The sequence below is a fragment of the Lactuca virosa genome, chromosome 3 (genome assembly GCF_052849685.1).
Source record: "Lactuca virosa cultivar CGN04683 chromosome 3, Lactuca_virosa_CGN04683_v6, whole genome shotgun sequence".
NCBI classification, from domain to species: Eukaryota; Viridiplantae; Streptophyta; class Magnoliopsida; order Asterales; family Asteraceae; genus Lactuca; species Lactuca virosa.
The window spans coordinates 369524563-369596651 of NC_136428.1; the positions used below are offsets into that span (position 1 = coordinate 369524563).

A 72089-nucleotide genomic window follows, 5' to 3' on the forward strand; every position below is an offset into this window, starting at 1 on the left:
TTCGCTTTAAAGCTTCAGCAATCGTTTCATCATCTTCTTCACTTTCATCAAAGACACCCTTCTTTTTGTCTTTAATACTAGAACCCGAAGTTTCATTACCCTTCGGTTCGGTTTTGATGATGACCTTGGGAGGAACAGGAGGAGTCTTCACAGCAACACCTTCTCCCCCTTGTTGCGGAGTAACTATCGGCTCCGTAACACCCTGCATCTGGCTTAGGATTTCAATAGCTGGAAGAAGTATGGAGGTCAAATGATTTCTGATTGTGAGAGTAAGAATGGGATCATGAGAATGAATAACATTGCTCAATAAATTAAGAACATCAGCGGCACAACTTTTTAGAACTGCACGCTCAGTCTTCAATGAAGCAATCTCCTTCTCTGCCTAAGAAAGTTCAACTTTCTGGACTTCAATCAGAGTAGTTTTGCGAGCCAGATCATCCATTATTTTGTTTTCCATTGCCAGATCAGCATGAAGCTTTTCTAAGCGAGAGTTAACAAAGCTGATGAGAGAAGTGTTCTCGGTTTAAATTTCAGACCGAAATGAATCGAATTTAGCTTTCTCTTCTTGAAGGGATTATGAGAGGGAATCAATCATGGCATTCACCTTGGCTGCATTCGTATCAGCGTGACCCTTAAGGGATTCAAGAAAGATCTTTGAATCGTGAATGACTTTCGTCACATCAGTTGTCGCTTTCTTGCATGAAGATGTGGACGCATCAACCGCCTTTGTGGATTTATCAATCGACTATGTATACTGCTCAAGAGCAGTGTCCAGAAAGGCCTTCATAACCACATCATTATACTTTGATGAAGAAGTGAGCAGTCGATCAAGCTTATCATCAATACCCTGCAACAGTTGTTTTGTAATCGAAGCGTCATCATCCTCATCGATAGGAAGTCGGTAAGGACTATAATAAGTTGAGTCAAACTCAAAATTGTCATCGCCGAGAGTAGGAGCAGAATCACTTGAGGGTGAGGGTGAAAGAGGTTTGGATGTAACAGGGGTTTCGGTTTCAGTATTACCCCCCGTATCAGATACGTTGACTGTTACTGGAGGTTCGATTGAAGTTGTGGTTATTAGGGTAGTAGTGGAAGTGGCTTGAGAGAAAATTAGAGGTGGGAGTAGATTTGTAGAAACTGGTATTGTGCTAACTGGTGGAGGTAGGGGAACAGTAGTAGTAGGATGAGTTGTAAGTGTTGGTGGAGTCGTAGAGATTGGTTGAGAAGAAACCGGCGGTGGAATGGGAGCAACCAAAACTGGAACAGTAGACTTCGGTAGGGATGGAGGAGGAGTTGGAACCTTGTCGTTAATTTGTTCAGTAGGAGTTGGAGAACGAGGAGGTGTATTACCTCTTGTTAAAACTTCATGATGAACTTCTTCTTCCTCATCATTAGACTTATCCTCATCATTATCAGAGCTAGAAGGGGAAGGACTCTTTCGTCACCTTGCCATCTTCTTAATTTTCTTTGGAGCCGAAGATGCAGCTTTTTCAGCTTTTTGCTTCTGGATTTGACAGGCTTAGCAGATGGACCTTCGGTTCCCACTTTCTTGGTATATGCCTTTTTCCCTTGCTTTGCAGGCTTCTCAACAGCATCCAATTCCTCTTGAATTTCAGGAGTTAATTGTCCTGGACCCTTTGGAGGAAGCTTCCGGTACTCAGCCATCACCATACTTTCGCTTGACACACACCTATACATTGTTTCAGGTAGCGAACCATTGAAGGAAAACTTAGATGCATCAGAGAAGATAATCTTCTTGGTGGGAAAAGTAGCCACAGAGGAAAGCATAACATCAGTCATCATCGGAATCTGAAAATGCTTAATATCCCTTCGAGTCACTATGGTCCAGAAACAACCACAAGAAATCTTTGAATGTCTAGTGGAGGAGTTAAGACTTTGCACCAGTTGCGACCAGATAAGAGAACCATAATCTAGGTTAATGCCATTATAGAGACCATAGAGAATGGTCATAAAATCTTTGCTAGTACCATCCGACCCAGCTACCCGTTCTACCAAACCCTTGTTGATAAGAGTCAGTAATCCATTCCATTGCGGTGGCAAACAGGACTTCTTGAATTTTTTCACTGTACTGAGGACATCAGTATAACCCATCTCGTACAACATCGAGAATAACTGAGTCGTAGTGGTGAAATCAGGTGAAATAAAAGATGCATCAGCAGCGAGCCCTAATACAGAACTAAAGCGGGCTTTAGAAACGGAGGTCTTGTGATTAAAGATCTCAAAATAGATGTGTTCCTTGTTCTTGTCATAGGAAGCAGTAGTATAGACCTGTGATAACAGGGACATTAGCACTGATTCGACTTGGGTAAGAGCTATCACCAATGGGGAATACTTGAGCACCTCTACCACATGTAGCATGTAGTGATCGTAAAGAAAGGGATTCAGTTGTATGATCAGATTCTAGTTGGGTTTGATAGGAAGCAAGTTTGAAGAAGCTGTCTAATCTTGCATAGAGGATGATTCCACCATTGTTGTAGTAATGAAGAAGATGAATAGCAAACAATCGCCTGTTGTATTCGAAAGAGAGAGAGATTGAAGAAAATAGTGAGGTACAATAGGTGTGAGAAACCCTTTATATACCGTTACCAAGATAGAGAAAAAATCTTCCATAATGATTATACGATCTCTGAAACGTCGCCTGAAAAAGCACGATTTCACAGCTTGGTTTCCCCAGATAGATGTCATCAAAGTAGGTTTAGGAACCGTTTCAAATTTATGCACCCAATTTAATGCTTATCCGATGACTCAGTTCAAATTCTTATCCACATATCGTTTCTTCAAAAACAATCTTCAACTTGCAACACAGGCAATGTTAAACATAGTTCATTCTTTCGCTTCAAAGTAACCACTTTCGCTCCATACAACAAAGAAATACCAGTTTTGTCAGATCCTCAAACATAAAACTGAAACTTGTCATTAGTACAACCACCCAGATATTTGGAAAATCACAAAGAATTTTCGTGCAAGAATGTGTCAAAGATAAAGAAATAAAGCAACAAGTGTATAGGATGTGACTGATGTCTTATTAAGACATGAAGTAGATGATTTTGGGCATGAATCTCTTCCTTCAAAGTCAAGAGAGACTTGAAGTGCTTGTGTGGTTCCCCGAGAAAATTTGATCGAGTGTTTGTTAATAAACATCGAAAGGCTTCTTTTCATTGATAGGCTTTAAAAGGTGGCTTATCTTCAACCGAACTTTGAAACTTAATATAAGACCGAAAGTTGGGTGAAGTACTTGTGAGACCGATGTGGTCTGTTGAACAAGTAGGTTGGATATGTTTGTAGTGACAGGATGCTTAATAGAAATCTCAAAACAAAAACTAAATTGGATCTTTTGGGAAGAAATGCCTTGGTGTCAGACAATTTCATAAAGATCACTCAAAAATAAAAAGAGACTTCATAAGGTAACAAGTAATAGCTTGAATAGAAAGTATTCACCGTCAATTCGTTGTTGGTGTTGGATTTTAGGTCTCACTTAGCACGTGGTGTACACATCTAAGATCATAAACACAGATTACCTTAGTGGTAATAGCTGAGAATCTCAAGGGTTACGTTGGTGGAACGAAACTTGATGGAGAAAGTTGAGGAGGTGGTTAAAGAACCGAAAGTACCTCTGCTATAAAAGAATGACAAAGCAGAAATACCTCTGCTATAAAAGAATGACAAAGCAGAAAACTCTTAACTCAAATGAGAAGAGTAAGGTATCTCGTGACTTGAGTGAATTTAGTAGCCTGATTGGGAAGAAACGATTGGTATAAATCGAATCATTAAGGCTTCAGACAGAGTCTTAGAGGCTTCGGTCAACAAAGAGCAGCATGCTTCTAGGGACACCTAACTAGTTCATAGATAAGAGAATTTGTACCTTCCCTTGCTTCACTGCATGTACCTTCTGTGTTCTTGAGACCTAAGAAAGAAAAGAAACCACACGAAATACAAGAAGAAAATATTTTTGGATTTTTGTAATATTTGAAAAAGAGTAAAAACAGAAAATAAAATGTTTTTATAGTTTTGGAATTTCTGAAAATTAATAAAAACAGAAAATAAAATGTTTTTGTAGTTTTGGAATTTCTAAAAAATAATAAAAACAGAAAATAAAAGATAACAGATAAAGATAAAGGCTAAAGAAAGGCGAGCATAAACATTGAACAAAATATACAAGATATACAACCAAAACCTAACCTTATAAAAGTTGAAGCGAAATAGACCGAGCGATCGGTTTATTTCGGTTCCCTAAAATTCCGGAGCCGAAATAGACCGAGCGTTCGGTTCATTTCGGTTCCCGAAAATTCCGGAACCGAAATAGACCGAGCATTCACTCTATTTCGCTTGTCTAATTTTTAGAGAGATGTAAGGGGTTTCGGTACCGACTCTGCTTCCATCATTCCCAAGCCTTGTAATATTCTATTAAAACTTGCTTCTAGTAAGGCCTTAGTGAAGATGCCAGCCAGTTGATCAGAGGACCGAACGAAATGAACTTCCACATTACCATCTTCAACATGGTCCTTGATGAAATGGTATCTTAGTGAAATATGTTTGGTCTTGGAGTGTTGCACTGGATTGTGACATATTATTATCGCACTTTCTGAGTCACGGTAAAGAGGAATTTTCTTCATACTCAGTCCATACTATCTAAGCTGGCTTTGAATCCAAATGACTTGTGACGTATAGGAGGCTGCTGCGATGTACTCACCTTCAGCTGTTGAGAGAGACACACAGGTTTGCTTCTTTGACTGCCAACTTACAAGTTTTCCATCAAGAAATTTGCATCCACCAGTTGTGCTCTTTCGGTCAAGAGCACATCCACCAAGGTCTGCATCAGAAAATGCTTGAACAAAGAATCTGGATTTTGCTGGATACCAGAGACCGAGAGTCGAGGTTCGCTTGAGATACTAGAAAATATTCTTCACAGCAATCATATGAGGTTCTCTTGGGTTAGCTTGGAACCTAGCACAATAACACACTGATAACATAATATTTGGTCTACTAGCTGTTAGATACATAAGAGACCATATCATTTGACGATAGAGGGTTATATCGACAGTTGGTTTATCCAGAGAAGGTGTAAGCTTTGTGCCAAACGCCATGGGAACCTTCACTTTAGAGTCTCCCATCATGCCAAACTTTGCCAACAAGGTCTTGGTGTAAGCCTCCTGGTTAATAAATATGCCTTCTGGTCCCTGTCTAATATTCAGTCCAAGGAAAAAGTTAATTGGACCCATTGCGCTCATTTCAAATTTAGTCTCCATCAACTTCCTGAATTCAGCTGTTAGGCTAGGATTCATGGAGCCGAAGATGATGTCATAGACATAAATTTGAACTATCATTAAGTGTTCGCCTTCTTTCTTGCGAAAGAAGGTTGGGTCAACCGAACCATGCTTAAATTTCGACATTTTGAGAAAGTGGGTTAAAGTTTCATACCAGGCTCTCGGCGTTTGCTTCAAACCATATACTGCTTTATCCAGAACATATCAATGATCAGGATACTTCTCGTTCACAAACCCAGGTGGTTTCTCAACATACACCGTTTCTTCTAGTTCTCCATTCAAGAAAGCGCATTTTACATCCATTTGGAAAACTTCAAAGTTTTTATGAGTAGTGTATGCCAGAAAGATTCTTACAGATTCCAACCTTGCTACATGAGCGAAGGTCTCCTCATAATCTATCCTTTCTTCCTGACAATATCCTTTCACCACAAGTCTCGCTTTGTTGCGAATGACATTACCCTCTTTGTCTAGCTTATTCCTGAATACCCATTTCAAACCAACCACTGATGCATCCTTTGGTGTGGGAATCAACCTCCAAACACGATTACGTTCAAACTCATGGAGTCTGTCTTGCATTGCTTGCACCCAGTCAGAGTGATCAAGGGCAGCATTGACTGTCTTCGGTTCAATCTTGGAGACAAACGAATTAAACATACAGTATTCAACTTGTGAGAACAAAGCAGTTTGTTTCGCTTTAAGTTGGGAGCGTGTGAGAACTCGCTCAGATGATTCACCAATTATTTGTGTTTTAGGATGATCCTTTGTCAATTTCGTAAGAGGAGGGTAGTTCGGGTCATAAACAGGATCCAACTCAGCATTTACTTCTTCTTCAAGTTCCGATTGTTGGCCTTTGTCATTCACATTCTCATTCTCCCCCTCAAATGGCGAAGCGTAGTCCATATTGGGTTCAGGACTCTCCCCCTCGGTTGGACCATCATTGGTCGGAGTAGGAGTTGGATTCTCCCCCTCGAAAGGCATTTCGGTTGTTTTTGGTACAGACGAACCCTCCCCTTGAGTGTAGAGCTTTCATTTGGAGGGTCTTTAGTTGGTTGAGATTCGGTTGGTGTGGGATGACCATCTTTCAATTCCTTTGCAGCATCATCGATGATCTTTTTGAGGTTGTTGATGTTATTATCTGTTGCTTTTGCTTCTGAGTTTACTGCCTTTTCTGGTTCATCAAAGAGTAGCATATACTCTTCAAACAGATTGGAGAAAGGAACCGAGACTTGACCTGATTCTGGAAAGATGTCTTCAACAGTACCTTCGTTTGTTTGAATCTTCTTCATATAATTGTCATCAAAAGTCACATAGTAGGTTTCTTTAATCGTCCTGGAACGTTTATTTAAAACCCTATATGCCTTCGATGTAAGCGAATAACCAAGAAATATCCCCTCGTCTGCTTTTATGTCGAACTTGTTTCGGTTCTCTTTAGAATTGAAAAAGAAGCATCTAGAACTAAAAACGTGGAAAACTTCACGTTGGGCTTACGATTGATCAGAATCTCATATGGAGTTATAGAGAATCGCTTGTTGAGCAAGGATCTGTTCTGATTGTAGCATGCAGTTGCAATTGCATCATCCCAGAAATACAATGGAAGAGAGGCGAAGGTTAGCATGGTTCAGGCTGCTTCACACAAGGAACGGTTTCGCCTTTCAACGATTCCATTCTACTGTGGAGTATAGGGAGCAGAGAAGTTGTGAGTTACTCCCTTTTCAGCCAGAAAATCTTCAAACTCTTTATTCTTGAACTCAAGCCCATTGTCGCTTATTATGTTCCTCACCACCTTTCGCAATTGCAGTTCCACTTGCTTGATAAATGCTTTCAAATTGGGAGTTGCCTCTGATTTCTGTTTAAGAAAGAAAACCTAGGTGAAGCGTGAAAAATCATCTACTACTACAAGAATGAACTTGCTTCCACCGATGCTTTCGATAGCCGAAGGCCCACACAAGTCGATATGAAGATGTTCAAGCGGTTCAATAATCTTTGTGTTGATACGAGTAGGATGGCTCTTTCTGCTTTGCTTGCCCATCTCGCATGCTGCACATAAGTGTTCCTTATCAAACTTAAGAACAGGAAGACCTCGATCATGATCACCAAGCACAAGTTTATTTATTTCATTGAATTTCAAGTGCGAAAGTCGTCGGTCCCACAACCAGCTTTCATCAGATTTAGCCTTCGTCAACACACATATAGCCGGTTTACCCCGAATTGGGTAGAGATTAAGAGGATACATTTCACCTTTGCGTTCAAACTTTATCAGAACCTTTTTTGTTTTCTTTTCAATTATCTCTGATCCCTCATCGTCGAATAATACTTTCAAACCGGTTCCCACGACAAGTTGAGAAACACTGATGAGGTTGTGCTGCAATCCTTCCATGTAAGTCACTTTACGTATTGAGAATTCCCCGTTGGTAATCATTCCATACCCTTTAATCGTTCCATAAGAGTTATTTCCAAACTTGACATAACCACCGTCTCTAAGGGACCGAAACTCCCTTAATTCTTCCCCCCTTCCTGTCATGTGACGAGAGCAGCCACAGTCTATGTACCATTCGTCGTCGAACTGCTCGTCACTTATCACCTGCAAATTCAAGCAGATTTAGGAACCCAAAGTCTCTTGGGCCCTGGTGAGTCTTTTACAGAAAAGGGAATTGCAACAGAAAGATCAACCAAATATGTTCGTTTAATCAAAGTGGTTTCATCTTTTCTTTTGATTGTATATACTTTGATTTTATTTTTATCTTGTTTTCATTGTGGTGTATCAGATGGTTTCATGTTAGATGGTTTTTCAGATGATGTTTTCTTTTAAGTCCTAGTGTTTGCTGACTTTTTCTTATCATTGACATTAAATTTCGAGACCAGCCTTCTCTTTCCATTGATGTCCTTCTCAGAGTTTTTCCTTGATTGAGAGCCAGGAGAATGGGTTTTATTACTGAAACCAGACGTTCGGTTCGGAACTTTGTCTTTGGAACCGAAACTGTGCTTTCGGTTCCTAGAGTAAAAAGAGTTAGGACCGAAATTTCCTTTTTGGTTAATTTGACACGATTCGACTTTAGTCTCTTTCTTGGTTGAGACAAAGTCAGGATTTTGTGACTTCTAAAATTGTTTTCGCTCATTTAGGTTCTTCATATATCTCTGATTTCTTTGGTGTTTTTGTTCGGTCGGCTGCTTTTGAGATTTATGAATATTGAAGCTTGGTTTTGGTTTCTCCTTTTGAGATTCGGTTGTTTGAGAAGATACATTGGATGCCTTCCTTGGTTCTTCTGGAATCTCTTTTTTTCCAGTCAACCTTGGTTTGTCAAAACTTGTGGGTTTGTTGATGGGTTCAACAACATATCTACCCTTCACTCTCCATGAGGTTCGCTCTGATAAGCCGACGGTTTCGTCTGCATTATCGATAGGGGTGGACCAGAAGTAATCATCGCACCCTTCAGCGTTATCTTTGTCGACCAAGATTTTCAATTCTGCCGTTTGTTTCTTGGTGACACCTTCAACAGCATATACTTGATTTGGTATTGTTTAAACTTTCTGATAGACAACCGCCTTTTCTTTGAGTTTCTTTGAATTGTCCTTTGACAAACGAGCATATTCAACTGAGTTTTCAGATATGAGCGGTTTTTCATTCTCGGTTTCGCTCTTCAAATATTCAGAACAATCAACCACATCATCCACCGAGATTTCACTCATCTCACTTTCCTCATCAAATTCAGACGTGTTTTCTATATTCATTTTATGTTCTGAACTTAATTTGGCATTTGACGAGTCAAATGATTGTATAGTCTCGGACTTAGTTTTCAACCTATCATTTTCATCCAAAAGATTCTTAAGCATGCATTTGTGTTCCTTAGAATCAATAAAGGTCTCAATCTTGTCCAGTCTAATTTTGTAAGAGATAGAAATCTCATCCTGATGACATTATGGTTTCACATTCAGCAATGACCTCATCCTCCTTAAATTCAAGGAAGGGTAAGATCATCTTATGAATCTTTTCCCTATTTCACAATCTAAGTGCAACTGAGTAATATTCGTGTATAAACATTTTGCTATTAAACAAAAAAACATTCCGTTGCTTTAAAATCTTTAAATTGTCTTGTTGTAAATAAATAAGTTCGTCCCTAGCTCTAACTAACTTCTCTTCCTTCAGCTCTATCCACATCCTTCTCTCCTCACTCTTCGAAGAACTCATGCTAAGTTGGTCGGTTAAGTTAGAGTTCGTTGAGCGAGTTTGCATAAGACTACCACTTAAGTTAGAGAATTTGAATTTTAATTCATTTAATTCTTTTTCGTAATATGTTACCGGAATTTTAAGAGATTCAAGGATGGATTGTACCTTCTTGATCAAACGATCGCAGTCGTTGATCCTTTCACTGATGGGCTTGGCTGCAAAGCATTTGTCTTCATACACATTCGGTTCCTCATGCTTACCTTCGGTTGACACTCCACCAGTCACCATTAAGCATTTCCCAGCCGACTTTCCATCCTCCTTTCTTGCCACAAAAGCTCTTCCATGTGTGGGTTTTCTCACCTCTTCATCCTCAGAATCTGTGGACCAAACTTCGACACCACCGAACTCATCTTCATCCACGTTTTCCTGCACGATCAAGGCATTCATGGGACTGTTACTTGCCTTATTTTTCTTTATTTCTTCAAGCTTTCTCATGTAGTAAGCTTCGTCATCTTCACCATCCCTTTTCTCAGCCATCTTATTTAGCATACAATCCTTGGCAAACTGGTTCTTACCATGACAATAGTTGCAGTCGTACCCTGAGTCTCCCACAAGCTTGCTTTCCTTCTTTTCATCATCCTTCTGAGAAGTGTTCTTTGTCTCTTCCTTCCCCTTTTCTGAACTATAGCTTCATTGCCAGTTTCGGTTCTTATTGACAGGGAATTTCTTTCGAGCAAACTTCTTAGGGTTTGTGACCATCATCGCATACTCTTCACTGGTTAAATCACATTCTGACATGTCAGATTCCTCCTCTTCATCTGCCACACTTTTGCCCTTAGAAATAAGAGCCAATGAACCTACACTCGAAACTACATTTGCTTCTTTTGTCACCGTGCTTTCATGAGATTTTAAAATACCCATCAGTTTCACCAGCGAGTATGATTTAAATTATTCATGAGCTTTCACAGTTGAGACAACCGCCATCCATTCAGGTCTTAGGACATTCATAAACATGACTTTTTGTTCGATCCCCTTCCTTTCAATGCCATGCTTCATTATCTTGCTAAGTAGATGATTGTAACGGTCGAACGTCTGAAGTAGTGTCTCTTCAGGTTTTTGCGTAAAAGCTCCAAACTCAGAGAGTAGTAAGGTTTGGATCGAGTGCTCTAGATCCTCGTCAGTTGAGTACAGTTCTTTTAGCCTGTCCCATATTTATTTAGCAGTAGTGCACGCACTTACCAGACGAAAAGTGTTGGCTTGTAATGCAAATCTAATCATCCTCAAAGCTTTGATGTTGCATAACAGCTTGTCTTTCTCGTCTTGAGGGATCTTTTCCATGTCCACCAAGAGTTGATTATACTCTTTTTGAGTCTTTACTGTTCTATTCATTCTAGAGTGAACGAATGGACCTAGCGTGATTGCTTCCCAGATGAGATAACCATTGTCTTTAGATCCAACTACGTAATCTTCAAAGTGATGCGCCCACACTTCATAGTCTTGATTTTAAAGAATGGGAATCCTTTTAGTGGATCCTATGCTATTGGAGATGTTGATGGGATTGGTTTGAGAGTCTTCGTGAGACATGATGAGCCTTTCCCTGGTATTGCTAGAATCAGACCTGTAAACTTGAGATTAGGGTTTTATCAAACACAGGAGTTACCGTCGACAAGACGAGGACAACTTCTATATATTCGATAAAAGCGGAAACCCTAAAGAGTTCTTCAAACATAAGGAATGCGTATTTGTTACACAGTCTCCTGCTCTGATACCAATTTTTAGAACAAATTTCTAGTAGGATCGATTGATTCTAAACAGTAAAGCAAGAACAATAAAGTAAAGAACTCAAGAATGGCTCAAACGATGTCGAATGATTAAACTTTAACACCTCAGAAGAGCTCGATTAAGAACTTCGACTATAGAGGTGTTTAGGGTTACAATACAGCTATTAAAAAGAATGATCGATAATAATGTAAAACATGCATGCACTATAAATAGCTAAAGCCTGATCAAAAATCATGGATAGACAAGCCCATACCGGATATACAAAATAAACCAAACATTAAGCCCAATGATGTAACACTGATACTCAACATTCGGGTACCATGATTCGTAAAAGAGTATGTTACCCTCTTTACCAGTTATCCGGCTGTGGTTGTTCAGAATGAAAGTGAGTATGGTGAATTGTGAGGCCAGAGGGTCATGTCAGTTGAGCTTATTTGGAGTATACCTTGTGAGGAGAAATTAAGTTTAGGTCTCAAGGGATTTGACTGGTGAGGTGCCAGTTGGAGTCGTAGGACACAGAAAGGAAATATAGATGATGCATTGTTGAGGACTGATGTCTGAGTTGAGTGATCGGCTAATGGTTTCTTATGGAAATATCTATGAGAAAGATTACATTATTCCCGCTTTCCGTTTTGGAAGGAAGAGTGAGTGAGCTTCTGATTTCAGAGATTAGAGGAAGACCTTTGAGATACAAGATGGTTGCGGTATTAGCACCAAGGGATTTTTGTGGTATGAGTGCCTTGAGTTATTTCTTATGAGGGTCATCAGTGGGGACTGTGATCGAAGAGGACAAGGAGATGCTTTGATCGAGTTAGGTGAGTCGTATTCGAGCAACTATTGCAAATAATCAGGAGGAGTATATCGGAATGGCGACCACGTTGTCTAAGCTGCAAATCGACTGTAATGGTGAAGTCACCTATTTCTATGTCGATTCTTGAGATGAGATGTTGATTGAGGATTCAGAGAATGAAGCGGGTGGTAGTCCATTATTTCTAGTTAAAGAATTGGTACTACTTCAGTACAGTTGGAATACCTGGTTGCACAGCTGTATGAGATTTGTAGTGATTGGAGGCAGTCACATTGGGAAGTCTCCGAGGTTTCCATCTGAGATTCGGAATACTTGGAGTTGATTGATATTTATCTGGGAGGTCGTCGAGTGTTGCGTGGTACGTCCCAAGAGGCGGGTATGGTATATCTGGTGAGCCAGTTCGTAGTATGGTCTGTTTGACATGCCAATTGGCGATGGTTCAAACCCTAAGTGAGGGAGAAATGGGCATTTATTTTGGGAGGATTATCAATCTGTTTAAGTTGCAGTTCAGAGGATCGAGTTATAGGGTTTTACGGTCCGGATATATGAGACTTGGGATTAGAGGTAATCAAGGCAAGGTGTAGAGTGAGATGATGCATGTGGTACGTGCCTAGGAATGGATGACTATCCTCACGGCAGGGAGCCATTGATCGGGGATCTTATTATGATCAATGTTTCTTACGGGTTCGCCAATATTCGGTTTTCAAGGCGATTGGGTCGTTGAGGCCGAGTTCCAATTGTTGAGAGATTTGCTAGTTCGACGTATAGATTGATATCTACACACTGAGATGGGCAACAGTAGATTTTCCAATCAACTATAGAGTCAATATGTGTAGTTTCCCACGGGTTTGATCGGTTGAGGATGTGGTTTTGGATTGTCGTCACTGCGGGTCTAGTCAATGATAATTCCTCCGTACTTCAATTATGGGATGGATTAATTGGAAGCTTTCAAGTTGTATAAGTTGAAGATCAGTGGTAGAGACAAGTTATCATGAGATTCTGTGATGGAGTATCGTGGTATCCGAGTATGATGCCCTATATGGTTGGATTATTATAAGACTGAGGTGGTTTTTGACGTCATATGGAGCATTGAGAGTCTATTATCTATTGCAATTGTGGACCCATCAGCTATTCGTCGCTAGACGGGGTGGTCCAAGGGTGTAGATTTGTATAGAGGGAAGGTGCTTTGTATGCTACAATCTTTGTCGGGAGTTGTAGAGCATAATCTGGGTGGGTGTGTGCACCTATCTATGTTGGATCACAGAGCATGAGTCTAGTGAACTTAGCACGGTGATGATGTGACAATGAGATTGTGGGATAGATCGATAACGAGGGGATTTGAGGTTGCAAAATAGTGGGTGGGTCTAGGTGGGAGTAATCACCTAGGTCTATCGGAAGGGGCTATGGGGTGAGCCCATGGCGAGCAAGAAAGTGTTGTGGGACTGCGGGGAGCCATAGTATTCACTAGCCAGTGAGAAAGTGTTTTAGGACTGCGGGGAGTCGTAGTATTCACTAGTTAGTGAAATTGTGTTGTGGGACTGCGGGTAGCCGTAGTATTCCTTGGTCAGTGAAAGAGTGTTGTGGGACAGCGGGGAGCCGTAGTATTCACGAGTCACTGAGAGAGTATTATGGGACTGCGGGGAGCCGTATTATTCACTAGTAAGTGAGAGAGTGTTGTGGGACTGCGGGGAGCCATAGTATTCACTAGTCGCTGAGAGAGTGTTGTAAGACTTCGAGGAGCCGTAGCATTCACTAGTCAGTGAGAGAGAGTGGTGTGGGACTGCGGGGATCCGTAGAATTCACTAGTCAGCGTGTGACACGGAGGTGTTTTTAGGCTTGAGTAGCCTTGTCATTTAAGATTTTGGGAATCTGGTGGTCGGATTAGATGTGAGACTGGGGTCTCAGTGATGGTAGAGAATCGTTACATCCCGATTTAGGGATGGGTTGTCGCAAGTCGAAAAGATTGGAGTATAATGTACAGAGTTGATTCTCGGATCTTGGGGCATGAATTGAGTATCAGGTTGAGATTTTGGATTTACAGACGAATTTCATATGAGTGGTTATGGTTTCCATCTGATGTTTTAGACCTGTGTGTGGTTCGGTTCATTGGTGTGGGGAGGACCACAACGCGCATGGAGATTAGTAAGGAGTAGAAGACTGAGGTCGGAGATGATGAGTGACTAGAGACCGGTTGTAATATTCGTTTGGGGTAAAGTGAACTTAGTGATTGCGTGTACATTGTGATTGAGCGAGATAGTTCTGTTGGATGGAACGGCTGTGGAGTCGTATTGCCGAAGGTGCTAAGAGTAGCCTGTGGCTGTTCCACTTCTGGGCCGGGAGTCGATCTTGTCTTCAGAGTTGATGTTAAGCATTTAAAGATAGTTGTAGCTTATGTGCAGATATTAGTGGATAGTTTCGGTCGGGCATGGTCACTCAGTTCGGGGTCGGAGCTGAATCGTCCTGGGTTTGGCAGTAGAGTGGTTCTGTCCGATAGGAGGTCAGACCTAGTGTAGAGTTCGGTTCCATGCGAATCGGCATGACACCCTTTTAGTGTATGAGAGCATAGTATTGAGGTTCATTTTTCAGATGGGTTTTGATAGTAGTATCGGTGGTTGGTCTTTGGTGCGAGGTGACCTTTCCATTTCTTTTGGGTTTTGGATCAGGATCGACTAGTATGTTAGGCATGAGTATTCAGCAGCTGATTATGGCCAGCGACTCGTTTTATCAGTCGCCTTGAGATAGTCAGGGTAGGAAGTGGGGACGGACGGAGAGTGATGGGTAGCACCGAGATAGTACTCAAGACGATCGAGCAAATCCAGAAAGTTAAATAGAGGTTGCTGACGACCCAAAGTCGTCAGAAGAGTTACGCAGACCAGAGACGTTCCGAGCTAGAGTCCCAGGTCGGCGACTTTGCTCTCCTGAAGGTATCCCCATGGAAAGGGGTGATCCGATTCAAGAAGCAGGGCAAGCTTGGCCCTAGATATGTTGGCCCTTTTAGAGCGACTGCTTGAGTGGGCAAGATTGCTTATCATTTGGAGTTGTCTGAGAAGTTGAGCCAGATTCATGATACCTTTTATGTATCCCGATAGAGAAAGTGTGTAGCCGAGGAGAAGGCAGTGGTTCCTTTAGAGGATATTCAGGTTGGTGATCGCCTAAATTATGTCGAGAGTCTGGTAGCGATATTTGGATAAGAATGTAAGGATCCTGAGGAACAAGGAGGTGTCCTTGGTTAAGTTCAGTGGCAGCATCGGAAGGGATCTGAGTGGGCATGGGAGCCGGAGTTTGAGATGCACGAGCAGTACCTAGAGTTGTTCCCAGAGGATGACTTCAAGGGCAAAGTCTGATTCTAGTGGGGGAGAATTGTAACATACCGACTCCCAGGAATGATTTAGAATGTTTTTATATTCACATTGAGAGGGCAACTCGACGAGTTGGAGGCCCCAACTCGTCGATTAGAGACTGAGATGGCCGCATGATTTTAAGAGCCAACTCGACGAGTTAGTGCTGAGTGAGAAAACCCTAATTCTCCAGGTTTGTGCCCTATTTAAAGGACCTAAAGTCCTTTATCCCGCCTCCCTCATCACCTTATCACCTAGAGAAAACCCTAGATCGAGCTTGGTACCTTTTTTGTGTAATTGAGAGCTTAAAGTGTGATTTTTGAGGAGTTCTAGAAGGAGGCTTGGAGATTGAGGAGCTTGGATTGAGAAGGAGGTTGTAGATCCATTGTCTACTTTGCTTTGGCGACCAAGTTGAGTTATAAAGTTAATATCTTGACCTCTTTGTGCTTTGGTCTTCTATTGGGAATATTTATGGCCATTTTTGGGCATGATGGATTCATTCTCGGGTTTGAGCTTATCACAAGGACATGGTTTCAGATATGGATTCCTCTAGGTCCCTTTAGTCATAAAGTCATCAACTTTATCAAGTCTTGGCCTTCTCCATGCCCTAAACCTCTTATTGAGTTTGGTTTTGAGTGCTTTAGCCTTGTGAGACCTTGCATGCACGTAAAATTAACAACTTTATGTGGTAACTTCATCCTAGGAGGTTGGATTTGAAGTTTGGAGCATTGGACTCAACTGGAATGAGTTGAATGAGTTATGAATGAAGAAATCGACGAGTTGGTTAGGGTTTTCCCCGATACCCTGGACGTTGTACGAACTAAACGAGTTTGTGAGACAACTCGGCGAGTTGAGTTGGATTTTTCCCGAATTTTTTGAGAACGGGAGGAACTCGACGAGTCGCATAGATGCACTCGACGAGTTAGGTCAACATGGACTATTGACTTGAGTGTTGACTTCTGTTGACTTTTAGGGTTTTGGTCAAGTGTGGACTTTGGAGGCCATGGAAGGGTAAAATGGTCTTTCACCCTTTCTGAGATTTAGAAGAGGAGTTAGCCTAACATCTTTGGGGTTGTTAATATAAATTATTAACTAGAAATAATTATGGTATATGTTAGGCGGAGTCTAGACCGACAGTTCGAGTACGAGGCCTACTTGCTTCACTTATGAGGTGAGTCTTCTCACTATACTTACCTGAGTAGTAATTACTGTGCGACCGGAGGGTCTTATCTGAGTTATTCACTGGAGGGTCTTATGTGCTTACACTGAGTTATGTGCTATATTATGCATTATGTCTTTGTGATTTATGTTATACATTATTCTATGCTTTATTGAGTAGGACCAGAGGGTCCAAACCGAGCTATGAGACCGGAGGGTCATCACTGAGATACAGGACCAGAGGATCCAACCCGAGCGATGAGACCGGAGGGTCTTCAATGAGATTGGAGGGTCCTTATCGAGTTATAGCCATGAGAGGCTAATTATGTGTGTGTGGTATTTTGGAGAACTCACTAAGCTTCGTGCTTACTGTGTTGAGCTAAATGTGTTTCAGGTACTTCTATGGACCGCAGGAAGGCACCGGCATGATTGTACACACCAGTTGGATAACTTGGGTTTTGAGGATTCTGGGATATTTGACAAAAAAAAAATTCTAAGTTTTGAGTTTTGAAATACTATAAATTGAGTATGAGAGATGTTGAATCGTGTTTTGTGTGGAAATAAAAATAAAAATTTTATTTGAAAAATTAGAGTGTTACATTATGTTATGATTGTGAAACAATGTTTTTGATGACTTGTGTTTTATGAAAATATAACTTTATCTCTTTTAAAAATGAAAATTTTTTACTATGCTTTTTTAGACGTTACATGATTACAAGCTTTTCAGGAATGACATTAAAATCAGCTTTTCAGGCTGATTTTAAAAGCTAATAAAAAGCAACCTAACAGTATTGTACAAAATATGTTATTTTTCAAATATTTAAATTAAATTAGGGGAGACGGGGTGGGTGAGATCTTTTTTGATTTTTTTATTTAACATAATAAAGAAAACAATTATAGAAAATTAAAAAAATTAAAAAATTAATAATCCAATAAAATAATATTTAATAATATGTAAATATTATATAGTAAAAATAATATTTATTAATTTAATAATCCAATAAAAAAGAAATTAAAAGAAATTAATAATAAAATAAAATAATATTTATTAATATATAAATATTATATATTAAAAATAATACTTATTAATATATATATATATATATATATATATATATATATATATATATATATATATATATATATCACTCAAAAGGAATTAATCGATTAAAAATGAAATTAAAAAAGAACTAATTAAATGAAATTAATAAAATATATATATATATATATATATATATTTATTAATATATAAGTATTATATATCACAAATAATATTTATTAATATATAATAATACAATAAAATGAATTAATCCAATAAAAAGAAATACAGAAAGAACTAATAAAATGAACTAATCTGTAATAATTGAATAAAATTAAAAAGAAAGATACATAAATGGTGATGGTAGTTTGGTTGTAAAAATGGTCTTTCAGGGTAAAAATGTCATTTTAAAAAAATTAACAACCAAGTTGTTAAAGTTAATATTTTTGTACCACAAGTGCATAAGGTATCTAACATTGAACCACTTATGAACCACCAAACATTTTTAGACCAAAACGAAATAATTTTGATAACTACATGAACCACTTTTGCAATTTTGTCTAAGATTAGAAAAATCCCAAAAGGAAAAAACAGTCCTTCTAAAAGTGTTAAGGACTAAAGATGCAATAAAATCAAACTATAAGTACCGTTCAAGTAAAAAAAATGTTAAGAACCAACGGTGCAGATTACCTGTCACACCCCCGAACCAGACGGCGGAAACGTCCGAGGGCTCGCGTGACTTAAATTGAATATCATCACAATGAATATACATGAATCATAACATAAACATCACCATGCATCAATATATTACAACTGGAATTGTTCACATCAAGTACATTGTTTTAACGTTACAAATCCATACATAAACTATTTGATAGTTTTCAATAACAAAACACACTAACATACTTGGTACTTATTCCTCGGCTTACTTGTTACCTGAGAATACAAGTTATTTTGAAAAACGGTCAACATATGGAATGTTGGTGGGTTCATAAGTATGTTTGATATGAAAATGTTTTGTGTAGTTTGAACGAGAATAACCCAGAAAATCCGATATTTTATGAAAACACCATTGTTTTTAAAAAGGTGTGAAGATCCATACAATATGCATGATGATTTTAAAACATGTATAATTGAAGAACTTAGTATTAAATGTACAAATGAAAATGTTGAACTTCCCCGGAAAACCCGATGTTTTCCAAATACATAAAATACAATGATTTCTCAGATTGTTATACCGCCACAATGAATGATTTTTGATTACTCGGATGGTTATAGATTAATTAATGGTTGTGAGTCGTTATAACCGTGCATGATAATGACTAGTTATAACTCCAGACTACGAACGATCCTTAGAGGCGTCGCACGTTATTACTCACTTAAATCGAAACAACCTGATTACTTTTGATTAACAACCTGTATTTGTTTACTTTGATTACTCATAAGCTTAACAAACAAGGAGAAGAGGAGTATGAAGTCCTGTTACTTCCGTGAGTTATTTTAGGCTATCGGGGATGCGAAAGACACGTTGGCCCATCTCGCATTTGATTACTTTGACCTTATGACAATACTAATGGATCACTAGTGTGACAACCCGAAGTCGTCCCGTCGTCGTAACCCGTTCCGTCGTTAAAAATTCGTCGTTTCGTTTCTAAATTAAGTCATTTTGAGTTTGTTTATGACTTAATAATTGTCGAAACGTATTAGAAACTTGTGGAAATGCCCCAAGTTATTATTTAGAAAAAATAATAATTTATTCCATCAAGTTATAAAACAATTAAATCGGGTACGACCAAAAAGCCCCGCTTATCGTCAGTATCGGGTAGAATTCCTCCGGGCCACAAACTCAACCCCTATATAAAGGATTGAGTGACATCATTTTGAGGCTTTTACTCTCTCTCTAAAAACTTTCTCTCACTACTCTCTCTCTCTAGAATTCGAAATTTGTCCAAAAGCCTCATTTCAAGCTTCATTTTGGTAAGAAATCTATCCTAACATGTTTCTAAGCTTGTTTATCATTCAAATTTGTGTTTAATCTACCCAAAACACATATGAACATGTTTTTACGGTTTGGGGACCCTCCCAAAACCGTGAACACCTCATATGAGGGTTTTGAAGCCTCAAAACCCCTCCAAAACACTTCTAGGGCTTAGATTCGGCCTAGAAACTTGCATGCATGAACTTAGGACCCCAAAATCACATCATTTGATATATGGACATGATTTTACGGCCCAAGCATGTTCTTGGACCGTAAACCCTCATTCATGGACCATAAACTCATGTTAATGAGTCAAAATGCCCTTAAACACCTTCAAAATGCTTCTACGGGAGTGTAGAACCTTGTAACCCTTCAAGAAATGCACCAAAACATCATCAAATGGAACAAGCTTGAGTTTACGGCCCAAGAACACTCTTGGACCGTAAACCCACCTCCTTAGGCCGTAAACACCCCTCAAAGGGTGTTAAGGTGCCTTTAACCCCCTTGAATAGCTTGATTTTGGACCTAGAATCACATGTGATTGACTTACAACCACCAAAGCTCTTGATTCATGGACAAACATGAGTTTACGGTTGTAAACTCATGAGTTTAAGGTAGTAAACACCCCAAGAACATCTCCTTAGACCGTAAACTCATTTCCCAAGGCCATTTCAAGTCCCGATCACTTCCTAAGCCATGGAATCGACCCTAGAGCCTTCCCGTGTGCATGACTTTTCCATTTGGCATCCAAGAACCCACCATCCATGAGTTTACGGCTGTAAACTCATGGGAAAAGGGTCATTAGGACCGTAAACCCTCTTATGAGTTTACTCTTGAGGAGTAAACTCCATATCCAAGCCTTATACGTCCTTAGATGTCACCCGGGTCACTCCAAACACCTAATTTGAAGTGTTTTCGCGTCTTGGAGTGTATAAGCTTATATAATTAGTGATTCAAAGTCTAATTACATATATTTGTATATCATTTCATATTACATAGGAACCTCGCGTGTTAACAAGTCCCGAACCAACGCTTAGCATCCAAACCGTCGCGTTTTCTCGTCTGGTGAGTTCATACCCCTACCCTTTTTCAATGGTTTTTCAATGTTTTCAGGGGGGGGGGGAATACAAGCAAAAGTACAAGAATATCTTGTACTTAAATTCATTATTTCATTTAAATGGTTTCATAATTCGTACACTTTTAAGAATTGAAAACATTTTAACCAACGGTTTAACTTATAGAATTGTTCTTCAAACCTATTTCAATTCTTATTATATAGTGTTATACTTTATACTTCACAATTGATTGTTCACACTTTTACTGATAGAAATCATAGAACATTTGTATTGTCCTTAATAAAACACCCCTTAGGATCGAGTGTGAAGGACAGGTATCATTAGAACTTAGTCAGTCATGGATACTACTCTCCCTAGACGCGAGAGTAAAGAGTAATCTTAAAGATTGGAGACATGTCCTTTGTAACACGTCCCTTGGCACGAGAGTGGAGGACTATCCCTGTAACCAGAATCTCCAGAAGGGAGAACGTGACTTGAGTGTATAGATCTATACGGGACTGACTATCCCGCACCTGGCTGCTAGCTACAGTCGAACCGCAAGGTTCAAGGGTGACAAAAGTCATAAAAAGATACTGACCACGGCTCGAGTCATATATAGTCTGAAGTATGGTTAAGGACTCGCAATCAAGATTATGAACACTTTGCACGTATTTATTAGTTTTATATATGTGTTAAAACTAATGCACATTTAAAGGTAATCAGACTTTCAGGAGACTCCACACACACACTTTAAGTATGGTAGATACTTGTACATTACTTTCAAATTCGATAACACTTCACACACATTTAGGAAAATATAGGATTTTCTTGGGGTAACAGTAGTAGTACGGAACCAGAAACGTGTAACAATTTAAATAACTAAACTTTACAATTCACAAGAACAATCATGTTTTCAGTGAACATCTTTTACATTACATTTTGGATTTGGTAACCAATCTTTTAAGAAAATATGGGATTTTCTTGGGTGTAACTTTTTCCGAAACAGAAAGGAACTCGTACATTTTCAGAAAACAAAACCGCTTATGAACTCACCAGCTTTATGCTGATTTTCAAACTGCTTGTATTCTCAGGTCCATATTAGACAGGTACCCAGCAATCCTTTTGGCAAAGGCGAAGTATGTAGAAGGCACGTCTTTACTTTTGTTCATATGTTATGTATATGTATAATACATGTAATCCTTTGTTTTCAGTCAATGTAAATAAATCTATGTAATGTAAAGTTTTGTGTTTACTCTGCTTACTATGTACATTGGTTGCGATATTCATGACGTCCTCCACCCCGGAATGTTTCCGCCTTTGGTTTCGGGGTGTGACAGATTGGTATCAGAGCCCTTGTTTATAGTGAACTAGTATACCAAACCTTACATAGTATAAGACTATAAACATTAAGGGGCCTAAGTGCTCTGAACTAAAAGTATACTATAAAATATAAGTATTTTCAAAAAGTATACAAGTATACCTAACCGTCGAGCTCCGTAACTACAAATAGAACAAAACATAAGTAAATGGGTGTTGTACGCTGCGGTTAAACCTGGGCAGTTATGTAGTCGTGTCTAGGATCAATATAGCCTGGCCAACTATATTCATTCGAGACACGACCAACATGTGCTTGGGAGTGACTGTGGTATGCGGCATGCCTAAAACTTACCCAATACCCAAACAACGAGCCATCGCTGCAGCGAATCATGAAATACTATGGGAGTATTTCTCAAGCCAAACCCGTTATAGAAATTCTCATTTCAGCGTTGTTCCTCGATCATTCCCTTAGCGATAGCTAATCTGCTTTGTTAACTCTTTCCTGCTTATCGCTTAATAGAATACCATATATCTGTCTTAATGAGATATCTCCTGTTCCATATCTCTTGATTCAATTCAGAGGACTTATGATCCTCTCTTTCCTGATCTTATTAGATCAAGATGCCTCCATGAAAGAGACCCAACTCAAAGACCAACAACCCTCCGCCACCACCTTCTCCTCAAATTGATCTTGTAACGCTTCAGGCAGCTATTACTGCCGCAGTGACAGCCGCTATGTCACAAAGAAACCCCGGTAGTTCAGGAGGTGGTCCCCAGCCCCAAAACCCAGAAGATAACCAGGGACACCGAAAGAAGGGCTCCTATAAGGATTTCATGAACGCAAAACCCACGTCCTTTGATGGCACTGGAGGTGTCATTTCCCTCACCCGATGGTTCGAGAAGATCAAATCCATCTTTGAAATTTGCGCCTGCTCAGAATCTGACAAGGTAAAGTTTGCCGCCTGCACCTTCATCGATAAAGCCCTGACTTGGTGGAACGGCCGAGTCAAATCCCTAACTTTACTTGTAGCCAACGCCATGGGTTGGGAAGCCATGAAGGAACTTCTGCTAGCTGAGTACTGCCCTCGGGGCGAAATGCAGAAATTAGAGCACGAACTCTGGAACCTGAACATGAAGGGTTCTGATATTGTCGCTTACACTTCCAGGTTCGATGACTTGGCACTACTCTGCCCGGGAATGGTTACCCCGGAGAGCAAGAAGATAGAGAGATTCATCTGGGGGTTGACCCAGCCAACAAAAGGAAACGTCTTAGCTGCGAGGCCGGATACATACGACAGCGCCAAATGCTTAGCACGAATCTTAATCGACCATAGTGATGACCTTGAGGAAACAGCTACCACTCCTGACGCGACAGAGAAGAGTGACGAGAAAAGAAAAATTGGGAAGAAGAAAAGTCAGACATCGCAGGAGTCTTCGAAGAGGCAACAACTTGTGGCAGTTCACACTGCTACTACCCTTACAATTGTTTCTGTTGTTGGATCCTCAGCTCGAAAACCTACCAGTAGGTATGCAGGAACCCTCCCTAGTTGTGACAAGTGCAAATATCATCACCTCACTTCCAGCCCATGTATAGAGGTGTTTTGCAACAGTTGTGGCATAAAGGGTCACATGGCGAAAAACTGTAAGACACCAACTCAATCAACCAGTCAAGTTTCCAGAGCGGGCATTGGTCAAGCCTGCTATGGTTGCGGAGAAGTTGGGCATCTTAAGCGAAACTGCCCCAAGGCAGCAATGACTGGCAACACCGGAAGAGTCCTAGCGATAGGACGAGAGGAGACAGCTACTGATCCCACCGTCGCCCCAGGTATATTCCTCCTCAACAACTCTTACGCCTGCAATCCTTTTCGATTCTTGTGACAAAAGAAAAATCTGTTATCTATTCATCCAGACATCTTAATCTTAGCCCTCCACTAGTAATTGAAACATTCACCATCGAAACGGATACCAATAGGGAAAGAAAACTTTATCGATACATCCATAGGTTGTACCTTTACTCTGAACGACCATCCTTTATCCATTGATCTTATGTCCATTTCCATAAATAGTTTTGATGTTATCTGTGGCTTGGACTGGTTGAGTCCCAATCGTGCTGATACCCTTGCATTGAAAAATCCATCCGTCTCAATCTTTTCTCTGATCAGACCCTCATGATCTACGGCAATAAATTCAGTTCCAACCTTCGTATCAGTTCGTGCACCAAAACTCAAGAGTTTTCCCCGAAAGGAGTGTCATGCATTCCTAGCCTATGTAATCCGCGAGAAAAAGAAAGTTAGAAACCTCGAGAACGTCCCCGAAGTCTGTGACTTTCCTGATGTATTCCCTATATAGCTTTCGAGAATTCTTTCCGAACATCAAATTGAATTTCGCATCGATCTAATCCCTGAAACTACCTTGTAGCCAAACCTCAGTGAGGATGAGGTGTCCAAGACAGCAATCAGGGCTTGATATGATCACTATGAGTTAGTAGTAGTGCCCTTCGGTCAAATTATTTTCCTTAGTCATGTAGATAAGCAAAGCAGTCATACCCATGGACCTTTCCAAAAACTATGGCGATAGAGATTTAGTCGACACCGGAGATACCCATAGAAAACCCGTCAATTCTTGGGTCCCGCCGGCTAATATCGCAGACCTACCTAGAAATTTCTTTTAGAATCATCAAACCCTTAGCTACTCTACCATATGAAGATGTACCCTCTTGTTGGAAGTCTTACTCTGGAGAGACATAGTACGCCTTGAGAAGTGCGGAAAAACTTAACTCATGGTACATTAGACCCTTCGAGATCCTCGTTAGGAATCGATTCCGTAGCCCTCTCCGAGCTATCTTCAAAACTCAGCAGCAACCATCTGGTATTCCACATCTTTGTTCATAAGGAGTGCCGACTCGACGAAACCCTAGTAATCCCTTTGATGAGATCGAAATAAACGGAAACCCGAAACTCCATGGAAGAATCAATTGAGATCATGGATTGAGAGGTTGATCGTACGAAACAAAGCCGCATTCCGGTAGTGAGGGTTCACTGGAATGTCAAGCGGAGACCCGATTCCACTTAGGAGCGTGAAGACCCAAAGCAGTAGATTCATTCTCATCTCTCTTTTCACTTCATGATCTATATCCAAATCTTTGAATTTCGGGACGAAATTCCCTCTAACGGGGGGATAATGTGACAACCTGAAGTCGTCCCGTCGTCGTAACCCGTTATGTCGTTAAAAATTCGTCGTTTCATTTCTAAATTAAGTCATTTTGAGTTTGTTTATGACTTAATAATTGTCAAAACGTATTATAAACTTGTGGAAATGCCCCAAGTTATTATTTAGAAAAAATAATAATTTATTCCATCAAGTTATAAAACAATTAAATCGGGTACGACCAAAAAGCCCCGCTTATCGTCAGTATCGGGTAGAATTCCTCCGGGCCACAAACTCAACCCCTATATAAAGGATTGAGTGACATCATTTTGAGGCTTTTACTCTCTCTCTAAAAACTTTCTCTCACTACTCTCTCTCTAGAATTCGAAATTTGTCCAAAAGCCTCATTTCAAGCTTCATTTTGGTAAGAAATCTATCCTAACATGTTTCTAAGCTTGTTTATCATTCAAATTTGTGTTTAATCTACCCAAAACACATATGAACATGTTTTTACGGTTTGGGGACCCTCCCAAAACCGTGAACACCTCATATGAGGGTTTTGAAGCCTCAAAACCCCTCCAAAACACTTCTAGGGCTTAGATTCGGCCTAGAAACTTGCATGCATGAACTTAGGACCCCAAAATCACATCATTTGATATATGGACATGATTTTATGGCCCAAGCATGTTCTTGGACCGTAAACCCTCATTCATGGACCATAAACTCATGTTAATGAGTCAAAATGCCCTTAAACACCTTCAAAATGCTTCCACGGGAGTGTAGAACCTTGTAACCCTTCAAGAAATGCACCAAAACATCATCAAATGGAACAAGCTTGAGTTTACGGCCCAAGAACACTCTTGGACCGTAAACCCACCTCCTTAGGCCGTAAACACCCCTCAAAGGGTGTTAAGGTGCCTTTAACCCCCTTGAATAGCTTGATTTTGGACCTAGAATCACATGTGATTGACTTACAACCACCAAAGCTCTTGATTCATGGACAAACATGAGTTTACGGTTGTAAACTCATGAGTTTAAGGTAGTAAACTCCCCAAGAACATCTCCTTAGACCGTAAACTCATTTCCCAAGGCCATTTCAAGTCCCGATCACTTCCTAAGCCATGGAATCGACCCTAGAGCCTTCCCGTGTGCATGACTTTTCCATTTGGCATCCAAGAACCCACCATCCATGAGTTTACGGCTGTAAACTCATGGGAAAAGGGTCATTAGGACCGTAAACCCTCTTATGAGTTTACTCTTGAGGAGTAAACTCCATATCCAAGCCTTATACGTCCTTAGATGTCACCCGGGTCACTCCAAACACCTAATTTGAAGTGTTTTCGCGTCTTGGAGTGTATAAGCTTATATAATTAGTGATTCAAAGTCTAATTACATATATTTGTATATCATTTCATATTACATAGGAACCTCGCGTGTTAACAAGTCCCGAACCAACGCTTAGCATCCAAACCGTCGCGTTTTCTCGTCTGGTGAGTTCATACCCCTACCCTTTTTCAATGGTTTTTCAATGTTTTCAGGGGGGGGGGGGAATACAAGCAAAAGTACAAGAATATCTTGTACTTAAATTCATTATTTCATTTAAATGGTTTCATAATCCGTACACTTTTAAGAATTGAAAACATTTTAACCAACGGTTTAACTTATAGAATTGTTCTTCAAACCTATTTCAATTCTTATTATATAGTGTTATACTTTATACTTCACAATTGATTGTTCACACTTTTACTGATAGAAATCATAGAACATTTGTATTGTCCTTAATAAAACACCCCTTAGGATCGAGTGTGAAGGACAGGTATCATTAGAACTTAGTCAGTCATGGATACTACTCTCCCTAGACGCGAGAGTAAAGAGTAATCTTAAAGATTGGAGACACGTCCTTTGTAACACGTCCCTTGGCACGAGAGTGGAGGACTATCCCTGTAACCAGAATCTCCAGAAGGGAGAACGTGACTTGAGTGTATAGATCTATACGGGACTGACTATCCCGCACCTGGCTGCTAGCTACAGTCGAACCGCAAGGTTCAAGGGTGACAAAAGTCATAAAAAGATACTGACCACGGCTCGAGTCATATATAGTCTGAAGTATGGTTAAGGACTCGCAATCAAGATTATGAACACTTTGCACGTATTTATTAGTTTTATATATGTGTTAAAACTAATGCACATTTAAAGGTAATCAGACTTTCAGGAGACTCCACACACACACTTTAAGTATGGTAGATACTTGTACATTACTTTCAAATTCGATAACACTTCACACACATTTAGGAAAATATAGGATTTTCCTGGGGTAACAGTAGTAGTACGGAACCAGAAACGTGTAACAATTTAAATAACTAAACTTTACAATTCACAAGAACAATCATGTTTTCAGTGAACATCTTTTACATTACATTTTGGATTTGGTAACCAATCTTTTAAGAAAATATGGGATTTTCTTGGGTGTAACTTTTTCCGAAACAGAAAGGAACTCGTACATTTTCAGAAAACAAAACCGCTTATGAACTCACCAGCTTTATGCTGATTTTCAAACTGCTTGTATTCTCAGGTCCATATTAGACAGGTACCCAGCAATCCTTTTGGCGAAGGCGAAGTATGTATAAGACACGTCTTTACTTTTGTTCATATGTTATGTATATGTATAATACATGTAATCCTTTGTTTTCAGTCAATGTAAATAAATCTATGTAATGTAAAGTTTTGTGTTTACTATGCTTACTATGTACATTGGTTGCGATATTCATGACGTCCTCCACCCCGGAACGTTTCCGCCTTTGGTTTCGGGGTGTGACAACTAGGGCCCAATAGCACTTAAGAAGCCATTTAAGGTCCCTTTACATGGAATTGGGTCATAGAAGGCCCAATAACATATAATCATTATCCATTGGCCCCAAAGATCATTTTAATGGACTTGCAAGGTCCAACAAGCATGATTTGAAACTTTCAAGCCCAAGTGTCGAATGTTTACTTGTCTTAGGTATCACATATCTACTAGAGAGTTCGATTTAACGATGGTTATTTTGTATCGACTCGAGACCGATCGATTTGTTTATAACGATCTTTTGGAGTTATACGTGTATTTGTCTTTCGATGTTTTTGTTGTAAGCCGTAGATTAGTATTTTTGACTCAATAGTCTATAAATAAAATAATTGGTGTAAAAATAGTTGTTTTACCTTTTTAGCCCCATTCCTTTTATAAAATAACAATTTTAGTCCTTTATATAAAAGAAAAGTCATTTTAAGCCCTTAAAACATTTTCTTGACACTTTTGCATCATAGATTTGTTGAAATGATATTTTTAACTCAAAACTTATTTTTTTTAACAGTTTCAGCCCTTCCAGAATCGTAATTTCGAGTTAAAGCCCTACTTTTTGCAATTTTTACACTTTTAGCCCAAAATCCAAAAACTTTACATTTTTTATCCCTTTTGGAAATGAAAACCATCTTTAACCCTTGAAATAGTTTTGTCACACTTTTTATCCCTTGTTTTGAGGAGTTTACCACTTCAGCCCCTTTAAATGTCATATTTTCGCAATTTTGGGTTTATTGGGCCAAAAAGCCCAAAATTGAGCCCATCAAGCTAATATTTACATTTTAAGTCCTTTGAAGATCAAAATATTCATAAAACAACTATTTTAACTGTTTTGACTCTTTTGACCTTTAAGAAACCGTGATTGGTAATTTTTAACCCAGCTTTTGTATATTTGACAATTTAAGCCCAAAAATGGGTTTTATGTTGAAATATGTTTATCATAATCCTATAAGTTAACATTCTTGACTTGTTTAGTGTAATATAACTTAGATCATGTTTGTTTTCCTTCTTATGACATAGATCTCGAGATTTCTTCCCTTTTTGTTTACATTTTCAACACAAAAACACATAAAATCACACATACATGCATAAAATCATACATACCATACACATACACATAGATCTACACATTTTACTTGTATTCTCCCCCATCAAACTTATGAAAACCAAAAACAGAGGGGTATGAAGCTCACCTTGAGTTGTGGGTTCGGTTTTTGAAGAGAGAAATGAAGAAGATTCGATCCTAGCAAGTCTTCTTGGAGAATCTCGAAGTTAGATGTTTCTAAGAGGGTGATCATGAGTTTGAATAGATTAGGAAGAGATTTTTTATAAAACAAAGAATCTAGATCATAGATCCATGCATGAACTTACCTTAGATGTTGAATTTGTGGAATAATCTCCTTGAAGAGCTTCCTAAATCTCGAAAATTTGATGAAGAAGAGTGAGGATATTCTTGAGAGAGTTATTTTCAAAAATTGGATAAAGTGTGCGTGTGGGTGTGTGTCTTCGGCCGAGAGAAAAAGAGAGAGTGTTGATGAGATGGTTGCTTAGAAACATGAGTCGCATGCATGGAGTCCCAAAAAATAATGGTGAGGTGGCACCAAAAGTCAACTCCTCCCTTTTCTTTTGTAGTTGGGCCGAGAGAGAGTAGGAAGAATAGAATGTTTGGGCCTTTTGTGTTTAAATCTATATTGTGGAGCCCAAGTTAATGATTTTCGGCCCATTGGCCCTTTTAGGGTAATACACGGCCCAAAATTCATCAAAGTATGAGCTTTATGGCCCATTAGGGCTATTTAGTTTTATTATGGCCCAATAAGGTCCATTGGTGTATTTTATTTCATTCTAGGCCCAATATGGTCCAAAATGTTAGAATAAATGAAAGTGGGTCCAAATTAGAGCCCATATAAGAGTTCTAAGCCCAAAGTACTCAAATTGGAAGCTTATTGGTCCATTAGGCCCAATAAGGAAATCCTAGTCCAAAATGGACTTAAACCGGGATTTCTAGGGTTTCCAATCCTTTGTTGACTATTTGATGTGCTTGTATAAAGTGTTTGATGGAAGTTTTGTTGTTATTGAATAAGCATCATACATGCTTTCACATTTTTGGTTCACATTTTTTATCATTGTTCAATGTTTACAAGGCATCACAATTCCTAGTTGTGACATCATCCCCCCGTTAGAGAGAATTTCGTCCCGAAATTCTTTTGAAAGCTAGACTTAAGAATGTGAGAATAGGTGAGGGTACTTCTGCTTCATTTGTTCTTCGCGTTCCCATGTGAATTCTGGCCTACGCTTCGCGTTCCACCGTACCTTCACAATCGGAATGCGACTTTTCTTAGTACGCTTCACCTCCCTGTCCATGATTTCGACTTGTTCTTCGACGAACAGGAGATTCTCGTTGATTTCGATCTCTTCTAAAGGAATGACGAGGGTTTCGTCGGATAAGCATTTCTTTAGATTGGAAACATGGAACACGGGGTGTACACTGCTGAGCTCAGCTGGTAGCTGCAATCTATACGCCACTGGACTAATTTGGGCAAGAATCTCGAAAGGTCCAATTTATCGTGGATTTAGCTTTCCCCGTTTTCCAAAACGAATAACTCCTTTCAAGGAGAGACTTTTAGCAACACCCGATCTCCGACTTGAAACTACAAGGGCTTTCGCCGTTTATCAGCGTAGCTCTTCTGTCAGTCGCGTGATGCTTGTAGTCGAGCCCTGATTTGAACTATTTTCTCTGTTGTTTCGCGTATGATCTTCGGTCCTGTTAACGTATCGCCTGGTGTTTGCCCTCTTGCTAGCTGGGTGTCACCTACCTCAGCCCAACACAATGGTGGTCTACATTTGCGTCCATACAACGCCTCGAAAGGAGCAACTCTGATGCTCGCGTGGTAACTGTTTTTGTACGAGAATTCGATTAAGGGTAAGTGGGTATCCCACGAATTTCCAAAGTCTATCACACACGCGCGAAGCATATCTTCTAGCGTTTGAATGGTTCGTTCGCTTTGACCATCCGTTTGTGGATGATAAGCTGTGCTCATGTCGATATGTGTTCCTAATGCTTTCTGAAGTGATTGCCAAAAACGTGAAGTGAATCTACTATCTCTATCTGAGATGATAGACACTGGTACTCCGTGGAGTCTCACAATTTCTTTGATGTATATCCTTGTCAACCTCTCCATCTTGTAGGATTCTTTTATTGGCAGGAAATGAGCGGATTTCGTCAACCTGTCGACTATTACCCATATGGTGTCCAATCCATCTGTTGAGTTGGGTAATTTGGTCACAAAGTCCATAGTAATCCTTTCCCATTTCCACTCAGGAATTACTAGTTGCTGTAGTAATCCGGAGGGCTTCTGATATTCCACTTTTACCTTAGCACATGTGAGGCACTTGCTCACGTAAGTGGCAATCTCTGCCTTCATGTTGGGCCACCAATAATGTTGCTTAACATCCAAGTACATTTTGTCTGAACCTGGATGGATGGAGTATCGCGTCTTGTGGGCTTCGTTCATGACTACATCTCTGACTCCCCCAAGTTTAGGGACCCAAATGCGGTTCATGAAATAATATTCTCCGCCCTCTTTCACTTCGAGATTCTCTTCCATTTCACGTAATGCTTTGCTTGTTTTTTTTTCTGCCTTCATGGCATCGAACTGGGCTGCCCTGATCTGAGAGGTTAAGTGGGATTGGATGGTTATCGAGAGAGTTTTCACGCGACGATTTGAGTATTCTTTCCGACTCAAGGCATCAGCTACCACGTTAGCCTTGCCTGGGTGGTACTTGATTTCACACTCATAATCGTTTAGCAGCTCAACCCATCTTCGTTGTCTCATGTTTAGCTCTTTTTGATTCAAGATGTGCTAGAGACTCTTGTGGTCGGTGAAGATGGTGCACTTGGTACCATAAAGGTAGTGCCTCCAAATCTTCAGGGCGAAGACCACTGCTCCCAGTTCCAGATCATGAGTGGTGTAATTTACCTCATGCGTCTTTAGTTGCCGGGACGTGTAAACTATCACCTTTCCACGCTGCATGAGTACACAGCCTAATCCCTGATTTGAAGCATCACAGTAAACTATAAATTCGTATGTTCCTTCTGCTAGTGATAGCACTGGCGCACTGCAGATTGCTTGCTTTAGGGTTCGGAATGCAACTTCTTGCTTGTCCGTCCATTCGAAGAGTACGCCCTTTTGGGTAAGCGTTGTGAGTGGCTTGGATGTCTTAGAGAAGTTCTGGATGAACCTCCTGTAATAGCCTGCGAGACCTAGAAATTGGCGAATTTATGTGGGTGTTGTTGTGACTGCCCATCCTTCGATGGCTTTGACCTTAGAAGGATCCACGTGTATCTCTTCTTGACTAACAACATGACCCAAAAAGTTCACACTACGGAGCCAGAACTCACACTTAGAGAGTTTTGTGTATAGCTTCTCGGTTCGCAGGGTTTCCAGGATTTGTCGGAGATGTTGGCCATGCTCTTCTTCGCTTCGAGAGTAAACTAGAATGTCGTCGATGAAAACAATGACAAAGTTGTCGAGGAATGGTCGGCAGATTCGATTCATTAGGTCCATAAATGCGGCAGGGGCATTCGTTAGACCGAGGGGCATTACGACAAATTCATAATGTCCATTACGAGTTCGGAAAGCGGTTTTGGGGATATCCTCTTCCCGGACCTTGAGTTGATGGTATCCAGATCGTAGATCTATCGTTGAGAAGTAACTAGCTCCTTGGAGCTGGTCAAATAGATCGTCGATTCGTGGAAGTGGATAGCGATTTTTGACAGTGAGTTTATTTAGTTCCCTGTAGTCAATGCGCATCCTAAAAGATCCATCTTTCTTCTTAACAAAGAAAACTGGAGCTCCCTATGGTGAGAAACTGGGTCGAATGAATCCTTTGTCCAAAAGTTCGCTGAGTTGGCTGAACAATTTTTGCATCTCCGCAGGAGCCAATCTGTAAGGCGATTTGGCGATGGGAGTAGCTCCTGGCACAAGGTCAATTCGAAACTCGACTTGTCTTTCTGGGGGTATCCCCGGAAGATCTTCAGGAAAGACATTTGGGAACTCACAAGCTATTGGAATGTCTTGAATGTTGACCTCTTCCTTGGATTTATCCACTATATGAGCCAGAAACGTCAAGTCCTTCTTTCGCAGATATTTTTGTGCCTTAATGCACGAGATAAGGCGAAGATTTGTGCTGGGTTTGTCTCCGTAAATAACTAGGGTTTCGTGATTTGGAAGGTGAAGGCGAACGGCCTTCTCGTGACACATAATCTCAGCATGGTGGGGGCTTAACCAATCCATGCCGATAATCACATCAAAACTCCTAATGGAAACAGGAATTAAGTTTATTCGAAAGACGTGTTGGTTTAGGGCTAGGGTACATCCGATATAGACTTCCCCAGTGGATTCTGTTTTCCCATTGGCCATTTCCACCGTAAAGGTTTCATTGAGCTTTTGGGGTTGTTGTTTTAACAAGTGCTTAAATTTATTGCTCACAAAACTTCGCTCTGCTCCGATGTCAAATAGGATGCATGCATAAGTGTGGTTTAGGAGAAACGTATCGGTGACAACAGCGGGGTCCTGAACCGCTTCTCCCTGACCCATGGTCATCACTCTTCCTGTTCCTCCATTCCTGAGGTTGTTGTTGTTAGGGAAATTTCGACGGAAATGCCCAGTCCTTCCACATCCATAGCAGGTGTGGCTCGGTCCTGCATTTTTGTCGCTGTTGCTGGTGTCGTTGTTGTTGTGGTTGTTGCTGTTGTCGTTTCCTTGTTGTTGGTTCTGGGGAGGATAGGTTCTGCAATACCTTGCCGTGTGACCCTTCCGATTGCAACTGGTGCAATGCATTTCTCTGCATTCTCCATTATGATAGAGACTGCACTTGTTGCACCTTGGGAGAGTTCCAGAATACTGCCTAGAAACACTTGGAGCAGCTGAGACTGGATCATGTGGTGTGGATGGAACTTGGGTGGTTGCAGCATTGACTGTCACTGTTTGTTGCTTCTTGGACGATTCCGAGCCTTGACGTCCCTTCCTCTTGTTGTTCTTTCCTTTCTTGTTGTCACTTTCCTTCTTACCTTTAGCCTCCATCGGCTTCTCACCCTTCTTGTTATTGTGGTCATACAGTTTCTTGGCCAATCTCTTGGCACTGTCGAAGGTTTCGGGATTTGCAGCTATCACATTTCCTTGGATTGGGGAGGTTAGTCCCCAAATGAATCGTTCGACTTTCTTTCCCTCTGAAGTGATCATTCCAGGGCACAACAGAGACAGTTCGCTAAACCTCGATATATATGCGTCAATGTCGCAATTTCGGACGGTGAGATTCCACAGCTCTTGTTCCATCTTCTGGATTTCGCCTCGCGGGCAGTACTCGGCCATCATCATTTCTTTCATCTCTGCCCATGGCATAGAGTTGGCTACGGGAAGAGTCATGGCTTCGACGTGTCCGTTCCACCAAGTGAGTGCTTGGTCAACGAAAGTGCATGCGGCAAACTTCACCTTCATCTCCTCAGGGCATTCGCATATCTCGAACACCGATTCCACCTTCTCAATCCATCTTTTCTGGGTTAACATTCCCCCAGTGTCGTTAAAGGTTCGTGGCTTGGCATTGGTGAAATCTTTGTAGGAGCACGTCTTGGTAGGTCCTTGATTTATCCCGTTGTTCGAACTTCCAGCCCCTTGTGCATTAACTCCTCCATTGTTCCCTTGGTGAATTTGTGCCATTGTTGCGGTGACCGCAGCAGATAAAGCCACTTGGAATGCGGCTGAGTTGACTTCGGGAGGGTTGGCCCAGGGTTTCCGCGGGTTGGTCATTGAGGCATCTTTCTGTCATGGAACGGAAAGATGTTGAGTGCATATGGTTTTTGGGAGATTGTGATCCTATAAACTAGGTTTGTGGCACGAACTTAAGCAATTTCACAAATTAGCATACAATCATGGATATATAACACATAGCAGATTACAACATCACAGTAGAACACATAAAATTTTCCATTAATATTATCCGCACTTTGATACATGAAAATTTTCTCGAAGGAGCATACATAAACGGTGCAAGTTCAGCAGCATAACGACTCTATGAGTAGTGTAATCACTTAAACATAGAGTCGGTGGTACATAGCATAGATCATGGTACTAGTAAGGTAAGTCTACTCCTAACACTCTATGGAGCGCCCTATGACTGCAGCGAGGTCATATACCGAAGTGTTGTGCCAACAACTGGGCCATCTCGGTCATTTCTCCAAAGACTTCATCCTTCTCCTGCTCAGCTCGCACTGCTCGTGCTTCCATGGCGAATAGCTGTTGCCACAAAGCGGCAATCTTAGCTTCTGGGGAGCGATTCTCCCTTGCGGGATTCACTGGTGGGGCAGGGTGGTCCTGCTGTGCCTCGCTGACAGGTGATGCGGTAGAGTCCTCGTCGGAGTCTTGTTTTTCTTCCATGTCGTCTTCGGTCTCATCGAACTCGTAGTTCGTGTCCGTGTACTCGTCAGGCCCCAAGTCGTGTGCTCCCCCCTGATCTCCCTCAGGCTCATCTTCAATCATCCTGTGAGCCACTAAGACCTGATGAAACTGAATGCCCTGGTGCTCCCCTTCCATGGTGACTGAGAGGAGGTATACGAATAAACTATCATTACTCCTAAGACGCGTTAATTATTGTATATATTGAGTTGATGTTCTCTTCTTGGTGATAAAGGGGTATGTTTTTAGGTTTCCTACCATCACGATTTCCTCGGGACATGTGATAGTTGTACCTCAAAGGAAATGTAGTTGATCAAGCTACATTCACTCCTTAATACGACTATGAACAGTCCCAGCTTAACCGAGATGCTAGCATTTTCTTGTTTGGTTTGGTATTATGTTATTTTTCCTGTGTCTTACGAGTAGGAGTGTTTTTATCGTTGTGTTCTATTTGTTTTGTTTTGTTCATAGTTGTTTTGTCCCTCTTTGGTTTATAGTTGCATATCAATGTGTGGTTAGATATGCTAGTTCACTATAAACAGAGCTCTGATACCAACCTGTCACACCCCTGAACCAGACGGCGGAAACGTCCGAGGGATCGCGTGACTTAAATTGAATATCATCACAATGAATATACATGAATCATAACATAAACATCACCATGCATCAATATATTACAACTGGAATTGTTCACATCAAGTACATTGTTTTAACGTTACAAATCCATACATAAACTATTTGATAGTTTTCAATAACAAAACACACTAACATACTTGGTACTTATTCCTCGGCTTACCTGTTACCTGAGAATACAAGTTATTTTGAAAAACGGTCAACATACGGAATGTTGGTGAGTTCATAAGTATGTTTGATATGAAAATGTTTTGTGTAGTTTGAACAAGAATAACCCAGAAAATACGATATTTTCTGAAAAGACCATTGTTTGTAAAAAGGTGTGAAGATCCGTACAATATGCATGATGATTTCAAAACATGTATAATTGAAGAACTTAGTATTAAACGTACAAATGAAAATGTTGAACTTCCCTGGAAAACCCGATGTTTTCCAAATACATAAAATACAATGATTTCTCAAATTGTTATACCGCCACAATGAATGATTTTTGATTACTCTTCCTTGATTACTCGGATGGTTTTGGATTAATTAATGGTTGTGAGTCGTTATAACCGTGCATGATAATGACTAGTTATAACTACAGACTACGAACGATCCTTAGAGGCGTCGCACGTTATTACTCACTTAAATCCAAACAACCTGATTACATTTGATTAACAACCTGTATCTGTTTACTTTGATTACTCATAAGCCTAACAAACGAGGAGAAGAGGAGTACGAAGTCCTGCTACTTCCGTGAGTTATTTTAGGCTATCGGGGATGCGAAAGACACGTTGGCCCATCTCGCATTTGATTACTTTGACCTTATGACAATACTAATGGATCACTAGGGCCCAATAGCACTTAAGAAGCCATTTAAGGTCCCTTTACATGGAATTGGGTCATAGAAGGCCCAATAACATATAATCATTATCCATTGGGCCCAAAGATCATGTTAATGGACTTGCAAGGTCCAACAAGCATGATTTGAAACTTTCAAGCCCAAGTGTCGAATGTTTACTTGTCTTAGGTATCACATATCTACTAGAGAGTTCGATTTAACGATTGTTATTTTGTATCGACTCGAGACCGATCGATTTGTTTATAACGATATTTTGGAGTTATACGTGTATTTGTCTTTCGATGTTTTTGTTGTAAGCCGTAGATTAGTATTTTTGACTCAATATTCTATAAATAAAATAATTGGTGTAAAAATAGTTGTTTTACCTTTTTAGCCCCTTTCCTTTTATAAAATAACAATTTTAGTCCTTTATATAAAAGAAAAGTCATTTTAAGCCCTTAAAACATTTTCTTGACACTTTTGCATCATAGATTTGTTGAAATGATATTTTTAACTCAAAAATTATTTTTTTTTAACAGTTTCAGTCGTTCCAGAATCGTAATTTCGAGTTAAAGCCCTACTTTTTGCAATTTTTACACTTTTAGCCCAAAATCCAAAAACTTTACATTTTTTATCCCTTTTGGAAATGAAAACCATCTTTAACCCTTGAAATAGTTTTGTCACACTTTTTATCCCTTGTTTTGAGGATTTTACCACTTCAGCCCCTTTAAATGTCATATTTTCGCAGTTTTGGGTTTATTGGGTCAAAAAGCCCAAAATTGAGCCCATCAAGCTAATATTTACATTTTAAGTCCTTTGAAGATCAAAATATTCATAAAACAACTATTTTAACTGTTTTGACTCTTTTGACCTTTAAGAAACCGTGATTGGTAATTTTTAACCCAGCTTTTGTATATTTGACAATTTAAGCCCAAAAATGGGTTTTATGTTGAAATATGTTTATCATAATCTTATAAGTTAACATTCTTGACTTGTTTAGTGTAATATAACTTAGATCATGTTTGTTTTCCTTCTTATGACATAGATCTCGAGATTTCTTCCCTTTTTGTTTATATTTTCAACACAAAAACACATAAAATCACACATACATGCATAAAATCATACATACCATACACATACACATAGATCTACACATTTTACTTGTATTCTCCCCCATAAAACTTATGAAAACAGAAAAGAGAGGGGTATGAAGCTCACCTTGAGTTGTGGGTTCGGTTTTTGAAGAGAGAAATGAAGAAGATTCGATCCTAGCAAGTCTTCTTGGAGAATCTCGAACTTAGATGTTTCTAAGAGGGTGATCATGAGTTTGAATAGATTAGGAAGAGATTTTTGATAAAACAAAGAATCTAGATCATAGATCCAACCATGAACTTACCTTAGATGATGAATTTGTGGAATAATCTCCTTGAAGAGCTTCCTAAATCTTGAAAATTTGATGAAGAAGAGTGAGGATATTCTTGAGAGAGTTTGTTTCAAAAATTGGATGAAGTGTGTGTGTGGGTGTGTGTCTTCGGCCGAGAGAAAAAGAGAGAGGAGAAGAGAGAGTGTTGATGAGATGGTTGCTTAGAAACATGAGTTGCATGCATAGAGACCCAAAAAATAATGGTGAGGTGGCACCAAAAGTCAACTCCTCCCCTTTATTTTGTAGTTGGGCCGAGAGAGAGTAGGAAGAATAGAATGTTTGGGCCTTTTGTGTTTAAATCTATATTGTGGAGCCCAAGTTAATGATTTTCGGCCCATTGGCCCTTTTAGGGTAATTCACGGCCCAAAATTCATCAAAGTATGAGCTTTATGGCCCATTAGGGCTATTTAGTTTTGTTATGGCCCAATAAGGTCCATTGGTGTATTTTATTTCATTCTAGGCCCAATATGGTCCAAAATGTTAGAATAAATGAAAGTGGGTCCAAATTAGAGCCCATATAAGAGTTCTAAGCCCAAAGTACTCAAATTGGAAGCTTATTGGTCCATTAGGCCCAATAAGGAAATCCTAGTCCAAAATGGACTTAAACCGGGATTTCTAGGGTTTCCAATCCTTTGTTGACTATTTGATGTGCTTGTATAAAGTGTTTGATGGAAGTTTTGTTGTTATTGAATAAGCATCATACATGCTTTCACATTGTTGGTTCAGATTTTTTATCATTGTTCAATGTTCACAAGGCATCAAAATTCCTAGTTGTGACATTATCTAAGCCACAAGGACCATTCATGTAATTACTCAAGATATTTAAAGCAAAATCGATGTATAAGCAATTTAAAACCCGCCAAGTAAACCAATTTCTATAATTTTTAATTTTTTTCATAATTTTCTACACAAATATATATGTATATACATACATAAATCAAGAATTTGATTTTCATAAGCTCAAACATTACAAATACACATGAAAACAAGTTGTAAATACATTAAAATAACACATAATCATAAGTTTACATCAATCTACATACATCTAAATGAAAATAAAATATAATGCCGAAACAAAATAAAATCATAGATGAATACAAACACATCAAAAACTTCATAACATTTATCATGTCATTTTATTGAGAAATCTAAATAGATGTGAAAAAAAACCAAAATAGTTTATTATGCAAAGACAAAACTGCACAAATGGTCCTTGTGGTTAGCTGAAAATTGCCACTTTGGTCCAAAAATGTTTGGACTAGCACCATAGGTCCAAACTTGTCATTTTGTTGCAAGTTTGGTCCACTTTTCTATAAACTTTTTCATAATGACTATTTTTCCCTTATTTTTTTTTCTTTTTCAGTTATTTTATTATTTAAATACTTTTTTTGATTAAAAGAAAAAAAGAAAAAAGAAAATTTGCATTTTCTATTTCATTTTTATAATTTTTTATAACAAAATAAAAAAATAAAAATGAAAAATCTCTTTCTCTCTCTCTCTCTCTCTCTCTCTAAGAGAACGTCACCACCCTTACTCCTTCACCCAAGCTTTACTCTTGCCGGAAATCATGAACACCACCGGCAGAAAAGATGAACACCATCGACAGAACAAGGTGAACGTCACCAGATCGAAGCTCTGGCAGCGAAACCCTAACCCTAAAAGTTCCAGGTTGTGACACATAGATCGAAGCTAGGGATTGAAGCGACGACAACCTCTGAAACCCTAGGGTTTTAGGAAATGAGAATGGTGGCAGCCTCTGAAGCTGAAGCTCACCTGAGGGTCGTTTGATGGAGCCAAGAGGGTCGAGAGACGGTGTGGACGGTGCTAGGGCTTGTGTTCTGTTCATCTTGAAACCGTCATCGTCTTCTTTCTTCTTCTGATTCAATCGGTCAGCAACACACAAATGAGGAATAGGGACTTCAGTCCTCTGCCTTTATCTGATCGAGAAGAGGGACCCAATTGGAAGCAAAAACAGATTGAGGGGGATGTCTGTGGGTTGTGATCGTCTGCAGAAAGGAGATGAGGAGGAGGGTTGGGAGTGGGTTTTTCCGGTCCTTGTCTGATCGGGGAAGAAAGAACTTGAACGAAAACAGAAAAGAAACACAAGGGAAACAAAGAAACTTGGTCCTATGGTGGTTCATCTGTGGTGGTTACACAGTCACGAGGAGGGGTGCCGACAAAAGTCTATCCCCGAGGCCTTCATTCCCTTTCTGTTGTGATCGGTAGCAAAATGTAAAAGAGGATGGAGGTCTTCAATCCTCTGTTGATCCGAGAAGAAGGAAGAATTAACGGAGGCAGCAGTTGGTGGCGAGGGAGGTGTTGGTAGTGGCGATGGCAGCCCCTTGGCTCTCCGGTGGAGTTGTTCTTGATGGCACCGGAAATGCATCCACCTCCGGTGGTTTTTTTACCATAAAAATGAAGAAGAAAATGAAGAAATAAGAGAGAGAGAGAGAGAGAGAGAGAGAGAGAGAGAAATTTAATTTAATTTTTTAATTTTTTATTTTTTTAAAATCTGAAATTAGGAAAACAATTAAAAAAAAAAGAGAAAATCATATTAACAAGGGCAAATCCGTCATTTTGAAAAAAATCAGAATGGATTGTACCAAACAGGCAACAAAATGAAAACTTTGGACCTCTATGCTAGTCCAAACTTTTTTTTTTTTTACCAAAGTGGTAGTTTTGAGCAAACCATAGGAACCATTTGTGCAGTTGTGTTTTTATTCGGTTTAACCGATTCAACCGGTTTAACCGGATTTTTGTAAAACAGACCGGTTCATTCCGTTTCAGAAATATACATAAAACCGATGATAATTAAATTGTTTATTTCTTCGGTTCCTGATCCAACCGGTTCAAACCAGTTTTCAAAACATTATGCATAATTATAAGTATAAAATAATGTTTAAAATTATGTTGCAAGTAAAGATAAAAAAAAGGAAACAAAAGAATAACAAAAAAGAAAGGTGGGTTCTTATTAATTTTGGGTTGGCTAAGGGGCTAAGGGCTACGCGCTAGGGCTTCATTTTCCTCTTGGTGTTCTTGACTTTGGGTTGCAGACGATCTAGTGGTGATGGCGAATCTAAAAAAAGCTGTTTCTTTTATCGTCTCTTATCCTGGAAACAAATTCAAAGGTACCTTCAATACTCATCCATACCTTCTTTCTGTAAGAAAGACATCATCATTTTTAGAAGTAGGCATCCCGAAAACGATTTTAGCTCCATTTTATTCAACTTTGTGTTCCAATCGCCAGAAGCTGTTCAACGATCGTCGATCTATATATGAGAACTGTGATGTTGCTCAGAGTGATGGCGAACCTAGTGAAGCCATGTACACCGCTAAACTTATTACAAGGCTTTGCAACTCTTGCCTAACTGACACTGCCGTTACTGTGCTTGAAGAAGTGGTAGGAATGGGTTGGAAGCCTAGTGTGGATACATATACCATGGTGATTGATAATCTTTTCGATAGGGGAAGGGTAGATTATGCATTAAAGCTGTTCAAATATATGGCCTTACACCACGGCATTCTACCTGATGTTGACAGTTACAGCTTTTTCCTTCGTGCCATTCGTATGTTATCTCGCCGGGATGACATTTCTAAATTGCTCAAGGATATGGAGGACGAAGGGAACTACGTAGGTCCCGAAACCTTTAATGTATTTGTGGATGCATATTGCAAGGAAGGTCGCATGGAAGATGCAGAGAGTCTTGTCAAGTTAATGAATCAGAGGAGGATATGTCCTGCTGCAGTGATATACAAATCGCTAATTGATGGGTATTGTTTGAAAGGTAATATGAGCAAATCAAGGGAAGTTTTTGATTTGATGAGTCATAGAGGCGTGTTCCGTGATGTTGCTGTTTACAATAGTTTATTAAAAGGGTATTGTGAGGATTCGAAGGTAGAAGAGGCCATTCCTCTGTTTCACGAAATGATGCAAAGCAGTGTGAAACACAATACAGAGGAATTTAATGAGGTGCCAAAACCAGATGAATACACTTACTTTATAATGTTGTGGGGTCTATGCAACAACAATCAAGTAGAGGAAGCAGTCTCTTTGTTTCAATCCAATAAGAAGTTCAATTTGAATATTTCTGTATACAATATGCTCATCCATGGTGCAAATAAAAATGGGAAGCTTGATATTGCAAGGAGTCTTTACAATGAGATGACTGTGATTAAAGGTTTGCAACCGAATGATATGACTTATGTTGCCATGATTAATGGTTTTTGTGAGCAAGGTCTTGCAGCGGAAGCAAAGGAATGGTTTCTTGAGATGAAAGAGAAAGGCTTGTGGCCAAATGAGGCGACTTGCACGATTCTTCTCATAGGATTTAGAAAGACCAAACAACTTGATTTGGTAGAGATGCTTTTACTGGAAATGGAAGCTAGAGGTTATGAATCTGCTAAACCGATGTTTTCTGGTCCTGGTCCTTTTTCAAGCTTAAGTGCAAAGGAAGGAATGGTTTCTCTTTAGTGCAGAGGACATGCGGGTTTATGGAGGATCTTCTATGGCGGTTGCATGAAGCTTAATTTATCAACTCTAGAATAATTTAGGTTATTAATATGGTTCTAGGTCACTGTAATTCAAGAATAATTTCCGAAGAACAAGATATGTCTTTTTTTAGCTTCTTTTGTTAAACCATAACTATGTCATTTTTTTAATCCGTATGTCTTCAAACTCTTCAGCTCCTCAAAACATTTACCAAAATAACAATACCAGTTTGGATATATCATATAGTGGAATTTGCATTAAGGTTTCTACCTAGCCCAACTATTTTGGATCAAAGCGGGGTTAAGTGCAAATTTGAATCTAGGTATTGACTTTTCAGCCATTTATCTGCTTCGTGTTGTGACAATGCATTTGATTCACTGATTATGTCCTCGTTCTCCCTTTGAGCATCCATGACAAAAGAGAGAGAGAGTAATCCAACAATTTCCACTTTCTTATTTTTACGACAAACAACATAATATGTCCCATTTTATACCGTCAAATTACAACAGACAAATACTGAACATAAGTTTTTTAAGCATGAATATAACAAAACGGATTTATTAATAATAATAATAAAAAAAAAAACAGCTTTTTTCAAACTAAAAGTTACAAACTTCTTCTCCAGCCATTTCTTGAACCAAACATATTTTAAGCAATATATATGTACTTATAGTTGCAACATATATTTACATTCCTTATTTGTTACATATTAGGAAATGCTATTATGAGCTGCATATTGCTGTTATCAGTAAAAAAAGAAGTAAGTTGCAAGTATGGGTAAGGAAATGAAAGCAGGTTGCTATTACGGGTAGAAAGCAAAATATGTTGCCTATATTGGTAAAAAGGTATTATGGGTTTAAAAAAAAAATACTTGCAATTCAAATCTCTTTTAATATTAGGAAGGAACTTTGTTTTTCAAATAAAAAAAAAAAAAAAAAGTTATCTTACCTCTCTTCTCCAGGTTCTAAGCAGGGCCAGGGACTACCTCAGTCTCATGGGGTGGTGGGGCCCCACTGTCTTCTGCAGTTTTCACATCTTCCTCAAATCCAAGTTTAAATATATATCATCATTCGTCATTTCGCTTGGTTTCATCTTGATGAAGGACTTCTTTTTGAAGCAAAAGCTCAGAAATCTGAGAAAGCTTCTTTTATGTTCTTCCACAAGTGAGACTGTGCTTGTTCCCCCATTCCCTGACATGTGTAGCAATGATTGCCCCTGTTTTGCTGCTTATTTCCATTCCATTCTCCCTTTTCAGGGAATGACAGCATACCAACTTTCTCACTGCAACTTGAGCATATGTCATCTTTGTCACCTTCTCCAAGTCGTTTTGTGCTCCAACAGAAATCAAGAAAGTTGAAAATTTGCAACAAAATGTTGAAAACTTAAAAATGTTACCTGTTCAGCAGCCCGGCCACCAAGTGTCATGCAAGTCATGTCAAAAAGCTGTTCTTTAGTCATGAGAAGATTCTTACTTGGAACATACTGTGCTGCTGTCCCACATGGAACAATTGTCACTTTTAACAGCATGCCCTGTTTCAGGGTAAGCAACAGTCCTGCATTCAATTTAAGCAAATCCCATTATTAGGAGGAACGAAGGAGAAAGGGTAAATAAATATGGTTTCATGTTTACATACCTTGTGCTTCTTCTCTAGCCCACCCCTACCAATCATCCTATCTATGGCTGCCTCAAAATGGTCCAGGGTCACTTTGTACATTGCTATTATGGTTACATGATGCCATCTATTAACTTCTGGCCTTAAAAATTATGTAAGATAAAAATCAAACATGAAATATCTCTAGATGCTTTTACCTCACAAGGTCGCCGAGGAAAACAAGATTTGCTTTGGTGTGGCTTTCTTAGTATCAGAAGATAGTCTGGAACAATGTTCTACTGTTCTCAGTAAGTATGTATAAGGTGTCCATCATACTTATCTACAAGTAACAAATGCAACGAAAATAAAAAAAATAAAAAAAATAAAAACAGAAAGGGGAAAAGGGAAAAGGGAAAAGGGAAAATAATACTATGAAGTTTCAATAAAAACGTCAGACAGTGCAAATGGATGTACATAATACTTGACCAAAATATTAAAAAATAATAATAATAATAATAATAACAAGTAATAAAAAAAAAGCTTTCAACAACGGTGAAAACACATTCTTAAAGCAAAAGGCATTAATTAAATTAAACATTGACAGACGTAGCCTTGTTGAAGGCGGATTGAAAAATAAATGTGGCTTATAATTACAGTAAAGTTTATCTTTAGTGGGCGGATCCAGAAATTTTTTATGTTGGAGGCACTAAATCAAAAATACGAAATTGGTAAATATAATATTGTCCGGTCAAAGTGGTGTACTATTCCATAGGGGTGTTAGATCCAAAACCAAAATGACCCCGTGAAATTATTCTTGGTTGTGAGACACTTTCAATATAAGTCCTCAAAATCCAAATAAATGTAAAAAAAAAATGAAAAATTAGAAGGGATGGATCGGTTCAATCCGATCCAATTAACTAATCCAAATTGATTTAGGTTTTCAAAATATGGATCCGAATTGTCCAAACTAAATTCAAATACGATCCGATCCAATCCAATCCAATTCGGTTGGATCGGTTTTATAATTCGGTTTTCCAAAAGGTTTAACATTTTAAAACGATATATAATTATAATATTATCAAATTTTTATTGAAGAAGCAAAAACAAATTATTTAATTGTAATTTATAATTTATAAACAACTACTAAGAATGTATATTATAATTTAATATTTAATAGATAAAACATTTTTGAGAGAAAATGCATATTAATTTTTTTTATTAGGTGAAACTTTTTGAACTTTTTTGAAAAAAATAATTTATAAAATTAATAAATAATTATAGATGTATTAAAAATAAATAAATAATAAATTGTTATTTGTTTTTTTAACTATTTGGTTCTTATTTTATAAACCAAAACCAATCCGAAATCGAAAATAATAATTCGGTTTTGGTGAAATCCAATCCAAAAATCTGAATATCTGAACCAAATAGTCTGATCCAAATTGTCCAAGTTTTATCCAAATAGTGAACAATCCTGCTATTCCACTCCAATAAAAAAGACAAAATCCACGTGTATTTACAAGCAACAAAAAATTCAATTCATTCGTATGTGATCCACAAAGAATCTACTTTTGTATTTCAATTTAACATCACATAAGCTATATTCAAAGTTTAAATAATTAGAAAGTTTTATAAATTTAAGAAAATCACATAAAAAAGTGAATCATAATTAGTTATTTTCAATCACATATTACATTATAACATATCAAAGTTCAAAGTTTAAATAATTAGAAAGTTTTATAAATTTAAGAAAATCACATAAAAAAGTGAATCATAATTAGTTATTTTCAATCACATATTACATTATAACATATCAAAGTTCAAAGTTTAAATAATTAGAAAGTTTTATAAATTTAAGAAAATCACATAAAAAAGTGAATCATAATTAGTTATTTTCAATCACATATTACATTATAACATATCAAAGTTCAAATAAGTGACTACATAATTTCACTGTCACATGTTTATACAAAGAAATAAAGCATTACAAAATGTTAAGTAATAAAAATTAAGGTTTTTAAAATGACCAAAAAAGATTAAAACCTAACAGCAATTGACAAAATATCTATTTATTTACAGTCATTAAATAAAATATTTTGATGGATCACAAAAATGTCAGGTAATATATATATATATATATATATATATATATATATATATATATATATATATATATATATATATATATATATATATATATATATATATATATATATATACTAGTCGTTTACCCTTGCCAAGCGACAGTTGCGATTAATTTCTTCTAGAAATTAGTTTCTAGAGACGATTAGTTTTTTTGCACAAATAGTTTACTACATCTAAACAATCATCAGTAAGAGTCATGATAGCAGAAACAAAATCAATACGAATTAATGTAAAAAGTTAGGATTTTTTATAATTATACATGAATACATGATTGATTATGTATTATTAATCATATTACATTTATTTATACACCACATTTGATGTTTAAACTTCATTGTCATTGTATTGTTCGTCAGACTTCACTAATACTTTTGTTTTGGCAAGTATCATTAAGTATTAATTCGAATTCATCGATTCGTTTTTTTTTCCGACGAAGAATGTATCAATTAATATATTTGTTGTTTTTTATATGTTGGATTGATTGCATCGAAAATAGATCATTTCTAATTGATGATAACATATTTGAAAAAAAAACATTTTATTCATTGATGTAAATTTAGATAAAAAAAACATAGTCATTTGACGAATAGTTTTCTTGAAGGTATGCATATATTTAATGTATGTACCATTTACATGTAATTTAGTCTGATCACTTCTTGATAACTTCTTTAGAGGTATATGGTTTACGCTCCTAGTTTAAGGTTTAGCTTAAGGTTTAGCATTTAGGGTTGAGAGAATAAGGGTGGAGAGTGGTAAATAACTAAATATATACATTTATGGCATTGATTAAAAATTACAACATAAGCCTTCAACAAAATCCAAAAGTGATTTTTTTGCAATAAGTAGTTTCCTTAATTGATTAGATGTCTTGGGTACCGTCATATATTTTAGATCAATCGACACACTTATGTAGGGATGAGCATTTGAACCGAGGAACTGGCCGGAACCGGATAAAACCGATCGGGCCGGGACCGGGACGATATTCTTGTGGATTTTTGGAACTGGGAACCGGCAGAACCAGCAAAAACCGGAACCGTATATTGCTATTTTCTGGGACCGGTTCCAACATTGAAGACATGACAAGAACCGGAACCGGTAGAACCGACAGTCCGGCTCGTTTCCTATTTTCCACCAAGTTCGGTTCCTGGACCGGTTCCGATGCTTATCCATACACCTATGTTCATCGATTAATTAAACCATACACGGTACGTAATTTTTTTTACCAAAAACATATTTAAGTACGGATATTTTTTTAGTAGATTCATTTTTGAATTGAATGTAAATAATCAAATTTAGATCATTTTTCTTAATAAAAAGTTCCATTTTTTATAATAAAATTTAGTTGTGTATTATATAACTTGTTCAAGAATACAACTCACAATTTATTTTGACAAATTTAATAGGTAACACAATCAAAGTTCTTGATATTTAGCGGACTACCAACAACAAAACCATTTTGCGAGCATAATCTTAACCCACATCTTCAAGAAATATCTTTGGCTCAAGAAGCTTTTTTGAATGTAACATAAATTTGGATCCACAAATTCAAATTACCAAGAAATAATAAAAACAATTACTATGAAATAATACAAACTTCACGCTATATATGATCCACAAACTCAAAATAGGAATTAGAAAAAAAGTTTAACCAAAGTAAACCTACAGGTTTGCCCAATGCTTCCAAAAAAAACGTATATGATGATATTAAAGTGGTAGGTGGTTCATAATCATGCATCAACAATCACTCTTCATCTAAGTAAACTACCAAAATTTAAACAAAAAGTATAAAATGTATGTGAACAAAAATCATTGAGATTAGTTAGTTACCAATGATAAGCATGAAGTAGATGATTAATAAGATTCTCATATGCATTACATCGAATAGCTAGGTGAAGAAGATCGATAAAGGCAATTTAAAGGTTTACCTGATGCGACATGGGTGTAAAATCCGACTTTGAAACTCATCCTTAAACAATCAATACATATAATCATGGTAACAAAACGAATGTGCTGATTAATAGTAGTACCCTAACATAATGTAATTGATTTGATTCTATTACATACGCATCAAATGTCATTTGCAATGAGAGATGACAGAATATCTGAATCAATGGATTAACAGTGGAATAGGAACTCACAGAAAAACAGAAAGCCAACAAAAGCACACATAGCTGAGGAGTATTCAAACCAACAAAATTTCAGATCTAGACATCCATCACACTTTTAATTTAGATCACGCTTTCCAATTTTAGTGGTTAAATAAAAAGTAATAAAATCACACAATAAAGTTGTTAAAATAAGAGAAGCTTCCTTACTAAAGAAAAGCAGAAGCTATGTAGAGTAGAAGATGTGAACAACAAGGAAGCTGAAGGAACCCCACTCAATTTAATGAAAATGTTTTCTTCCTTCCTCTATTGTACTTCTATATAACAACAACAAAACATGTAAAACATATTTTCGCCTTTTGATAACATAGCTCCAATATGCATGAACTGTTAGTCCCTTAAGTGCAGTGGTTTTACTTCTCTCTATGATTATAAAATATGACTTTTTAATATTTCAATAAAAAGATATAATAGAAAATAACATGTTTGACCTCAAAGGCATAGTAATTTGTGTGCGTTGACTTTGTTTTCACAACATAGAGATCAATTTGTCTGTGGCATTTCGGTGATGTGCTGCCGCCTTGTATGTGGTTGAATGCATGAGTGTTCGCTTTAGGGGTTGTTTTAGAAGCTAATAATGAAGCGCGTACGTTTTTTGTGGGCAGGAATCAAGAGACCACCGCCACCACCACCATGAGGTGGTGGCTGCTGCCGTATACCATCGTGGGTGGGTGTACTTTTGTGTGTGTGTGTGTGTGTTTTTGTAATTAGATTAGGTTATACGTGTGTTAATCGGATGGGCATTGTAATTGTAACAAATCGGAATAATGAAAGAAAAACTGAAAACCACCACCTTAGGGTGGTGGCTGCGGCCTCCTGCCGCCACCGGCCGCCGTGTCGGGTGGCAGTGTGCTTGCCTCGTTGAGTTTGATTCGTTTAGGGTGCTTGAAACCCTAATGGGCCTTTGTAAGCCCTAATGGGCCCAATGAAGCCTAATGGGCTTAGTGAAAACCTAAATGGGCTTAATGATATTCTAGTGGGCCTAATAGGCCCAATAAAGCCCTAATTGACCTATGTTAACACGCTGTCGCGCACGTATTAAACAAATAAAATTATCACTGCTGGTTGCACTAAAAATATAGCACAGGGAAGCAGGGTCGAATCCTCAGGGACACAGCCTAATGGTCAATGCCTTTTTGCATCAGGCACATCTAGTCAAGAAACAGAAAGTATAAAAAGGGGATTTTAAATTTAACTAAAAACTAAAAACTAAAATGCAGTGATATTAAACTAAATGAAAATCAATAATAAAAACGATTTCAGCTCTGCTGTGACTTTCCTAATCATGCAATCAACCCAGATCCGGTTATTTGAGGTGTGTTCTATCTAAGCTGGTACTGAGAAAAACTAACAAGCTCTAGTAATTTCTCTTTTACCTTATTTAGTTAATCAAAACAAGTTCTTTGAATTAACCCTAACTTTTTACTGTCTAATCAAATAAGCTCTTAATTAAATCAGAAAAGAAGCTTTATGAACTGTGTAAAATTCCCAGCAATACCCAATACTTCTCACAAGCTCGGAAGCGTAAAGATATGATTTTTATAGTTTATACCAGAGTTAAATCCCAAAACGGAACCAATCTGATACTTGTTACTTTTACCAATTGACAAGAACAATTACGTATTCTATAACTGATTAACTGGAATGATAAAACCCTAGCTAGGTGATCAGACTAACAAGAATTCAAATCAAACATTCATTAAGCTCAAAACTGAAGAATCTAGATAGAAACACAAATCAAAAACCAGATCTAATGATCAATCACATGAAAAGTATTTGTCTTTACAGAACTGAAAACTAGGGTTTAGCCAGACATGACCAAAATCTGATAAAAACAACTAAAAAGAGACATCAAACAACTAATCTTACTAAACTAAACGTAGGAGATGATCCACAGTCTTCAGATCTTCAGAAATTGATGAAATCGGAGAAGAAACACCTCCAAAATCGTATTTTCGCCGTCTGGAACCTCTGGAATCGTCAAATTAGGTTAATAGAAGGCTATCAGGGTCTTTTTATACGTCCAGCAGCAAAAACGGCGCACCTGCGATCGCATGTACACAACCCGCGATCGCAGGTTTTGAAATAAACACATCTGATGCCGTTTTAATGAAGTAGGATGTTATTTTGACACTTTTTGGCCAACCTGCGATCGCAAGGAGACAACCTGCGATTGCAGGTTTTGAGTTTTCACTTCCAGATGAATTTTGGGCATAAAAGAACCTCGAAGGCAACCTGCGACCAAACTTGCGATCGCAAAAAGGTCACCTGCGATCGCAAGGAGACAACCTGCGATCGCAGGTTGTGCCTATGACGTCCGAAATTTCGTCTACTTTTCAGATCATTTTGAATCGCGTCAATCGGAGTTACGGTTCTCGAGATATGGTCAAAACACTGACAGGGGGTCAAAGCTGCCAGCAACATCCTTTAACTTTGATATTGTATATTCTATCTTCGTGTGATCAATTCAATTGAATGTTTCTAGACCAAAGCACCTTGAAATCATTCCTCAACATACTCCATAAGTCCCAAGCTCCATTTTAAGCTCCAAACGCACATCCAACTGCTCCCAAAGCACTACTCCACTCGAACTATCTGAAATTGACATAAAAACATGAGCAGTACGGGAATTCTAACAAAAGACATGAGCTGAACGTTATCTAAATAAATGACGTGCAAATGTACAAAATATGATCCTAAATGATAACAAAAACTACCCTATAAGATGCATAAAATGGCATCTAACAACCTAAAAGCCCAACAAATTGATAAATGGGCTAGTATTTGGGTTGGAAAACCCTAATGCTAATAAAACCCTAATTTGAGAATTAATCGGGACACACACACGGGAATTATTTAATAGCTTGAATAATTAAATAATAATCATTGGCAAAGATTTATCTAAGCAATATTGGACTTAATGGATTAAGTCCTTAGTGGATTAACTCCTTAATGGGTTAAGTAGGAAACTTAACCCTAATCATCATGTTAAGTGAAACCCTAATTTTACTTAGGCCTTAAGTTGGGCCTTTCTATTGGGCCTAGATGATTGGGATAATAATGGGCCATCCAAGAGCAATCAATTAAACTAGAATAATTTAATTGGCCTAGAGTAAGGCCCATGTAATGGGTTTAGGCCCAATTTGGAAAATTGGGCCATAGATTGGCCATAGTTTGGGCTCTAATGATTACATAATGTTGGGCTTCATAATAAGACCATGTATAGGCTTGGGCCCAGTTTGGAAGGTTGGGCCATATGTTGGGCTTTAATTCCTAGTTGACTTTGGGCCTAAGGATTGGGCTTTGGGCTTGAACAAGCCAAGCTTAGGGTATTGAAGTAATTATCCAAAGTATGTACTTATGGTTATGTAGTATGACCCAATTATTAATTGGGTGTTATTTTGGTGTTGACAGTTCGAGAATCTGTCATCCAGTAGTTGGGGTTGAGTCTATGGGACTTCAGTAGTGTGGGATTGAGTATGCGGGACTTCAGCAGTGTCAAGTGAGTCTTCTCACCATACCTTACCTAGAGTGGTAATTATGTGTGATCGGAAGGTCTTATGTGCTATGAGGAGTATGTGGTATATGTTTTTATGTGATATGTATGTCTTATCATGTTATGAGTAGAATGGTATGGACCGGAAGGTCATCATGATATGGACCGGAAGGTCAACAGTGTATGGACCGGAAGGTCAACCGTGTATAGACCGGAAGGTCAACAGGGTATGGATCGGAAGGTCAATATGGTACGGACCGGAAGGTCGGCAGAGTAGGACCGGAAGGTCGTCATGAGTAGGACCGGAAGGTCTACCAGGATTCTAGTACCGGAAGGCCCCTGAGACACATTGACCGGAAGGTCTCGTAGAGTTATAACCTTGAGTGGCTAATTGTATGTACGTGGTATTTTGGGGAACTCACTAAGCATGCGTGCTTACCGTTTATGTGATATGTGTTTCAGGTACCTCTGAGGACCGCGATAAGGCACCGACATGATTTGTACACACTGGCGGAGGATTATGCTTTTGAGATTCTAGGATATGTTTAATGACGATAACATTTGACATTTATGAGATTTTGAGAACTAATATATGAGTTATGTTGTGTTTGAAAAATGAAAATTTTGGTTTAAAATTTCACGTGGTTACAAGTTTGTATCAGAGCCTTGGTTTGAGGGATTCTGATACTCCTTCGGGCATATCTGAACTCAAACTGAGGATTTGAGAAAAGTTTTCAAAAAGAAACGATTTTCTAAGATAAGTAAAAGATTTTCAAGAAAGCGGAAATGAGCAGTCTGTACAATCAGCCAGTGCCCGAACGGTGATTTCCCAAAATACCCTTACGTTATATGCTATGAGATATGATGTTATATATTATGCATGCGAGAGAGTAGGCTAGGTATTCATATCTAGGACTAGAGTGGCCTGATTTGTGATGCCTTAGCCTAGGAGTTACTGCTAATATGAGTTACTTCAAGAGTGAGTAGGTAGCAGAGAGGAGCATATGAGGGGCCTACTGGAAAGTGGCATGTGTGTGATAAGATGTAGAGTACTTGTGATCTGGAATCCTAGGAGGAGGACTTGGGGTGAATACTGATGTGGTCTGGAAGGTAGTATAGGGCCCGTACTACTGGAAACACCGGATCAGTGAGCAGTCCAAGTAAGAATCCTTAGGATGCTAAGGAACAAGTAGGGCTGAGTGATCGAGTGCAAGTATACTCAAGCGAGTCTCTGATTTCTTTTATGTTGTGAGACATCATGGTACACGACACACACCGGAGAGCAACGGTGTTAGCGACGATGAGATTCGCCGTATGATTCATGACGAGGTGGCCACGACGATCCGGGAGGCTATTCTAGAGGATTCTAAGTAGCAGATTAAGAGGTGATGTCATGGTTCGAGTACCATGATAAGTAGCAGATCGAGAGGTGATATCATGGTTCGAGTACCATGATTTGTAGCAGATCGAGAGGTGATGTCATGGTTCGAGTACCATGATTTGAGGTGGATTGAGAAGAGAGAACATGGTTCGAGTACCATGAGTCGTAGTAGATTAAGAGGAGATAACATGGTACGGGTACCATGATTCATAGCAGATCTAGAGGTGGCGACACGGTTTGAGTACCATGACATGTGGCGGTTAGTGCTTCTGGTTCTACCAGTTATTATGTGGTGATTGTCTATACTGAGATTAGATGTGAAAGAGTATGGGGCTAGAAGGCCATGATGAACGAGTTTTAGTGGAGCATCCCTTGAGAGGGAAATCGAGTTAGCTCCGAGGTATTGTTGGTGAGATGCCAGTTGGAGTCGCAAGACTCAGGGATGAGTAAGGATGGTGCATTATGGAAGAATACGGTCTAGGCTGAGCGACCGGCTGATAGCGGAGATGTCACTTTTTGTGACCTGAATGGTGCTATTTCAGTTTTCTGCGGGATGCAGTTGAAGGTAAACCATGTGGGGTAGCAAGCATGGTGACCTTTTCACCAGAACATTTGGGCAGTATGTTGGCTGCGAGGTATTCTTATACCAAGAAAGAGTCATTCATGGGACTAAGACGGATGACAACAAAGAGGTGCCTTGTAGGGAAAAGGTGCTTATATTAGTAGTTTATGGTGGTTAAAAAGGAGTATATCGGGGTAGTGGCCCTCGTGGTCTACATTGTGTATGGACAATGAGAATGAGTTATGTGCTTTTATGATTATTCCCGATTTGGGAGGCGGGTCGAGGAGTTAGAGTCGAAGAGCATGATAGGGAACTATTTCCGGATTAGAGACAGATTGGATACGGAACAGTGGGCTTTTTGGCGGTGTGTCAGTCTAAGTCATCAAGGTAACTAGATGCAGTCATGTGGGGAGGATTCCAAGATTTTGTCAGGGGACTGAGTCTATGACTGTGATCACGCGGATGTTTCATGAGAGGGCATTGTTCTGCCCTGAGCACGTGTCCACTGAGCAGGCACGTATGAGCCGATATCTGAGCATATTGAGGAGAGACATTCAGGAGTTCGTGGTGAACTCGACATACCGAACATTTGCCGAGCTCCAGGAAAATGCTCGAAAGAGGGAGATCGAGCTGGAGACTCAGGCCAGGGAGGAGGTCGAGACTCAGAGGAGGGATAGGCGGCTGGTACAGTCTCAGCCGACAGCAAAGCGGGCAAAGCCCGCCGATACGAGATCTGGAGGCCAGTAGGGCCGCACCTGTGGGAAGTGCGGCAAGGGACATGATGGAGTTTGCCAAGCAGGTGCTTGCTACAAATGTGGCAAGGAGGGGCATATAGCCAAGGATTGCCCCAAAGGATTCATGGTTTGCTTTCATTGCAACCAGGTTGGCCACCAGAGGGCCGAGTGCACGTAGCTGTTAAAGGGATCAGCACAGGGATCTGCCCCTGCTGCTGCACGAGCTACTGAGGGTCTGCCAGCGAAGGCCGAGGAACCGAAGGCGCGTGGGAGAGCCTTCCAGATGACAGCGGAGGAGGTTCGCGCAGCACCTGATGTTATGGCTGGTACTTTTCATGTGAATTTCATACCTGCCTTGGTGTTAGTTGACTCGGGTGCGAGTCGGTCGTTTGTGTCCTTAGCATTTAGCCACCATATCAGCATCCGACGGGAGGCGTTGAGTCAGCCTCTGCGAGTTTCCATAGCCGACAAGCGCGTGGTTCTGGCTACTGATGTTATTCGAGGATGTGTAGTCGAGATCTTCGGTGTTGAGTTCCTGATAGATCTGGTCCCAATTGCGATGAGGGATGTTTGTGTCATTGTGGGTATGGATTGGTTGAGCCGATCTGGAGCTGTTATAGACTGCGAGCGTCAGTTGGTGACGATACGAGACCCTAGTGGAGGAGTGCTGACAGTGTATGGCGAGGGTACCCGATGTGGATCGGCATTTTGCTCGTCTGCCAGAGCGAGACGTAGCCTACAACAGGGCTGTAAAGGGTTTGTAGTATATGTGATGGACACGCGAGATGCCACAGAGAGGCCGAGTTCTATCGGTGATGTTCCGATAGTGTGTGAGTTTCCGGATGTTTTTCCCAAGGAGTTGCCAGGTGTGCCTCCAGAGTGGCAGGTGGAGTTCAGTATTGATTTGATACCGGGGGCGGCGCCTATTGCCAAGGCACCCTATCGCCTTGCGCCACCGGAGATGCAAGAGTTATCCTCGCAGCTTCAGGATCTGTTGGGGAAGGGATTCATCCGGCCGAGTAGCTCGCCGTGGGGAGCGCCGATCCTTTTTGTCAAGAAAAAGGATGGTTCACACCCGATGTGCATTGATCACCGGGAGTTGAACAAGTTAACGGTCAAGAACCGTTATCCACTACCGAGGATCGACGATCTGTTCGATCAGTTGTAGGGTGCATCTTGGTTATCCAAGATAGACTTCAGGTCTTGATATAATCAGATGAGGGTGCGTGATGAGGATATCCAGAAGACAGCATTCAGGACTCGTTATGGGCAGATCTCGATTGACTTAGGGAAAACAGTCATGTGAGAGTATACTACTTCAGGCAGTTCGGTGTTCAGACAGTTTCTGTGTCTGGGCAGTATTAGTATTTGTGTTTTAGGTTGCAAGTACGGATGGAAGAGCTAGATGATTTGGGGAGTGACAAGTCACTCACGACAGGAGTATCTGAGCCTTGGCTGAGTATAAGTGAAATGCATGAATAATTAGGTCTGTGACCCTGTTTTCTAGTGGGAACCTCGAGTTATTAGAAGTTGAGCGGCCAGCTCAGGGATAAATGGACTGGATTCAACGATAATGATTCAGTATGAGTGGTTTGTCATGGATCCAGAGAATCTCAAGACAACAGATTTCAGACGGAGTAAACGTGAATTGTTGCGAGGAATTCGTTCATTTGCGGATTATAGGGCGTGCGAAGATTGGTCACGGCTACCTGGGAAGGCTAGGGCGTGCCCAGGATGATGACTATGTTACTAGAGTAGTTTGGTGTGTAAGGATTGGTAAGGAATGATTTCGAGGACAAATCTAATTTAAGTGGGGGAGAGTTGTAACACCCCGTTTATTTATTAAATAAATAAATTAATTAATGAATGACTCGTAGCCCTAAAATAAATAATTATATATAAAAAGATAATCTAGAAGAGCTAATTGTCACAATTTTAGAAGTCGGGGGTTAAAAGTGTAAGTTCCGGACTCGGTTTAAAAATATTAATGAAGTCAGGGGCTCCGTGGTAATTATTTGGGTCTAATTTAAAAGGAAATGAGATAGAAGGGAAGAACATGTCATAATTAAGATATTGGGGGCTGTTTGGTAACTCTTGTACCTAAGTTGTAAGGATTTTTAAGGCTGAGGGTCTAAACGGTAAATTTCGGATCTTGGATGAAAAGTTTCTCATGGGGAGGGACCAAACTCATCAATTGTGCAAAGGTTTGATGGGAGCGGGACTTTAACCCGACATATTCCTTCCCTCCTATTGTATTGCTGAAGAGTAACCCTAGATCGTCACTCCCCCAGTTGCCACAACCATTGGAACGACTTCAACCGCTGCTGCCTCGCTAAGGGTCGCCGCCGTCGCAGCCCCGCTACCGGAAACGACGTGTTCGTCGAGATGGATGCCAAGACCTACGATCGAGTGGGGTTTTGCTGCTGCTAAGGTCGTGAGTGACCGTAAAATCGATGGTAAGCCTATCTGCCGCCTCTCCCTCTCTTCTCCTTCGCTATTCTTGGTGATTCGACATTGTATATGCTGGTTGCTGCCGTCGGCAGCCCTTTAGTCGCTATTTTGGGCCACTGTCGCCATTGGTCATCGTTTCTGTGACATTCCGGCGATGTGCTGCCGTCTTGTAGGTGGTTGAATGAATGAGTGTTTGCTTTAGTGGTCATTTTAGAAGCTAATAATGAAGCACGTACATTTTTTTGTGGGCAGGAATAAAGAGACCACCGCCACCACCACGAGGTGGTGGTTGTCGACGTCAAATCACCACTGCCGCTTCCATGCACCACCAAAGGGGTGGTTGGTTTCCCATTCCGAGCAAGGGTCGTGTTTTATGGTTTGTGAAGTCGGAAAATCGAGGAAGACTTCTACTGCCACCACCGTGAGGTGGTGGCTACCGCCGTATAACACCGTGGGTGGGTGTACTTTTGTGTGTGTGTTTGTAATTAGATTAGGTTGTGCGTGTGTTATCGGATGGGCATTGTAATTGTAACAAATCGGAATAATGAAAGAAAAACTGAAAACCACCACCTTAGGGTAGTGGCTGCGGCCTCCTGCCGCCACCGGCCGCCGTGTCGGGTGGCAGTGTGCTTGCCTCGTTGAGTTTGATTCGTTTAGGGTGCATAAAACCTTAATGGGCCTTCGTAAGCCCTAGTGGGCCCAATGAATCCTAATGGGCTTAGTGAAAACCTAAATGGGCTTAATGATATCCTAGTATGCCTAATAGGCCCAATAAAGCCCTAATTCACCTAAAAGCCCAACAAATTGATAAATGGGCTAGTATTTGGGTTGGAAAACCCTAATGCCAATAAAACCCTAATTTGAGAATTAATCGGGACACACACACGGGAATTATTTAATAGCTTGAAATATTAAATAATAATCATTGGAAAAGATTTATCTAAGCAATATTGGGCTTAATGGATTAAGTCCTTAGTGGATTAACTCCTTAATGGGTTAAGTAGGAAACTTAACCCTAATCATCATGTTCAGTGAAACCCTAATTTCACTTAGGCCTTAAGTTGGGCCTTTCTATTGGGCATAGATGATTGGGATAATAATGGGCCATCCAAGAGAAAGCAATTAAGCTAGAATAATTTAATGGGCTTAGAGTAAGGCCCATGTAATGGGTTTGGGCCCAATTTGGAAAATTGGGCCATAGATGGGCCATAGTTTGGGCCCTAATGATTGCATAATGTTGGGCCTCAGAATAAGACCATGTATAGGCTTGGGCCCAGTTTGGAAGGTTGGGCCATATGTTGGGCTTTAATTCCTAGTTGACTATGAGCCTAAGGATTATGCTTTGGGCTTGAACAAGCCAAGCTTTGGTTAATGAAGTAATTATCCAAAGTATGTACTTATGGTTATGTAGTAAGACTCAATTATTAATTGAGTGTTATTTTGGTGTTGACAGTTCGGGAATCTGTCATCCAGTAGTTGGGGTTGAGTCTGTGGGACTTCAGCAGTGTGGGATTGAGTCTGCGGGACTTCAGCTGTGTCAGGTGAGTCTTCTCACCATACCTTACCTAGAGTGGTAATTATGTGTGACTGTAAGGTCTTATGTGCTATGAGGAGTATGTGATATATGTTTTTATGTGATATATATGTGTTATGATATGTTATGAGTAGAATGGTATGGACCGGAAGGTCATCATGATATGGACCGGAGGTCAACAGTGTATGGACCAGAAGGTCAACAGTGTATGGACCGGAAGATCAACAGGGTATGGATCGGAAGGTCAATAAGGTACAGACCGGAAGGTCTGCAGAGTAGGATCGGAAGGTCTACCAGGATTCTGGGACCGGAAGGCCCCTAAGACACATTGACCGGAAGGGCTCGTAGAGTTATAGTCTTGAGTGGCTAATTGTATGTACGTGGTCTTTTGGGGAACTCACTAAGCATGCGTGCTTACCGTTTATGTGATATGTGTTTCGGGTACGTCTGAGGACCGCGGGAAGGCACCAGCATGATTTGTACACACTGGTTGTAACACCGTAAAATTCAAAACAATTTTTCTCATTTATAAAAACATAATTCATTTAACATTCATAAAAACATCATTGTTCGAAACTCAATCCATGCCAAATAAAAATCCCAAGATCTCATAATATAAAAATCCCGTGCGTGTGTACAGATCAAGCCGGCGCCTTTCCACGGTCATCACTAGTACCTGAAACGATAACACCAAACACTGTAAGCACAAAGCTTAGTGAGTTCCCCAAAATACCACACATAACACATATTAGCCACTCGAGGCTATAACTCTGTGGGTCCGTGCACCCAAGCTCTGTGAACCCTCAGGTTCTAACTCTGTAAACATGCACAGCATAAATCACATAGAATGATGCAGTGCAACACATAATATATATAGCATACAAACACTGTATCACATAACTCTAGTTACCTACTCAAGGTAAAGTATAGTGAGAAGACTCACCTCGCGTATCTCGATAACTCGCAAATCCCTGAAATCACTCGTGCTCGATCCCACGAGCTATAATCCTCCTATAATACAATATATCTCTAATTAACACTTTCACAACTAAGGTTGACTAACCCTATCAAGTCAACACTGGTCAACTCTGGTCAACGGTCAACGGTCAACTTTGACCGGACTCGGCGAGTGCACCAAAGCGACTCGGCGAGTCTATACGTGTTCACTGACTCCCTCGGATCCTCTCTTGACACGTCGAGTACTTCCCTAACTCGACGAGTTCCACCTGGCATGAATCGCGGGGCCACCACGACTCAACTCGTCGAGTCTCAAGAACAACTCGGCGAGTTCAGGCTTGACTCAGCCCCCCATTGACTCTCCCTGACTCACTGGGTCATCCCCCAACCCGGCGAGTCTACTCGCTGAACATTTTACGTGAAACCCCAACCCTACTCGCCGAGTCTCAAGAACAACTCGGCGAGTTCATGCCATGCACAAACTCTATTGACCTTCTGAGGTCAGATCTGCTTTCCCAACCCATAGATCTGGCCTTCCCAAGCATGATTGTCACGTAAAGTTTGAAACTTGATGCTTGTATAACCCCCACAAGGCATCAAAAGGTGATTTGGTCCCAAAAATGACCACCTAGGTCCAATAACTCCATAATAATCCAAACAGCTCTAAGGGTTAAAGTCTCTGGACCTCTTTGAGTCCAGATCCAAGGCACAAACTCGAAGAGGGACCATTTGCTTCACATAATCACTCTCCAAAGGGGTTAGAAAACCCTAACTCTAAAGATCAACCCTAAAACTGAAGGAGGTTCGAATTATTACCTCAAAATGAAGCCTCTGGACTCTGGATTTGCTGGAATCTCACCTCCTCCTTGCTCTTGTCACCTTCTTCTTGCTAAACAAGGAATGCAAAGGCCCAAAAATGACTTCCTCTCTCCCAAAACGAATTGGCTCTCTCTCAGGGTTCTCTCAAGGGACTGATAGCCGCAATGGGAGGCTATAAGTGCCCTTAAATAGGCTCCAAACCCGGGGAATTAGGGTTTCATTAAACAGCGTGGACTCGCCGAGTCCACTTTTGGACTCGCCGAGTCCAGACGCGAACCCGCGCCCAAAACCGCGATCCTACTCGGCGAGTTTGGACTCCAACTCGCCGAGTCTCCTCACAAATCACCAAAAATATAAGAATGAATAATACCTGGGAATCCGGGCTGTTACAATTCTCCCCCACTAGAACTAGACTTCGCCCTCGAAGTCTCGCTCTGCAAATAACTCCGGATGCTGCTCGCGCATCTCACGCTCCGGCTCCCAAGTCATCTCGGACCCCTTCCGATGCTGCCACTGAACCAAAACCAAGGGTACCTCCTTGTTCCTCAGAACCTTGATTTTCCGATCTCTGATTGCCACTGGTCTCTCAGCATAATTCAGGCTCGCATCCACCTGAATATCCTCTAATGGAACCACTGCCGACTCATCGGCTATACACTTCCGTAATTGCGACACATGGAAAGTGTCGTGAATCTGCCCCAACTCTGCTGGCAAATCCAAGCGATAGGCTACCCTGCCTACCCTCGCGACCACCCGAAATGGTCCAATATATCGGGGCCCCAACTTGCCCCTCTTCCTGAATCGAATCACTCCTTTCCAAGGAGAGACCTTCAGGAGCACAAAGTCGCCGACCTGAAACTCAAGCTCGAACCGGCGTCTGTCCGCATAACTCTTCTGACGACTCTGAGCGGTCAACAACCTCTGTCTGACCTGCTGGATCTGCTCTGTCGTCTGAAGCACGATCTCTGTACTGCCCATCACACGCTGTCCGACCTCTCCCCAGCAAATGGGGGTCCGACACCTCCTCCCGTATAACAGCTCAAAGGGTGGCATACCAATGCTCGAATGATGGCTGTTGTTGTAGGAAAACTCTGCCAAGGGCAAATACGTATCCCAACTCCCCCCAAAATCCAACACACATGCCCGGAGCATGTCCTCGAGCGTCTGAATCGTCCGCTCACTCTGTCCGTCTGTCTGGGGGTGATACGCGGTACTAAAATGCAGCCTAGTACCCAACTCCTCATGAAACTTCTTCCAGAATCTGGAAGTGAAACGTACATCCCGATCTGAAACAATCGAGATCGGCACACCATGCCGAGATACTACTTCCCTCACGTACATCTCTGCTAACTTCTCTGCGGAGGAGCTCTCACTGATAGTAAGGAAGTGGGCGCTCTTTGTCAATCTGTCCACAATCACCCAAATTGCATCGACTCCCCTAGCAGTCCTTGGCAATTTGGTGATAAAATCCATGGTAATCTGTTCCCACTTCCATTCGGGAACCTCCAACGGTTGCAACTTACCATGCGGTCTCTGGTGCTCGGCCTTAACCCTACGGCAGGTTAAGCACCTCTCAACAAACCACGCAACATCCCTCTTCATACAGGGCCACCAATACTCCCTCCTCAGGTCCAAATACATCTTAGTGGCCCCAGGATGGATCGAGAATTTCAACCGATGAGCCTCTTCCATCAAAATGGTACGCGTCCCTCCCACAAACGGTACCCAAATACGCCCCTGAAATGTCATAAGCCCCCGACCATCGGTAACGAACTCCGATACCAACCCAACAACTCGCTCTCTCTTCTGGTTCTCCGATCTCACCGCCTCAGTCTGTGCTCCACGAATGGTGTCCAACACCGGAGCCATCACGGTCAATCGCAAACATACATCTCGCAACGGGGCACTCTCCGCCCTGCGACTCAGGGCGTCGGCTACCACATTAGCCTTGCCCGGATGGTACAGGATCTCATAATCATAATCCTTAACCACATCCAACCACCTCCTCTGCCGCATATTTAGGTTGGGCTGATCCATCAAATACTTCAGGCTCTTATGGTCCGTGTATATCGTACACCGAACCCCATACAGATAGTGACGCCAAATCTTGAGGGCGAACACCACCGCCCCCAACTCTAGATCATGGGTGGGATACCTCGTCTCATGAGGTTTCAGCTCCCTCGATGCGTATGCTATCACATGCCCTCTCTGCATTAGCACCGCTCCCAACCCCAAGATCGATGCATCATAGTATACCACAAAGTCCTCCATCCCCTCCGGGAGGGCTAACACCGGGGCTTCGCATAACCTTTGGCGAAGCGTCTCAAAGGAGGCCTGCTGCTCGGGGCCCCATGAAAAGGAGACACCCTTCCGGGTCAACCTGGTGAGTGGCACTGCGATCTTAGAGAAATCCTTGATAAATCTCCGATAATAACCTGCCAACCCTAAGAAACTCCTGATCTCGGAGGGTGACCTCGGCACCTCCCAACTCATCACCGCCTCAACTTTGGCCGGGTCGACCAATATCCCTTTCTGGTTAACGAGATGCCCTAGGAACTAGACCTCTCGCAACCAGAAATCACACTTGGAGAATTTGGCATAAAGCCTCTCCGATCTCAGAACTTCGAGGACCTCCCTCAAATGCTCCTCATGCTGCTCTCTAGATCTCGAATATACCAAGATGTCGTCGATGAATACAATCACCGACCGATCCAACATCGGCCTGCACACCCGGTTCATGAGGTCCATGAACACTGCCGGGGCATTGGTGAGCCCGAAAGGCATCACCACAAACTCATAATGCCCATAACGCGTCCTAAACGCTGTCTTCTGGATGTCCTCATCTCGCACCCTCACCTGATGGTATCCAGACCTCAAATCGATCTTGGAGAACCAAGATGCTCCCTGCAACTGATCGAACAAATCGTCGATCCTCGGCAACGGGTAACGGTTCTTGATCGTCAGCTTGTTCAACTCCCGGTAATCAATGCACATCCGGTGTGAACCATCTTTCTTCTTGACAAAAAGGATAGGCGCTCCCCACGGCGAGCTGCTCGGCCGAATAAATCCCCTTCCCAGCAGCTCCTGAAGCTACGAGGATAACCCTTGCATCTCTGGAGGTGCAAGGCGATAAGGCACCTTGGCGATAGGCGCGGCCCCCGGAACCAAATCGATACTGAACTCCACTTGCCTCACGGGAGGCACACCCGGCAACTCCTCTGGAAATACATCTGGGAACTCACGCACTATTGGAACCTCCTCAACTGACCTCGGCCTCTCAGAATCAACCCGCGTATCCATCGCATACGCCACAAAACCCTTACAGCCCTGCTGTAGACACTGCCTCACCCTAGCGGCCGAACAAAATGCTGACCCAGAACGCGTACCCTCGCCGTACACCGTAAGAACTCCCCCACTAGGGTCTCGTATGGTCACCAGCTGTCGCTCGCAGTCGATAACCGCACCGAATCTGCTCAACCAGTCCATGCCCACAATGACACAGACATCACCCATCGCAATAGGAACCAAATCAATCGGAAACTCAACACCGAAAATCTCGAATACGCACCTGCGGATCACCTCCATGGCATATATCACCCTCCCGTCAGCTATGGAAACCCTCAGAGGCCGACTCAGCGCCTCGCGACTAACACTGATATGCTGACTAAAAGCCAAAGATACAAAAGACCGACTCGCACCCGAGTCAAATAACACCAAGGCAGGTACAGAATTCACAAGAAAAGTACCTACGCATAACATAATATAAGCATAATATCTCAACATCAAAATAAATGCACGAAAGAATACATACCAGCCACGACATCGGGCGCTGCGCGGACCTCTTCCGCGGTCAACTGAAAAGCTCTCCCTCGAGCCCTCGGCGCCTCGACCTTCACTGGCCGAATCTCGGTAGCTCTGATGGCGGCAGGGGCAGATCCCTGAGGTGCTCCCTGAGCTGATCCCCGCAACTGCGGACACTCCACCTTCCGGTGTCCGGTCTGGTTGCAGTGAAAACACACTGCAAACCCCTTGGGGCAGTCCTTGGCCATATGCCCCTCCTTGCCACACTTGTAGCAAGATCCAGCTCTACAAACTCCATCATGACCCTTGCCGCACTTTCCACAAGTGCGGCCCTTCTGGTTCCCAGATTTGGGATCAGCGGGCTTGGCCCGCTTGGCTGCCGGCTGGGACTGTGCCGGTGGCCGATCCCTCCCCTGAGACTCCGCCTCCTCCCTGGCCTGAGTCTCTAGCTCAATCTCTCTCTTACGGGCATTTGCCTGAAGCTCGGCAAATGTCCGATACGAGGAGTTCGCCACGAACTCCCGAATGTCTCGCCTCAAGATACTCAAATATCGGCTCATACGTGCCTGCTCAGTGGACACGTGCTCAGGGCAGAACATCGCCCTCTCGTGGAACATCCTGGTAATCACCGTCACAGACTCAGTACCCTGCTTGAGGGTCAGAAACTCCTGGGCCAAACGCTCCTTCTCCACCTGGGGAACGTACTCATCTCGGAACATGGCAGTGAACCTCTCCCAGGTCACTGCCGCAAGCTTAGCAGGCGAAAAGTGCGCTGTCACAAACTTCCACCAGTCCTTCGCTCCCAAGCGAAGCTGGTTCAGCGCGAACCGAACTCTCAAATGCTCAGGAGATGAGCAAGTGAAGAAACATCCCTCTATGTCTGAAATCCATCTCATAGCCGCCACCGGGTCCTGGGTCCCATCAAACTCTGGCGGTTTTGTGTTGCTGAACTCTCGGAACAGCAACGCATCACCACCCTGCGGCCTTGTAGCAGCAACAGCTGCGGTGGCCGCTGCAACAGCAGCCTCAGAAAGAGCAGCATAACGCTCGTCGAAGGTCTCAATCAACGTGGTCTTAATAGACCCGAACATCTCTGGTATCTCTGCCCTGATGGCCGCAGCCACCTCCTCGTGGATGATCCGGCGGATCTCTTCATCACTAGCCCCACTGCTCTCTGGCATAAGACGTGTCCTCACCATGATCTACCTCCGGAATACAACATACGATAAATTAGAACCCATTCGAGCATACTCACACTCGACAACTCAGCCCTCCTTGATCCTTGGCATTCCGAAGATTCTTACTTGAACTGTACACCGCCCCGATGCTTTCAGTAGTACGGGCCCAATACTACTGTTCGCACCGTTTCAGTATACACCCCAAATCCTCCTCTTCGGGTCCCAAGTTCCAAGTACTCTATCATGCATAAATCACTCTCTAACAGATCTCTCATAAGCTCCTCGCTGCTACCTATTCACTCTCAAGCATCTCATAGCAGCTCACCTCTCCCTAGGCTAAGGCATCACAAATAAGGGCACTCTAGTCCTAATTGGAATACCTAGCCCACTCTAGCAAGAGAATACATCATATCAATCTCATAAACATATAATATAAGGGTATTTTGGGAAATCACCATTCGGGCGCTGACTGATCGTACACACGTTTTTGCTCTAAGTTTCTCTAAAAATCTTTACTTCTTTTAGAAAATTTTGGTTCTCTTTTGAAAATATTTTCCCAAATCCTCAGTTTGAGTTCAAATACTCCCGAAGGTGTACCCGAATCCCTCAAACCAAGGCTCTGATACCAACTTGTAACACCGTAAAATTCAAAACAATTTTTCGCATTTATAAAAACATAATTCATTTAACATTCATAAAAACATCATTGTTCGAAACTCAATCCATGCCAAATAAAAATCCCAAGATCTCATAATATAAAAATCCCGTGCGTGTGTACAGATCAAGCCGGCGCCTTTCCACGGTTATCACTAGTACCTGAAACGATAACACCAAACACTATAAGCACAAAGCTTAGTGAGTTCCCAAAAATACCACACATAACACATATTAGCCACTCGAGGCTATAACTCTGTGGGTCCGTGCACCCAAGCTCTGTGAACCATCAGGTTCTAACTCTGTAAACATGCACAGCATAAATCACATAGAATGATGCAGTGCAACACATAATATATATAGCATACAAACACTGTATCACATAACTCTAATTACCTACTCAAGGTAAAGTATAGTGAGAAGACTCACCTCGCGTATCTTGATAACTCGCAAATCCCTGAAATCACTCGTGCTCGATCCCACGAGCTATAATCCTCCTATAATACAATATATCTCTAATTAACACTTTCACAACTAAGGTTGACTAACCCTATCAAGTCAACACTGGTCAACTCTGGTCAACGGTTAACGGTCAACTTTTACCGGACTCGGCGAGTGCACCAAAGCGACTCGGCGAGTCTATACGTGTTCACTGACTCCCTCGGATCCTCTCTTGACACGTCGAGTACTTCCCTAACTCGACGAGTTCCACCTGGCATGAATCGCGGGGCCACCACGACTCAACTCGCCGAGTCTCAAGAACAACTCGGCGAGTTCAGGCTTGACTCAGCCCCCCATTGACTCTCCCTGACTCACTGGGTCATCCCCCAACCCGGCGAGTCTACTCGCTGAACATTTTACGTGAAACCCCAACCCTACTCGCCGAGTCTCAAGAACAACTCGGCGAGTTCATGCCATGCACAAACTCTATTGACCTTCTGAGGTCAGATCTGCTTTCCCAACCCATAGATCTGGCCTTCCCAAGCATGATTGTCACGTAAAGTTTGAAACTTGATGCTTGTATAACCCCCACAAGGCATCAAAAGGTGATTTGGTCCCAAAAATGACCACCTAGGTCCAATAACTCCATAATAATCCAAAAAGCTCTAAGGGTTAAAGTCTCTGGACCTCTTTGAGTCCAGATCCAAGGCACAAACTCGAAGAGGGACCATTTGCTTCACATAATCACTCTCCAAAGGGGTTAGAAAACCCTAACTCTAAAGATCAACCCTAAAACTGAAGGAGGTTCGAATTATTACCTCAAAATGAAGCCTCTGGACTCTGGATCTGCTGGAATCTCACCTCCTCCTTGCTCTTGTCACCTTCTTCTTGCTAAACAAGGAATGCAAAGGCCCAAAAATGACTTCCTCTCTCCCAAAACGAATTGGCTCTCTCTCAGGGTTCTCTCAAGGGACTGATAGCCGTAATGGGAGGCTATAAGTGCCCTTAAATAGGCTCCAAACCCGGGGAATTAGGGTTTCACTAAACAGCGTGGACTCGCCGAGTCCACTTTTGGACTCGCCGAGTCCAGACGCGAACCCGCGCCCAAAACCGCGATCCTACTCGGCGAGTTTGGACTCCAACTTGCCGAGTCTCCTCACAAATCACCAAAAATATAAGAATGAATAATACCTGGGAATCCGGGCTATTACATTGGTGGAGGATTATGTTTTTGAGATTCTGGGATATGTTTTATGATGATGACATTTGACATTTATGAGATTTTGAGAACTAATATATGAGTTATGTTGTGTTTGAAAAATGAAAAATTTTGTTAAAAATTTCATGTTGTTACATATAGAACACAACAAGTATTAATGTGATGACTATATCCCGATATATCATAACATTTTCTAATAGCTGTTGTTGTTATAATGTTCCAATATCCAAATCAAAAATCCTTTTCTAGAATAATAAAGTCTTATAGCTGAAGTGTGACCATTCACAGTTGGCTCAAAAGAATGACTTTATTAATGGATCTGTCAAAATTTAATTTGTGTGAGTTATGTGAATACTATCATCTTCGTACTTAACTTTACTCTAGGTATAGTTAAATATCTTGGAGATATGATTGGTGTTCTTTCGTGACATAAAGTATCTTAGATTGATTAAGTATATTCTCGAAGTCACAAAGATTTCTATGTGATCCTCGAATGGAAGAAATCAACATAGTTTTTCAATGATCTCATTCATCCAATCATATTTGAATTCAACTTCTAAAGTAGTGTATTCTTATTTTGTAGTAGATTGTGTCATTATGTTTTGCTTGGACCTTATTCCAACAAGACTTACCCTTCATTCCATAATGAAGTCAAAATCCAATTATAATTCATAATTATTTGTACTTGTTTAGAAATTAACATCTTGTGTAGCTCTTTCCATAAAGATCCTTTCTAAACTTATTATCTCATATGCATTCTCTTAGTTCTTCTAAAGTACTCTTAGAATTCTCTCATTGTCATCCAGTGACTTAACCATGTATTCAATTAGTATTGTATGACGTGTTTACAACATGATCAAATGCCATGTCCTGTGCATACTATGGCGTAAATGATGAATTCATTTGCCAAGAAAATAGAATATAAATCATTTTATCTAGTTCAAACCTATGAGCTATGTACTTTTGAGGCTAGTTCAAAATGATGTCATATGACAATGCCAAGAATTCTTCAACAAAATCTTATGTCTTGATCCCTTTCAAGATATTGCCAATATATGTATAAGTACATGAAACTTTTAACGTTCATTTTATATATCCCTTATAGATTTTACATTCCAAGAATGTATTGTCTCCTTCCTAAGTTTTTCATTTTAGAAACACTATCCGAGTCAAGGTGAAAAATGACCTTGCTTAGTCATAATGTGATTTCAAATGATTAAGTATGTCTCATTCATACAAGATTAGGAATTTCACTATGCTCCTACTAGTTCTTAGTAAACATACATGTTCTATTCATTTTTATATAAAAACATACCCTGTTGTTTTACATAAAATGATGATTATAACATTTAGATGTTTGCTTGATATCCACAAGTGGATCTCAAGCTCTACACATTTTGTTAGGATAACATGGATTAAGAAAACCTCCCGGCTAATCGATATAGATATCTTCTAGTAGATGTCTATTAAGAAAAGCGGTCTTTCTTGAAATCTATTTGCTATATCTCATACTAAGAATATGAATTTATAGTAAATAATATCGTTATTGATCTAATCATAGCTACTTGTGAAATTTTTTTGATCACAGTCAATGTCATGAGTATGATGAGGACCGTAGTCAATGACATGAGTATGAGAACACTACTAGAAAAACAGCCTTTTACGAATATGTGTCAAGGAAGGCCCTGTCATAACGAGAGACGACACGCTTTTGCGCGTCATCTATTTATGACGCGCATTTACGAGTCGCATTTACGACACGCAATGCGTATCAAGGAAGGCTCTGTCATAAAGGAAGACGACACGCATTTGCGTGTTGTAACCTTACGACTCGCATTGCGTATCATTAAAGCCCTTGTCAAGAAATGTCATGTCATAAATGAAGACGACACACATTTTTGCGTATTGTAATTTTAAATGTTTAAAAAAAATATTATTTATAGATTTACTAATTTTCAAATTAAATTTGCATTTAATGTCTCATAATAGAAAATAAAATATTATATAAAAAAATACAATCCATTGCATAAAATTTAATGTCATACAAATAATCATTCCATGGAAATTTAAAACAAATCAATAGAAGTTGTAATAGAAATTTACAAACTAATAGTTCTAATAACCTAATGTGTGCCCCAGTATAAACAAGATTTGTGCTGATTTTTTTAAATGTGTGCCTCACTTGTCTCCACTCTTCCTTTGTAACACCACTCAAGGACTCTAAATCTATGAACTTGCTCACAATATCTATATTGCCTGCAAAAAAAAAACATAGCTACAAAATAAGTGTGAAGATGGATTATTACATTGTAAGAGAAGTTTTAAAAAATGTCATAATATACACACCTGCACAGATGATACAGTTCCACCTGATGATGAGATAGCAAAAAAAAAGGAAGGGCAACTCTTAAAAAGAAAATACTTCCTCATATAAGATAAACCTCCAAAACCATTAAATTCGCCACATTATATTCAGACTTCCTCATATAGCATTCTACTTCCAATTATTTCCATGACAGCATTGTACTTTGAAATATCTAGTAGATTAAATAGCATAATTAGGGGTATATTTTTCAAAGTACAATGTCTTAATAAGAAAAAGATTAAAAGTTGGGTTGAATATTACCTTGTTACTTGCAGCCTCTTCAGCTTTTTGGACTAGTTTCATTCCTTCAGATCGTCCACATGTTTGTCAATGAACATGATAATTTATTTCGATAAGAATGATGATGCATAGATAAGAATCATGATGCAGATGCTCCTTAAATGTGAAAATCCTTAAATACCTTATCATCTTGAAGCAATTGACTGCTATATACCACCAACAATTCGTTTTGCACTCACTGCTGAAAATGAGCTAAAATGTAGAAAAATATCACCTGAAATGGTAACAAATACTTGCCTCAAGATAACAATCAATAATCTAATGTCCTGACTTGGCAACGACTTTTCCTGCTCGTAGAATTCCTCATTGCCAACAATTGTAAGCATGTGCCTGACATATAAATGAAGAATATACTCAATTTTAGCTTCGATTCTTGGACTAACTTATGGGTAGTTTTGTCTTTTTCCCTTATTAAGTGGGTAAAGTGTTGAATGACATTAAATGGGTAGTTGGAATCTTTTAGACTGAATGACAGTCATAAATTCAAAATAATAGAAATTTATGCATGTTACATAATATTTTAATTATTTTTATCTTTCTTAAATAAATAACATCAATTGGGATCTGATTAATAAGAAGGTGTACACCTGTACACACAACGCAGAAAACTGCCATAGGAAATAGCCTACCAAATGCATTTCCAGGTAGATACAATGACATGGCAAACAAGGAAGACCAATTTTGGTTCTTATAGCATCGCTTCATGAAACTCCAGAGTACATATAAATACAAGAGATTGTGTGAGGGCATCACACTTAAAAACACCACATGCCTTCACCATTTTATCGAATTGGCTACTGAACTCTTTAATATAATAATCGTAAAAAAAGGGGAAAAACATTTAATGTTTTAATAAGTAAAGATAATAGTAAAGTGGCTACATCGATAAAATGGTGGAAGTATGTTGTATTTTTCTATATATGGTATCGCATAAACAGCTTTTGTAGGTGTCCGAAAAAAGATAAATAAATAAATAAACAGATGAGAAGTGTGTTGAGTTGTTTACCTTGAAGGTCATCATATCGAACAAAGAAATCTTTCCGCCAGAAGCAGACATGACATAGGAGTCATTCTTTGATGATGCAAAGCATGCAGTGGCATCTTCAGGGTTTGTTTCACTGATATCATTTGTCATCAATATACCACTCACTGGTTGCCATAATTAAGGTTGAACACTAGCAGTTGCCTAAAACAAAACATGCAACCACCAAAACTCACATTAACTAACATTTCATTCATCAAATTTATCCACCCACCATGTTTTATTCCTTGCAATCTTATCTACATAAACTAGGTTAAACCAATGTTTTAAAAACCGGTTTGAACTGGCCGGTCGAACCGGTTGGACCGGGAACCGGGGAGGGAGCGGTTCAATTATCACCGGTTTTAGATTGATTTCTGAACCGGATTGAACCGGCCGGTTTTTAGAAAAACCGGTTGAACTGGTCAAAATAAACCGGTTGAACCGGTTAAACCGAATAAAAACACATGAAAAAGAACCATTTACATACTAAACTTAGGTGATTTTTTTTCCAAATTTATTGAGTTTTCTCTAAATAAAAACATAT

At 40.2% G+C, this 72089-nt stretch overlaps 1 protein-coding gene and 1 pseudogene across 1 annotated transcript; one reads left to right on the forward strand and one right to left on the reverse strand.

Moving 5' to 3' along the window:
- The first annotated feature begins 41228 nt into the window (after positions 1 to 41228).
- LOC145167639 (uncharacterized) lies at positions 41229 to 42897 on the forward strand. The gene is made up of 2 exons (XM_079086876.1): positions 41229 to 41366; positions 41486 to 42897. The coding sequence occupies exon 2, from the start codon at positions 41561 to 41563 to the stop codon at positions 42707 to 42709; it is 1149 nt and encodes a 382-aa protein (XP_078943002.1). The 5' UTR covers positions 41229 to 41366; positions 41486 to 41560; the 3' UTR covers positions 42710 to 42897.
- Positions 42898 to 43793: 896 nt separating this feature from the next.
- On the reverse strand, positions 43794 to 44442 carry LOC145164930 (ATP-dependent zinc metalloprotease FTSH 3, mitochondrial pseudogene; annotated as a pseudogene).
- Positions 44443 to 72089: the final 27647 nt, after the last annotated feature.

Excerpts from the sequence above, each read along its gene's own strand:
- LOC145167639 (XM_079086876.1), top strand. The coding sequence starts at position 41,561 with ATGTACACCGCTAAACTTATTACAAGGCTTTGCAACTCTTGCCTAACT.